Source organism: Pan troglodytes, chromosome X (assembly GCF_028858775.2).
Source record: "Pan troglodytes isolate AG18354 chromosome X, NHGRI_mPanTro3-v2.0_pri, whole genome shotgun sequence".
NCBI classification, from domain to species: domain Eukaryota; kingdom Metazoa; phylum Chordata; class Mammalia; order Primates; family Hominidae; genus Pan; species Pan troglodytes.
Genome location: NC_072421.2, coordinates 131,928,483 through 131,991,643, shown reverse-complemented (window position 1 = coordinate 131,991,643; position 63,161 = coordinate 131,928,483). Strand labels below are relative to the sequence as shown.

Below are 63,161 nucleotides of genomic sequence, written 5' to 3'. Positions count from 1 at the left end.
AAAAATTGTAAAACACATAAGATCTAGTTGTATCTCTTTTTGTGGTGCTGGCAGCCACTGGTGATTAATTCTATTCTTCTTATTAGCCAGAATACTTCCATAAAAAGAAATATCCCCTCATGTATTATTTGAGTAGTCAGTGGTAGTTTGTGTCGAAAACAGTATAAATGCTTGTTTATTAAAAAGTTTCCTTATAATTATCTGTCTTTTAAAAATCACTAAAGAACTGGCTTGCTAGCATCTTCCAACAGTAGCTAATTAACCGAGTTTTGTTTTGTTCTGTTTTATCTTTTTGGTGCAACAAAATGTTCCAGGCTCTTCCTGTACACTTCTTGACCCAGACCTTGAATTAGCCATCTCTCCAAGGAGACCTGTTCATTTCTGTGGGAAATCGTGTTTCACTGTTCCAATCTGAACCTTGCCTACAACCTTGCCTTTCAAATTACAAACTGGCCCATTCTTCTGCCTCTCAGTCTCCTTTATCCTCCTCTATTTTTCCATAGTAATGTTCTCCTCCTAACATACTATATATCACTTATTCATTATTATTTGTTGTATATTAAGTGCCACAAAATTAGAGACATTTTTCCTTTGTTGTTGTTGTTGTTGTTGTTCACTTATGTATCCCCGGTAGCCAGAAGAGTGCCTGGCCCATACGTAGTATTCAATAGATATTTGCTGAATGACTGAATGAATTGCACAGGCTTAGAGGCTGGACTGGACCATACATTTTATCTCATGTATGCCAAAGATACTGACCACAGTAGAGGAAGGAGGTCTTTTCTGAGGACAGACTTTCAAATGACAATTCAATCTCTTTAATGATTATTGCATTTTTTTCAGATTTTCCATTTTTTCCTTAGTTTGATTCTAGTAATTTACTCTATTTAGGTTCTCAAATGTATTTCTATAAAGTCTTCACAATATTCTCTTATTATAGAACATTTCAAAAATATTATAGAACATTTCAAAAGTACAAAAATACATAAAAGAGTGCAGTTTTTTTTTTTTTTTTTTGAGACAGGGTCTCACTCTGTCATCCAGGATGGAGTGCAGTCACACGATCTCGGTTCACTGAAACCTCTACCTCCTGGGCTCAAGTAATCCTCCCACCTCAGCCTCCCAAGTAGCTAGGACTATAGGTGTGCACCACCAAGTCCAGCTAATTTTTGTATATTTTGTAGAGATGGGGTTTTGCCATGTTGCTGAAGCTGATCTCTACCTCCTAGGCTTAAGTGATCCTCCCAACTCAGCCTCCCAAGTAGCTGGAACTACAGGCATGTGCTACCACCGCACCTAGCTACTTTTTGTATTTTTAATAGAGACAGGGTTTCCCCATGTTGCCCAGGCTGATCTTGAACTCCTGAGCTGAAGTGATCCTCCGGCCTTGGCCTCCCAAAGTGCTGGGATTACAGGTGTGAGCCACCATGCCTGGCGCCCTGGATTATCTTCAAGGGAATCCCAGATATCCCACCATTTTATGATAAGTATCTCAGTATATATATCTAAAAGATAAAGGGCTGGGCGCGGTGTCTTACGCCTGTAATCCCAGCACTTTGGGAGGCCAAGGCAGGTGGATCACCTGAAGTCAGGAGTTCAAGATAAGCCTGGCCAACATGGTGAAACCCCATCTCTACTAAAAATACAAAAATTAGTTGGGCGTGGTGGCGCTTTTCTGTAATCTCAGCTACTTGGGAGGCTGAGGCAGGAGAATAGCTTGAGCCTGGGAGGCAGAGGTTGTAGTGAGCAGAGATCGTGCCATTGCACTCCATCCTGGGCTACAGAATGAGACTCCATCTCAAAAAATAATAATAATAAATAAAATAAAATAAAACATAAAGACTTATTTCTAGTATTTTCTTCATGATCTTTAAAATCTCTACTACGTCTATAGTAATGTTCTGTTTTATTTTTAATATTGTTTATGCCTTCTGTCTCCTTCTTTTTTTTTTTTTTTTTTTTGAGATGGAGTCTCACTCTGTTGCCCAGGCTGGAGTGCAGTGACACGATCTCGGCTCACTGCAAGCTCCGCCTCCCGGGTTCATGCCATTCTCCTGCTTCAGCCTCCCGAGTAGCTGAGACTACAGGCGCCCGCCACCACGCCCGGCTAATTTTTTGTATTTTTAGTAGAGACGGGGTTTCACCGTGTTAGCCAGGATGGTCTCGATCTCCTGACCTCGTGATCCGCCCGCCTCGGCCTCCCAAAGTGCTGGGATTACAGGCGTGAGCCACTGCGTCCGGCCTCTCTTTCTTTTTAAACTTTAAATTTCAAACTTACAGAAATGTTGCAACAATAGTACAAATAATTCCTGAATATCCTTTACCCAGATTCACCAGTTTAAAAAAACTTGCCCCACTTGCTTTATCACTTGCCTTCTCACTCTGTATGTGTGTGTATATATATATTTTTTCAGAAGCATTTGTAAATTGGAGCTATTGTTCTCCTTCACCTGTGGATATTTCAGTGTGTATTTTCTAACAAAGACATTCTTTTACACATGACAGTACAATAAGAAAATTTAGCCTTGATTTGTTACTACTATACTCCAATCTTGACAACTGTTTCAATACCATCCTTTATAGTTACTTTTTTCACAGTCCAGGATCACACATTACATTTAATTGTCTCCTGAACTGGGGAGAGTTCCCCAGACTTTGTGACATTGGCATTTTTGATGCATATAGGCCAGTTGTTTTGTACAATGTCCCTCAATTTGGGTTTATCTGATGCCTCCCCACGAACAGACTCAGGTTATGCATTTTTGGAGGACTACCACAGAAATTATGTTTGTTCTCAGAGCAGCATAGCAGGAGGTAAATTGCATCATTTTTTTCCCATTATTGTTGATGTTCTTTCATTATCCGTTTATAGTGGTGTCTTGCCATTGTAAAATTACTACTTTCCCCTTTGTTATTAATAATTTGTGGCTTTGTTTGGGGGTATATAAGTATCCTATTCCTCATCAAGCTTTCACCCATTGATGACTCTTGCCCAAATCAGTTATTACTACTATGGTTACTAAATGTTGAGTTAGTTTCTTTCTTTTCTTTCTTTCTTTTTCTTTCTTTCCTCCCTTTTTCTCTTTCTTTTTCTTTTGTTTCCCTCCCTCCCTCCTTCCTTCTTTCCTTCCTTCCTTCCCTCCCTCCCTCCTTCCTTCTTTCCTTCCTTCCTTCCCTCCTTCCCTCCCTCCCTCCCTCCTTCCTTCCTTCCTTCTCTCTCTCTTTCTTTTCTTTCTTTCTTTGTCGGAGTTTCACTCTTGTTGCCCAGGCTGGAGTGCAGTGGCGTGATCTTGGCTCACTGCAACCTCCGCCTCCCAGCTTCAAGCGATTCTCATGCCTCAGCCTCCTGAGTAGCTGGGATTACAGGCGCCCACCACCACGCCCGGCTAATTTTTTGTATTTTTAGTAGAGACGGGGTTCTGCCATGTTGCCCAGGCTGGTCTTGAACCCCTGACTTCATCTATCTTTCTCGGCCTCCCAAAGTGCTGGGATTACAGGCGTGAGCCACCGTGCCTGGCCATCAGTTCATAGTACTTTCAAATATCCCTTTTGATTTCTTCTTGATGCATAAATTTTTTAGAAGGCATATTAATTTCCAAATATTTGTGTATTTTCCAGAGATACATTATTGGTTTCTAATTCAATTCCATCATGGTCATGGAGCATACTTTATATGATCTGAATCCTTTCAATGTGTTGAGACTTGCAGTGACCCAAAATATTGTCTATCTTGGTAAATGTTCCATGTGCACTTGAAAAGAGTATGTTTTCTGACGTTCTTAGTTGGAACATTCCACAAATGTAAATGAGGTCAATTTGGTTGATAATGTTGTTCAAGTCATATATCTTTACCAATTTTCTGTGTACTTGTACTACCCTGTTTTTCATAGAGGGATACTGAAATCTTCAACTACAGTCATTAATTTGTCTACTTTCTCCCACGGTTCTTTCATTTATGCTTCATGTATTTTGATGCTCTGTTAAGTACATAAGTGTTTAGGATTATTATGTCTTCCTGATGAGTTGACCTCTTTGATCAATGTAAAATGACCCTTTTTTTCCTAGCAGTAATCATTGCTCTGAAATCTACATCATCAGTTCTTATAATGTCACTCTAGTTTTCTTTTGATTTTTGTTAGCGTACATCTTTTTCACTCTTTTAATATTCTTAGCTAAAAAAAGGAAGAAGCAGAGCAGTTGTATAGTATGCTACTATTTGTGTTACAAGGCAGAAATATGTATGTACATATCTACTTGCATATACATAAAATAGCTCAGGGAGTGAGGAAACTAAAATTATCTGTTGGCTGTTGGGAAGTGCACTGGTTAAATGGAAAAAAGGGATGAGAGGAAAATTTCACTGTATACGCTATCATAGTTTTTAAATTTAAGGTTATACAAATATATTTCAATTATTCAAATATAATTTTTCAATTATGAAAATTATACTAATTTTTAAAATTCAAACATTAAAAAATAAAAACAAACAGATAACTCTGTAATAAAAAGCATTATATCAGAAACAGAAAAATAATCATCAAGCAAATAGCATATGAAAAAGTTACCATATCCAGGCACAGTGGCTCACGCCTGTAATCCCAACACTTTGGGAGGCCAAGGAGGGCAGATTGCTTGAGCTCAGGGGTTTGAGACCAGCCTAGGCAACACGGTGAACCCCGTCTCTACAAAAAAAAAAAAAAAAAAAACAAAAATTAGCTGGGCGTGGTGGTGCATGCCTGTAGTCCCAGCTACTTGAGAAGCTGAGGTGGGAGGATGGCTTGAGCCTGGAAGGCAGGGGCTGCAGTGAGCTGTGATCGCTCCACTGCACTCTGGCCTTGGAGACAAAGTGAGACTCTGTCTCAAAAAATAAAAGAAACAGCTACCTGCCTCATTCAGTGAGTGTATTAGTTTTCTAGGGATGCCTTAACAAGTACCACGTGCTAGGTTCTGGCTTAAACATGAGATTTGTTTTCTCACAGTTCTGGCGACTAGAAGTCCAAGATCAAGGTGCAGGCAGGGTTGGTTTCTTCTGAGGTCTGTCTCCTCGGCTTGTAGATGACTGGCTGTCTTCTCCCTCTGATTGTGTGTCTGTGTGCTAATTTCCTTTTCTTATAAGGATACCAGTCATATCGGATTAGAGTCCACCCTAATGACCTTATTAATTAATTTACAATGACCTCTTTAAAGACCTATCTTCAAATACAGTCACTTTCTGAGGTACCATGGGTCAGGACTCCAACATAGGAATTTTGAGAGGACACAATCATCCCATCACAGTGAATCACCAGAAAGATTTACACAACTCAAGATCAGTTTATACTAATAGCTAAGAGGTAGTAATAGCAAATGATACAGAAAAGAAGGGAGCTGGAAAAATATATACATCAGGCATGGTGACTCATGCCTGTAATCCCAGCACTTTGGGAGGCCAAAGTGGGAGGATTTCTTGAGGCTAGCAGTTCAAGACCAGCCTGGCCAACAGAGTGAGACCCTAGTCTCTCTTTAATATACATACACATACATCGGGGGGTCCAGAGAAGCCCAGCACAGGCTTCCAATGTCCTTCTTCATTTGAGAAGAAGCCACACAGGATGTGATCTATCCCTCTCGAGCAGCAAGCCACAGAGCATGGACAGAATGTCTCTGCCCAGGGAAGCCTGTTTGGAGTTTCAGGGTCTGAGAGACTCACATAGGGGCTGGTCACACACATACAACCTGCTAGCAACTGGCCATGGCACCTGAAACTCAGGACCCCAAGCATGGATCTGGGTTCACACACGTCATCGATCTTTGCACAAAGCAACCCTGACAAGCTGGTATGGTATGGTCCATCACTCCAGGTGTACATAACAAAATCACGAATCAGTAAAAGAACACTCTGAGGGCCACATTCCCGGGGGATAGCTAAGGGTGAGTCATGGTTCCCTTGGAGACGTGAAAGAAATAACAGAGCTGCTATGTTACCTCTTTGCTCAGAAAACCCAACCGGGAGATTTCTCTATTCCTAACTCCCATCACTTACAAACGGGAGTTGAGGTACAGGTTTTAGGGATAGGGAAGTGAGGGGGTGAGGGAGGTAGGGATTGGGCACCATTTGGCCTACAAATTACATATATCCAGGAATCGTGTTTTAATTGAAATTATCATCTTTACCATGAAAAATGGATACCTCTGCTTTTCTGGGCTTTTTTCCTAATTATGTCAACCTTCCCAGCTCTTGGAACAGAATGCAAAGTCCTTTGCATGATACACAGAGCCCCATCTGATCTCCCCACTCCGGGATCTCCCTGCCCTCATCTCCATGGCTTTCTTGCTTCATGTCTCTGCTCCAGCCATGATGGCAATCCTGAGGTTCCTCACACACACCAGGCCCCTACCCGCTTCAGGGCCTTGGCTGTCGCTGTTCTGTCTGCCTCGAGTGTTCTTAGAAATCCTCTTCACTGTCCCCTCATCTCCTGCATGTCTCTCCTCAAAGGTCACCTCATCGGAGGCCTCCTGGCCACTGTATCTAAAACAGCAGCCCTTGCCACTCTCTGTGCCCTTTCCTCAATCCTCAAACCTGACAATATATCGTTAACCTGAATATTTAATTATTTTTTACCTGTTCCTCCTCCAACTCCCAAGCAGAATGCCTGCACCATGGGGATAGGGACAGTTTCTGGTTCACAGCGAGGTCCTGAGGCCTAGCACCATGCCTGGCTGAGTGAGTGCCTACTGAGTGAATGAATGAATTCGATCCAGACAGACACTGGGTGGAGGAAGGAAAAGATTTAGGACAGAATAAGATTCCCTATTTTTAGCTCCAGACTACAGAGGAAATAACTCAACTAAACTGTTAACTTTTCTCTCAGGATTCACATATGCAAATATTATATTTAACATAAACTTTCTTTTAGAAAGGTGATTCTTGCTCCCCTTTAAGGGGCTAACACTCTAACAGTTTATTTATTTCTTTATTTTTTCTGATGACAAGTAACATATTTGTAAAAGAAAATTAATGCAGAAAGGAGTAAAGTAGAAAGTGCAAGTTCTTTGGACTGGAGGTTAGGGGGAGAGGAAGAGCTGGGGCTAACGCATTTTGAAGGGGACAGCTGTCACACTGTTGGCATCATGGCAGCTGTGTCCATAGGGCTCACCAAAATGTCCCCCTGGATAAAATGGCCACATCAAGCTGTCTTCTTGCTTTGCTGTTTATGTCCTTTGCCTGTGTTTTTAGGAAAATGTCCTCGAATGTGTATTTTTTTAATTTTTAAAGTTTTTGTTATATTAAAAAAGTCTTTTGTCTGTCCAACAAATTACTAATTCTTTTCTCCAAATTATTGCTTGACCTCTAACTTTGTGGTGCTTTCCACCATTCAGAAGTGATTTTATTTTAATTATTATTTTTTTTGAGACAGAGTCTCGCTTTGTCACCCAGGTTGGAGTGCAGTGGCATGATCTTGGCTCACTGCAACCTCTACCTCCCAGGTTCAAGTGATTCTCATGCCTCAGCTTCCTGAGTAGCTGGGACTACAGGCATGCCACCATGCCTAGCTAATTTTTTGTATTTTTAGTAGAGACAAGAGGTTTGGCCATGTTGGCCAGGCTGGTCTTGAACTCCTGGCCTCAAGTGATCCGCCCACCTCGGCTTCCCAGTGCTGGGATTACAGGTGTGAGCCACCGCGCCCAGCCACAGAAGTGATTTTTATCGGATAGTGAATTCTGTCAATTCTTTGCCTTTATTGTCTCTGCCTTTGGTATCATGCTTAGAAAGGTCTTCTCCCAGCCGGGCACGGTGGCTCATGCCGGTAATCCCAGCACTTTGGAAGGCCAAGGCGGATGGGATCACGAGGTCAAGAAATCGAGACCATCCTGGCCAACAGGGTGAAACCCCATCTCTACTAAAAATACAAAAATTAGCTGGCCTTGGTGGTGTGCACCTGTAGTCCCAGCTACTCGGGAGGCTGAGGCAGGAGAATCGCTTGAATCCAGGAGGCAGAGGTTGCAGTGAGCTGAGATCACGCCTCTGCACTCCAGCTTGGGGACAGAGCAAGACTCCATCTCAAAAAGAAAAAAAAGTCTTCTCCCTGCCTCCCCCCAGCCCCCGCCCATCCCCGGATTAGAAAAGTGTTCACCTAAATTTGCTTCTAGTATTGTCATGGTTTGATTTTGTTTTTCATTTAAAATTTCAAGGCACCTGGAATTATTTGGTGATAATAGACATTTATAGAGTGCTTATGATGTGTCAGGTTCTGTTCCAAGTGCCTTATATTGATCATCTTATTTGAAAGCTGGTAGAAACCGTGTTTTCACAGGTGAGGAAACTTAGGGACAGGAGGCTGGGTACTTATCCAAGACCATACAGCTGGTGAAACCTGGTCCATCTAATGCTAAAGCCTACACAGCGTTCTTGTAAGGATTAGAATTGGTGTATGTAAAGTTTCTGGAATATAGGAAGCAGTCAACAGATGATAGAGTTTAATATTATTGCATAGTTCCCATAAATATAATTTTTGATGGCTGTATATTATTTTTCAAAATGGTATCTTTTAAAGTTCAGTTTATTTCTAAACTATTATTCCTTCACAAGTATGAAAAGCCTTTAGAATTCCATGGGAATAAATGAAATCTTTATGTCAAGAAAGTGTTCTCATAAACAGGGAGGGGAACAACACACACCGGGGCCTGCTGGGGAACCGGCAGGGAGAGAGAGCATCAGGATCAATAGCTAATGCATGTGGGGCTTAATACGTAGGTGATGGGTTGACAGGTGCAGCAAACCACCAAGGCATACGTTTACCTATGTAACAAACCTGCACATCCTTCACATGTACCCCGGACCTTAAAATAAAATAAAAATAATTAAAAATAAAAAGCATGTTGTCATAAAAAGAAATTTTGGAAGGATGTACATCAACATGTTTAGAGTTTCATTGGGTAATGGAATAACTGGGTTTTCTTAAAAAAAAAAAAAATCTTGCCTCGGCAGGGTGCAGTGGCTCGCACCTGTAATCCCAGCACTTTGGAAGGCCGAGATGGGCAGATCACAAAGTCAGGAGTTCGAGACCAGCCTGACCAACATGGCGAAACCCCATTTCTACTAAAAATACAAAAATTAGCCGGGTGTGGTGGCAGGCACCTATAATCCCAGCTACTCAGGAGGCTGAGGCAAGAGAATATCTTGAACCCAGGAGGCAGAGGTTACAGTGAGCTGTAATTTCGTTACTGCACTCCAGCCTGGGCGACAGAACGAAACTCCGTCTGAAAAAAAAAAAATCTTGCCTCTATATTCCAGTTTTCTAGAAAGAGTGTTTTTTTTATTTTGTGATCAGAAAAATAACCACAATAACTGCTATATATATGTTTTAAAGGCTATGAATGAAAGGAGGTGCGGCGTATGTAGAGAGTGACAGGCTTATAAGATTTTCTTTTTGTTAACATGGTAAGAACCTGAAGCTGATAGGAAGGATAAATGGAGAGAGGGTGGCTCTCCAGGAGCAGAAGGGCAGTGAAGGAGGGAGGGAGGTCTTTGAGGAGGCAGCAGGCAAGAGGAGGTTTATGCAGCATTTATACAATTATATAAAGACAGAAAGAATGAAAGAAAAGATGTAAAAACGGATACCCTGGTATCGGGGTAGTGGGATGATGGTTGCATTTTACTTTTATTCTGTATTTGTATCTTCTTGTGTATGTTTACTTCTTTTATACAATCCATTTCCCTCCATCCAGATCCATAACTTTTTAAAATTTTTATTATTTTATTATTATTAAGATGGAGTCTCACTCTGTCACCCAGGCGGGAGTGCAGTGGTGCAATCTCAGCTCACTGCAACCTCTGCCTCCCGAGTTCAAGCGATTCTCCTGCCTCAGCCTCCTGAGTAGCTGAGAATGCAGGCATGCGCCACCATGCCCAGCTGATTTTTGTATTTTTAGTAGAGACGGAGTTTCACCATTTTGGCAAGGCTGGTCTTGAGTTCCTGACCTCAATTGATCACCCGCCTTGGCCTCCCAAAGTGTTGGGATTACAGGCTTGAGCCACCGCGCCCAGCCTATTACTATTATTTTTGAGACAGGGTCTTACTCTGTCACCCAGGCTGGAGTAAAATGGCACAATCATAGTTCACTGCAGGCCTGATCTCCTGGGCTCAGGTAATCCTCCCACCTCAGTCTCCTGAGTAGCTAGGACTACTGGCATGTACCACCACACTTGGCTAATTTTTTTTTTTTTTGGTAGACACGGGTCTTCACCATGTTGCCCAGTCTGGTCTGGAACTCCTGACCTTAAGTGATCTGCCTGCCTCGACCTCCCAAAGTGCTAGGATTACAGGCATGAGCCACCATGCCCAGCCAAATCCATAACTTTTAAAATCAGGGGGAAATGTTATTTATCATGAAACCAAAAGTAGAAAATCTGTTTCCCAGTGCAGGAGGACCATAAATTAGAGGTAGCTGGGGCACCTGACTCTGGCACAGAAGCCACCCTGGAAGAAACTTTTTTTTTTTTTTTTGAGACAGTCTCACTCTGTCACCCAGGCTAGAGTGCAGTGGCACGATTTTGCCTCGCTGCAACCTCTGCCTCCTGGGTTCAAGCGATTCTCCTGCCTCAGCTTCCCAAGTAGCTGGGATTACAGGCGCATGCAACCACACCCGGCTAATTTTTTATATTTTTGGCAGAGACAGGGTGAAACAGGAGTTGGCCAGGCTGGTCTCCAACTCCTGACCTCAAATGATCTGCCCGCCTCGGCCTCCCAAAGTGCTGGGATTACAGGAATGAGCCACCGTGCCCAGCCCACCCTGGAAGAAACTGCTAGGGCTTCCCACCCTCCAGTGTCCTATCTTTCTAGTGGCCTGTTGCGTCTGTTTTCTCTCTCAGGCCCTTGGTCCATTTCCCCACTTCTTCCCCTTTCTGATTAACTATAATTATAGAATTATCCATTTCTTCTAAGAGACTTCCATTTTAATATCTCAGACATTGGGTTGCCCCCCACCTCCCGGCTCTTATAATCAGTAGCATGTTGTAATAGACAATGTGTCATGCCACCTAGGTTCCCCTTCCTGGACAGGTCATCTTTGAGTAGTGGCTGAGAATGCTGCCAGCAGACAGCCCTCAGTGAGTGGGTGACTCTTTGGAATCACCTCTTTTGAAGAAAGCTACCTCTGCTGAAGAGATGCCCATTCCTAAGGAAGCCCACATCCAATGACCAGTCAACATGGGGATATGAAGACCCAATTCACTCACCACAAGGCAGGGCAACACTGAAGGGCCATCTCAGCTTCTCGAGCTCCCCGTGGGGTTGGCTGAGGCCTTTGTTGTGACTGCATGGCATCCCAACTTCTCCCTGTGCCCCACCAACCCTGCTTGGTTCTCCTCCTCCAGTATTAATTCCAAGGGTGTTCTCCCATAAATGTCCTGCATTCTCACCTCCTTTTGAGCCTGCTTCCCAGCGAACCCAACCTGCAATACATCCTAACTTCACTGGCAGCATTTTTTCTTCCTTGGTGGTACGTAAAATAATGGTATATCTTATAATTGATAGCCTCTTAGATTTGATGAAACACTGGAATATTTTTTGGTCTATGAAACTTAAAATATTTTCCATGATCCCCATTTTTACCCTAACAAGCACAAAACGCCACTTTCTTGGCACTTGAGGCAACAGAGGTTATTTTTGGTTGCCTACCCAACACCAAACCAATTCTCCGCTTCTTCCTTCTTCATCGAATCCTGATTCTGTTCAATGTGTCCCAAGGGAAATGGAGTCTAATCTTAGCTCCAGAAATGGACCTGATTGGGCAAACGGCAATCCCACCCCCAGTTGCCAGTGACTGGTTAAGAAATGGGTGCATGGACCCATTCTGGCGGGACTTAAGGAGAGATTTTTCACCCCTTTTAAGAGAGTTGACACAGAAAGATTTTCTCAAAGAAACTTGCACCCAGATTACTATTGGCAGCCCTTGTCTGACCACAAGGACTGGCCTTAGGATGAAGTTGGCTCTATGGACAGCAGAATAATGAGGTGGAAATCGCATGGGTCTTTGACATCATAATGGAGCAGTGGATCAAACTGATCTGGCCTGAGCTACCTCTGCACTTCCCAATTACATAGCCAATAAACCCCCTCATTGTTTAAGCCAGTTTGAGCTGGGCAACCTGACTGGAAGTCTAGAACATCCTAACTGGCACAAAGGCCCTCCTATCCGGCTTTCTCTCTTATCACTTCCTTCTACATCCTCTCTGCCACAACCAAATTAGAATACTCACCATTCCCCACACTGCCCTGTGATTTTCTTTTTTTTTTTTTTTAGATGGAGTTTCACTCTTGTTGCCCAGGCTGGAGTGCAGTGGCGCAATCTCGGCTCACTGCAACCTCTGCCTCCTGGGTTCAAGTGATTCTCCTGCCTCAGCCTTCCAAGTAGCTGGGATTACAGGCACCCACCACCACGCCCAGCTAATTTTTGTATTTTTAGTAGAGACGGGGTTTCACCATGTTGGCCAGGCTGGTCTCGAACTCCTGACCTCAGGCGATTGCCCGCCTTGTCCTCCCAAAGTGGATTTTCTTTTTTTACCTAGGCATTTGCCCAAGCAGACTTTCTGGCTAAAACCTTTCCTCTAGCCTTGCATCCTCTATATCCACCTGTCCAAATTTCCCTCACTCTCCAAAGTCTCATTTTAAATGTTGCTTTTCCCTGAAGCTTCTCCTGGAATGATCCATCCCTCCCTTCTCATTCTGATCACTTCCTCTTTGAATTCCCATAGCATTAGATATGCAGCACAGAATCCAGCCTTGCCTCACATTAGAGTCACTTGTACACCTGACCTTAAGCCCCTTGAGGGCAGGGATAGTTTGTATTTATCCCAAAGTCCTGAAACAACTAGTACAGAACCTGAGACACAGAAAGGCCCCAGAATTGTCTACTGAATAGAACAATGATAGTGCCGAATTTGGTTACTCCTTTTAACCTGTATGACCCCAGACGTTTGTTTTCTATGAAGGCTCAAAACATGGTTATGTTTCCTAATTTACAAATAACTCATGTAAACCCATGTTTTGAAAATGGGAGTGGGGAGGATCAACTGAAGGCAGCCTCTTCACCCAAGTTCCAAAGGCCAGGTGGCCCACTGTGAACCTTGTTTAACCACACAGAACACATGAATAGCTAGAACAAGGGATTTAACAGTTACCAGAATGTTTTCAGAGAGGTGACTTCAGAAGTGCCAAGCTTCAGGAAGACCCAGACAGAGAAGGGATCGCACAACTTTAGGAAAGTAGGTGCCAAGTAGCCCCTTTACAGTTTACACACAGGCCTTGGTGTCAGAAAAATAGGTTTGAGTACTGGTTATGCATCAGAGATGTCACTCTGGACAAGCTTCTTATGCTCTCTGGGATTCAGCTTTCTCATCTAAAAAATGGGGATAATAGCCGGGTGCAGTGGTTCATGCCTGTAATCCCAGCACTTTGAGAGGTCGAGGCGGGCAGATCACCTGAGGTCAGGAGTTCGAGACCACCCTGGCCAACATGGCAAAACCTCATCCCTACTAAAAATACAAAAATTAGCCGGGCGTGGTGGCTTGTGCCTGTACTCGCAGCTACTCAGGAGGCTGAGGCAGGAGAATCACTTGAACCTGGGAGGCAGAGGTTGCAGTGAGCCGAGATTGCGCCACTGCACTCCTGCCTGGGCAACAGAGTAAGACTGTCAAAAAAAAAAAAAAAAAAAAAAGAAAGAAAGAAAGAAAGAAAGAAAGAAAAAAGAAAAAGGGGGGATAATAATAGTGCTTACCTCAAGAGGTTGCTGTGAACACCAAAAGAAGCAATACACACCAAGTGCCTACAGATAGTAAGCACTTGGTAAAAATGTAACTGCCATTAAAAATAAATATGATGCTCACAGGGTCAGTGGAAAGTAGGAGTAGTGGGAACAGAATAGGAGGAGGGAACAAAGCACCTCTGAGTAGACCTTTCTGTATAGCTCTGACTCTTATTATGTTTCACCGTAATAATTCATTAAAACTAGGATATGAAGGCTGAGGGTGTATTTGTAATAAAAACACTAATGAACCAAACTGCATTATAAATAACGGCCACACTGAAAGGGATGAAAAAGAAAAGAAGTAATTTTGGAAAACATTATTTTGACTGGATACTGTAAGGCAAGCTTGTCCAACCTGCGACCCGGGATGGCTTTAAACGTGGCCCAACACAAATTAGTAAACTTTCTTAAAACATCATGAAATTTTTTTGATTTTTTTTTTAGCTTATCAGCTATCGTTAGTGTTAGTGTATTTTACGTGTGGCCCAAGACAATTCTTCTTTTTCTAGTGTGGCCCAGGGAAGCCAAAAGATTGGACACCCCTGCGGTAACGCTTCGGACAAAAAGATCTTTCCGCAAATAATGGACTCTAGTTAGTCGATCTGTTACAGGCATACGGAACTACTTTATGATACTAGGGTCAAACAAATAAGTGAATAAAGTGTACATAACAAGAGCCACATTTCCCACTGTTGAAAAAGCTAAAAAGAAGAAGAGTGGCAGGCTAGGATGAAGGCTGTGGATTACAGCAGAAACATTAGTTATCAACCCATGTTTATTTTAATATGTATACAGACAGATACAGAAATAGACGTAGATGTGTGTGTATACATGGTTAGTATGCATGTTTTATTTCCTAATCCTATCCACTGGGAGGACCTACAAACAATTTACAAATTGTTTGTATGACACTCCAATAGAAATGAGCATGCCTAGCACCAGATCCTGGTTTCTAATAGTATTCTCCAATAATGGAACCAGGGCTCCTTGAAGTAATGGCTGATTCTGGGTCAGGGTAGGGAAAACACAAGATGAGCCTGTTATGTCTTGTAGTGCCAGAAAATAGACACACTCAAAAAAGGGTAGGGGCATGACAAGAGGACACAGGGGGCAACGGGAAGATGCGGGGCAGAAAGTTCCAAGCAGAGGAAGCCACATGAAAAATAATCAAACCTTTGACTTATGTTCAGAGCTCTCAGATATTGCCATAATTAAAGGAACAGAAAAAATGTTGGGAAAGGAACAGAAAAAATGTTGGGAAAGGAAGTTCTACTGAAAAGCTACCAAGTTTGAATGTCACTTCACTCATTAATCATGATGAGGAAGTCCATTATGAAGTACATCCATATTGTGTAAAGAGAAAACTTGAAACTTAATTTGGCAGTGTTTAATGCTTGAAGTTGCAAATAATAATGAAAACCATTAAAACATCATCACTCTTTCAAGTGGTTTAAAGTGTCTATAAAATTCACATTTGAAAATGGCAGAACAAGCTGAGCATGGTGGCTGATGCCTGTAATCCCAGCACTGTGGGAGGCCATGGCGGGGGACTGCCTGAGCCCAGGAGTTCTGAGACCAGCCTGGGAAACATAATGGGACCGTATCTCTAAAAAAATAAATTAAAAATTAGCTGAGAGTGGTAGCATACACCTGGCCTGAGCCCAGGGAGGCAGAGGTTGCAGTGAGCCGAGATCATGCCATTGCACTCAGCCTGGGCAGCAGCAGAGCAAGGCACTGTCTCAAAAACAAAACAAAACAAAAAACCCAAAAAACAACAACAAAAAAAAGCAGAGTAAACACAATCCTTCATACCAGAAAGTTATTTTGTCTGAAGCTGTCCGCAGGATCATAAAATAAGCCAGCAGAAAAATCTGAAGAGAATGTTGGAGAAACTCTCTTAACAGTCTTTGAAAATGCTTTTTAGTGCCAGAGGAAATCAGTTTACATTCTTAGAGATCAGCTGTGACCTCAAAAAGCTGTGTTTAATGTACAAGTCATCTGGACTTATTACATTCAATGAGCTTAATGTTTTCCTCTATGTTATCAGTGTATTAATTTCTACACAAGAGCTGGGCATTATAGGTTAAGTGGCAATGAACTAAGAGGGCAGATGGTGGAATACAACTGCCTGGGTTCAAATTCCTCATCTGCTACTTACTAGCTGTGTGATCCTGGGCAAATTATGTGACCTCTCTGGACCTGCATTTCTTCATCTGTAAAGTTGGGACAATTAAAAAAACCCGAACAACCTACCTTATAGGGTTATCATAAGGATTCAAAGGCGCTAAGTATCATTCCATTGCATATAGAATTCAATACATGTTAGCTATCCTTAATAAGTTTTGTTTTTTTTTTTTTTTTTTGCTTAACATGAAAAATGTTTTGCTTCTTTCTAGGTAATACAGACATTATAATTTTCAAGTATTTTAATTGCTTTTTAACTTCCTATCATTCTATCATTTATCCAACAAATATTTATTGAGCACTACAATTTTCCAGGCACTCTTGTAGGTGCTGGGGATATAGCAGTGACCAGGACTGGCAAGGTCCTGCACTCACGGAGCTGACAGCCTACTAAGGGAGACAGACAGTAAGTAAGAAAGGAAAAGATCAATTTAGTAGATGTTTCTAAGGGAACAGCTCTGCCATGAATGTCTTCACATACGCCACATAGACAAGGCCAACAGCAGTCTGACCCATCTTGGAGGAATGCCATGTGATCCTCCCAGGAACACTGTAACATAACCAGTCTTGGGAAGAAGCTGTCCCAAGGCCATTTGTCACCCACCTCCCTATGTTGTGGGAGCTGCCATAAGGCAGTTTCTCATCTGCCTCCCTGGTTCTGATAAGACATGGGACTTTCAACATTGCCTCCTCACTTAGGGGAGAGCTGCAAGGTTATACAATCATTTAGCTAGAGTCTGAAGCTGACTCCTCCAGGACATAGCAACCCACCACTTGTGGGTAAATTATATAACATGTTATTAGGTTATACGACGCCAAACTGCCTATCACCGGCCATTTTTTACCTGCAAAAATGGTAATTTCATATGGTTCAACTTACTAGAAGGTGGTAAGTGCAACTGAAAAAAAAAGAGTAAAGAGGTTCAGCAGTGGGAAGCTGGATGCAGTATTCAAGAGGGTAGCCAAGTGGACCTCAGCGGGCTGACATTTTAGGGGAAGAAGGGGATTCAGGAGTTCTGGATATTGCACTCACATGTGGTAACATCTACCTCAACCTTACATGGGTATGAAGATCAAATGAGATAACAGAAGTAAAAATGTTTTGTAAACTAAGAAGTTCTAGGACTATAGAAAATTATTTAGTTTGAGTCTCCTACTTTGTTGCTGGGAATTACAGCAAACTCTTTTTTTTGAGACAGGGTCTCACTCTGTCATCCAGGCTGGAGTGTAGGGGCACTGTCAAGGCTCACTGCAGCCTTGACCTCCCAAGCTCAAGCAATCCTCCCACCTCAGCCTCCCAAGTAGCTGGGACTACAGTTGTGCGCCACCATACCCAGCTTTTTTTTTTTTTTGTATTTTTGTAGAGATGGCGTTTTGCCATGTTGCCCAGGCTGGTCTTGAACTCCTGAGCTCAAGTGATCCCCCACCCTGGGCTCCCAAAAGTGCTGGGACTACAGGTACGAGCCACTGTGCCCGGCCTACAGCAAACTTTTTAAGGAACACGTGTAAGCTAGATGGCTCCTAAGTTTGATAGTTCATACCTCACGTGGAGCAGATAAGCAATTAAGAGTTTTGGCTTAAAACTTTTCTCCTACTCCCAGAAAACAAAAGGTGTTGTTGTCATTGTTCTTAGTCAATAAAGCACTATCTACACAAAGAAGGTAATAGGACATATCTGAGAACAATCTGTTGAGATGTAGCTGAGATTACAATCTGAAAAACTGAACAGAATTCCAAAAGAAAGCCGTGTTATTTTAGCATAGTAAAATGTAATATAAAGTGTACTATGTGTCTGAAATTTAATGTCTCTGAAGTAGCTAGGAATTTTTGTAGCTCCACCAACCCATTCTACCACATAATCATTGAGATTACAATTAAACTAGCTACTAAAATTAACAAACAAGGAAAATGGAACCAACAGAAAACTAAACTAGGTTAATTTGTAGAGAAATGATAACTATGCATAGGTTTTTTTAAAGAGTCGCCCTTATTTTAAGGATTTTTAAATTGAAGAATTCATAAAGCAGTTAAATTTTTGGGAATTTATTGATTTGCATTTAAAAGGGAACTGCTGACAAAGATTCACTGGTAATAATTTGAACAAGTTGGAAAATACAGTCAACATTACTGAAACACTACTAAAATAATTCCAGGACAGAACAAAACTTCTTAGATGCTGTCTTTGATGTGAAAATTGACTGCTTCTTACTTTTCTAACACACGGTGGTATAATTAACAATATTCAATCACTTCTATTCTTCCCTGCATATATAAAAATTAAAATACCAATTAAAAAACTAATATATCTTCTCTTTATTTCTTACAGATATGAGTTCAATGTTTCACTCAATAGTGCTGTGGTTTAAGAGAATTTTTTCATTTACAAGTTAAACAACAATCCGCCCAAAGGGAACTGATAGTCTATAGGCTCATAGTGCAAATAAACAGTTTAGGAATGCAGCAACTGACATTTCTAAAGTACAAAACAGATAAAATTCTTAGAAGATACATGCAAAAAGCTCTACTAAGCAGATGGCCACAGAACTAGAACATTGATAATTTTACTGGCGATGTCAATAGGACTCCAGATGTTTCCAAACTCAACTTGAACTCTCATCTTAGGCTTTGTATTTTGCTTTTCCAGTTTCACTAATGACACAAACATGCTACAAAAAAAAAATCCAGAAATTCACATTTAAAAAGTATATTCTGAAATGAAAGGCAAGAATAGCATTTTACATATAAGAACACTATTAGTTGTCAGGGTTCTTACTAAACAAACAGAGATAGTACTACTGTATTTTAGATGAGTAACTTTTGGGGAGTGTATCTTTTGAAAACAAAGCAGTAGTCTATCACATTAGTTTAATTTGTTTCTTGTTTTTTTTTTTTTTTGAGACGGAGTCTTGCTCTGTCACCCAGACTGGAGTGCAGTGGCACGATCTCTGCTCACTGCAAGCTCTGCCTCCCGGGTTCACGCCATTCTCCTGCCTCAGCCTCCCGAGTAGCTGAGATTATAGGCGCCCGCCACCACGCCCAGCTAATTTTTTCTATTTTTTAGTAGAGACGGGGTTTCACTGTGTTAGCCAGGATGGTCTCGATCTCCTGACCTTGTGATCTGCCCGCCTCAGCCTCCCAAAGTGCTGGGATTACAGGCGTGAGCCACCGCGCCCAGTCTGTTTCTTGTCTTAATACGTAGTTTTTTGTTTTTTGTTTTGTTTTGAGACAGAGTCTTGCTCTGTCACCCAGGCTGGAGTGCAGTGGCGTGATCTTGGCTCACTGCAGCCTCTGCCTCCCGGGTTCCAGTGATTCTCCTGCCTTAGCCTCCCAGGTAGCTGGGTTACAGGCACACACCACTACGCCTGGCTAATTTTTGTATTTTTAGTAAAGGTGGGGTTTCATCATGTTTGCCAGGCTGGTCTCGAACTCCTGACCTCAGGTGATCTGTCCGCCTTGGCGTCCCAAAGTGCTAGGATTACAGGCGTGAGCCACCGCAACCAGCCTCAATATGTAGTTTTGAAAGACAAATCAAGGAGAGAATTTTAAGCATATCAAAGTGGGAGGCCAGTGTAAGTGGCAAAAAAAGATGGAGTAAAAAACCTGCTTTAGGTAGTGTACTGTTGCAGTCTTCCTAAATCTTCCTCAACCATGTTCATAAACACATCCATGGGACTTCTGCCTCCAGAGTAAGAGGCAGGTATTCAAAGGACAGTGAATTAAAAGACTAAACTCGATCATTTATTTCTTACTTATGACCACATTTATCATCTGAAATAATAATGCAACAATTATTGTATATTAAAGCTGTTCAACTATTTCAGCCAACAAGAAGTGTCACCCTAGCCTGGCCAGGTTCCAGTTCTAAGGACGTCTGTACTAGACTACAGCTTTATATGACTAATGGGAACCATCAGTCTGTTCAAATTATGAGGTGCTGGAAGGAGAAAACAATTCTCTTTCCTAAATTTTTATGCGTGTTTTGAAAAATGAGTGAGAAAAAGAAGCAATTACTTACATTCAAATCCCTGAAGTATTCATTATAGTCAAGGGCATATCCTACAACAAACTTGTCTGGAATTTCAAATCCAACAACTAAAAAGAATCATAATTCATCATTTAGATAAAGAAAACATCACTTTTAAATCTAATACTGGCAAATGTGCCTCTCTACAAATATTCTCTAAGCAATTATAAGCCATTTCACATAAAACTCTTTTAGGTTAAAGATGGTTAAATGATTGACAAAAAAAGTAATTCACTTACAGTCTGGCTTATATCCAACACTTCGTGGGGTCCTTTTTACCAGCAAGCTGTTAATTACAAAATATGACATATAACATACAGAGAGACTACAGGGCATTACAAAAGAGAAGACTGACGTTTCTAAACACTGTTTCATTTCATCCGTGCTGAGTGTACCATGGTCACTTTTAACACACCCAAGGAAAGACTATGAAATGGAGAGCTAAATTATGGGGATTACTAGGAAGGGGCAGCAATGAGTTGACACTACAGACAAGGCACTTGGTTGATCACCTGGAACCTGAAGGACAGTTCTGAGACCTGCACCCTGACTACCCATGTGTCCATTGAAGGGGAGCTAATAAGGAGGATTAATGGGTACAGAGTGTCAATGAGCAAAGATGAAAAGGGCTCTCAGTCTAGAAACCTTGGAAATACAATCCCTAAACTATAAAAGGGTGTGGGAGAGGTGAGCATCACCTTTTATCACAACATTCTTTTTTTTTTTTTTAGACGGAATCTCGCTCTGTTGCCCAGGCTGGAGTGCAGTGGCGCGATCTCCGCTCACTGCAAGCTCCGCCTCCTGGGTTCACGCCATTCTCCCGCCTCAGCCTCCTGAGTAGCTGGGACTACAGGCACCCGCCAGCACTCCCGGCTAATTTTTTTTTGTATTTAGTAGAGATGGGGTTTTACTGTGTTAGCCAGGATGGTCTTGATCTCCTGACCTCGTGATCCGCCCACCTCGGTCTCCCAAAGTGCTGAAATTACAGGCGTAAGCCACCGCGCCTGGCCACAACATTCTTTTCTTTTCTTTTTTTTTTTTTTTTGAGATGGAGTTTTGCTCTTGTTGCCCAGGCTGGAGTGCAATGGCTCGCCCAACTCACCACAACCTCTGCCTCCCAGGTTCAAGCGATTCTCCTGCCTCAGCCTGCCGAGTAGCTGGGATTACAGGCATGTGCCACCACGCCCGGCTAATTTTGTATTTTTTTTAGTAGAGATAGGGTTTCTCCATGTTGGTCAGGCTGGTCTCGAACTCCCAACCTCAGGTGATCCGTCCACCTCGGCCTCCCGAAGTGCTGGGATCACAGGCGTGAGCCACTGCGCCCGGCCTCACAACATTCTTTTTTTTAAAGAGATGAGTCTCGCTCTGTGGCCCAGGCTGCAGTGCAGTGGTGTAATCACAGTTCACTGCAGCCTTGACTTCTTGGGCTCTAGCGATCCTCCCACCTCAGCCTTCCGAGTAGCTGGGACTACAGATGTGTACCACTTCGCCCTGGCTGCATCACAACTTTTAATAACTGGCTTACAAAGAGGAACTTTAGGGTAAAACAACTAGTGTGCCAAAAGAACCAGTATTTATTTTTGGAACAAAAGCTGGAGGTGGTATAAGTCAACTCTACCAAAAGCTAATTTTATAACCCAAATGCTGCCTGTTGAAAAATATTCAGCCATTTAAAAAAAACTATAGAAGCTGCTTTGAAAGCCTTTACAGATGTTAAAGGAAGTCTCAAGAAAACTTATGCTTTCATACCTTCCTAGATAAATATATATGTTTAAAGAGCTGGAAAGGGCCCAAAGTGATCTCAACCTGGATTGCACATCAGAATCACCTGGGAGCTTTAAAAAACCAGAACTCAGCTACTCGGGCCACAGCCCTGACCAATTACATCAGAATTGCTGGAGATGAGACACAGGCAGAGGTTATCCTGGTTTTTAACTCTCAGGTGATTCCAATGTGCAGCCTAAGTAGATAACCACTGACCTAAGCCGGAGACTCCAAGGGATCATCTAATTATGTCTCTCATGACTCTTCCAATAAATGGAGAGAGGAGACACTTCAATTCTATTTCCATTTAGAAAGAACATAACAAGCCAATCACAGCAAAAACCCTTCTCCCTACGTGAACTCAGGAATGCTCCAGAAAAGGTATCACTAAACTCAGTGCAATCTGTATTAGGAGTTCAAGAGAACTCAGCACTTCATATGCCTAGAGATCTGAATGTTTAATAAAGCTCCATCTCTAAGGCATGACTAGAGTTGCATCTGAAGCATTTTCCATACTGTAAATGGGTAACCGCTCTTAAGAAGATATATGTAAATGGCCAATAAGCAGATGAAAACATGTTCAACATCATCAGCATCAGAGAAACACAAATCAAAACCACAATGAGATACCACATCATAGCCACTAGGATGGCTACAATAAAAAGGACAGTAACAAGCGTTGTCAAGGATGTGGAGATATTGGAACCCTCATATGTTACTGGTGTAAAACAGTACATATACCTTGTTAAATAGTCGGGCAATTCCTCAAAATGTTAAACACAGAGTTACTATATGACCTAGCAATTATATACTCAAGAGACCTGAAAACAGGTATTCATACTTGTACACAAACATTCAAATCAACATTATTCATAAAAGCCAACAGGTAGAAACTCAAATGTTCACCAACAGATGGAGAAGCAAAATGTGATATATTTGTACAATGAAATATTATTCAGCCAAAATAAGGGATGAAGTACTGATACATGCCCCAACCTAGATGAACCTTGAAAACACTATGCTAAGTGAAAGAAGACAGGATATTGCATGAGTCCATTTATATGGAATGTCCATAATACACAAATCTGTATGGACTTTCTGTAGAAAGTAGATTAGTAGTTGCCAGGGGCTGGGAGAAGGGAGAATGACTGCTAATGGGTACAAGGTGTCTTTGGGTTCCAAAATGAAATAGTGGTAGCAGATGCACAACTCTGAATATATCAAAAACCACTGGATTGTACAACTTTAAAAGAGTGAATTTTATGGTACGTGACTCAGATCTCCATAGAAAAGGAGTATGTTTACAGTTCCAGAACCAGCTACATATATAATGTGAAAAATATTACTATCTTCCCTACATTCTAAAACGCAATTAAGCAGCTGCTCACTACAATGAGATCAATCACATTATAACCAACAGTGAAACAGTGCTTTGCAGTTAAAAAGATTTTCAAATATATTATCTCCTTGACTCATATAGTTTCCCTGAGAAAAAGATGTTAATAATCATTCCCCTTTAAAGATGAATAAATACATTCAGAGAGATTAAATATGGAATAGTCGCTCAGATTAAGTGGCAGTGAAATGCGAGACTAAACTCCCAAGTCCATGTGTTTCTCACTTTACTGCTCTGCCTCGAACATGAAAACTGGAACTGGGTGGGAAAAACCTTAGAAGTCATCGAGGCCATGCATTCTTTTTTTTTTTTTTTGAGACAGGGTCTCACTCTGTCACCCAGGCTGGAGTAAAGTGGTGTGATCACAGTAGGCCACTTATTCTCAACAGAGGCGATATCACCTCCAAGGAAGCCAAAACTAATTCTCAGCAGGGAGAGTGGAAATATTAGACATTACAAGACTTGTGACCCTCCAAAACTCAATCCTACCTGAAAATCTTATTCCTTAGTGTTTAATTTCTGAGTATCATATAAGCAGCACTGACGTGGAGTTCAAAGAAGATACATGAAATGTATGCAAGATCAGTGCTACAAAACTATGGTGAATAGATGACTTGGGTCAAGAAATGACCCAAGTATTCTTTGAGCATGTCCTACCTGTGGCAACACAAAATCTCTCGCTCACGAACCAGTCTATCTCAATTCCACAGCATATACCAGGAAAGAACAACAAAAGAATACCCAGAGGATTAAAGTCTATGCCACAGTAGGTTGACATTTAAAACCCTAAAGAGCATGTAGAAAAATAAGCAAGTGCACTGATAGTTTCTATTTGGTTGCTGCAAAAGTGATTGCAGTTTTTGCCATTTCATAGGATACTAGTTAGTGTCCTATAACCTAACACTTATATATTCTCATAGTACCTGTCCCAAATCTATTTAAAAGAAAAACTCACTGATAAACACTTGAACTGGATATTAGAAAAGCCCATACAGTCAAACTGCTGACATATGACTCACTAGAAGGCTTACTCTGATTCAAAGATGCTCGACAGATACCGTGATTTTTTCAAAAGGGCTTATAAAAACCTGTTAATCACTTAGGAAAAAGCAGAAGTTAGAACATTACCTGACCCCTACATAAAAACTGCAGACTGATCAGAGACTTAATGTTTTTAATGAAATTATAAAAGGAAAAGAAAAACATATTCTTAAATGTTTGTTTGATGTCACTCTATTAAAAACTTAAGGTAGCAAAAGCATAAACTGTGAGCCAGGTTCCCTGGGTTCAAATCTCATCTCTATAGCGGACTAGCTCGGTACCTTTGGGCAATTCCCTATGCCTCAGTAACCTTATCTGAAAAGTGGGAATAATAATGCCACCCCAGGGTTGTTGAGAGATGAAACTAAAATGAGAAATAAACACAGGTAGAACTATAAAAGCAAAAGTAAAACAGCATAGGTAAGGTGAGGAGGTGAGGCTGACTTAATAAAAAAGGAAGCAGGCATTATAAAATTTCACTACAGACACAAAGAAGATGCAGCATACATCACTCAATTCCAGGAGGTCCAGATCTTCAGGGCCCACCCCTTCCTATCACTTCCTCACCCCCTTTGGAATCTTTATTCCTAATTTTGCAAGGGGGCCCAAAATCCTCTGCCATGCTACTCAGGACAAACTGATATAATTAGCATGCTGAAAAACCAAATGTTAATATTAGGCAAGGAAGTGACTGTAATTATGAGCTTTATTAACACATGACAAAATTATTTAAAAGGATTATATCTTAAGTCTTATATGAGATTACATTACTTTTTGAAGATAAAATGACAGTTGAAAACATTTATCCTTAAAAAGAAGCAATCACTTAATCCCCCTTCAAATGAGGAAAATATTCTGTGTCAAAATGTCATACATACCTTGCGACCTTGACCATCTTTGGATTATACTGCCTGACCAAGGAAAGCAAAGTCTGCATTGTTTTGCCAGTGTCAATTATATCCTTTCAAAAAAGAAGACATTGCATAGCTTTAAATTCAGTCACAATATAAAGTACCAAAACCCCCATGTATAACTGCAATACTGTCATTCTTTTCAGCACAGTAATTCTCACCAAAATCTACATGGAGATATTCTGGAATCTATAAATCATCTGGCCCTCAGCAAGCAGTAAGAATGCCAGCCCCCAGGACTGGATTTTGTAGGTGCAGGATCAATGACAGCAAATTTAAATATATACATGCACATTTTATTAGGGAGTTATGATGTTGTCCTTCATTATAAAAAGTATTTTAGAATTTTTCCCATAAATTCAAGATAGAGACTCTCTCCTCCCAACTCTCCAATATAGGTGGCTAACAGACTACACTCGAGAAACATGCTTTATACTATTTTTAAAGGCACCCAAATTAATAACGCTATAAAATGACTTTACATAAAAGTGAATCTCAGCTATTTAGTCAAAAGTAGGACTCTAAACAAACCCATCTTTGTTAGGGAAAATATTTTTTAAACCATAACCCTAATGCTTTTCAATAAAAATACTCTTTAAAAATGGAATAAAGCAGTGTGAGCCATCAGAAACATCATGGCTGGAGACTTGTGAAAAATGCAGATTTCTGGGCTGTGGTAGGCAGAATTCTGATGGCTCTCAAAATTCCTGCCTCCTTTAGGGATAAAAGACTTTAAGACTTTTTAACAAAAAAGAAAAAGAAAAAAAAAAAGTCCTGCCTCCTGGTGTACACACCCAGAAGGGTTCCCTCCCCTTGAATGTGACCAGGATCTGTGAAAATAACGGGATAGCCGCTCCTGTGATTAGGTTATGTGGTAGACTAGAGCAAGATTCTCCTGCTGGTTTTTAAGAAGTCAGCTGCCATGTTGTGAGACTGTCATGGGCTAGGGCATGAGCCTTTAAATATCTGAGAGCAACCCCTGGCCAGCAGCCAGTGAGAAAACGGGCCCTCAGTTCTACAATCACAAGGAACTAAATTCTGCCAACAACCTGAAGGAACTTTGAAGAGGATCATGAGTCCCTTGATTCAGCTTGATGAGCCCCTGAGCAAAGGATACAGCTAACTTGTACTAGGGAAGTATAAAAAACATGCATGGGAACGATATGTATCAACTTTAAGGATAATTGTCATACTTCTGGGAATGAAGGGAAAGAAATGGGGCTTTAGTTGTATTATGATCTTTAATTTCTTAAAAAAAAATAAGATCAGAAGCAAATATGGCAAAATGTTAATACTTTGTGGTGGGTACGTAGGTATTCAGCATACCCTTTTTTCTGAGTTCAAAATATTTTATAATTAAAATGAAATGCAGGCCAGGCACAGTGGCTCATGCCTATAATACCAGCACTTTGCAAGGCCGAGGTGGGAGGATGGCTTGAGGCCAGACCAGCCTGGCCAACATGGCAAAACCCCATCTCTACTTAAAAAAAAAAAAAATATATATATATATATATATGTGTGTGTGTGTATATATATATATTTATATATGTGTGTGTATATATATGTATATATATTTATATATGTGTGTATATATATACACACACACACACATATACATACATACATACACACACACACACACACACACACACACACACAATTAGCCAGGCATGGTGGCGCACACCTGTAGTCCCAGCTACTTGGGAGGCTGAGGCATGAGAATTGCTTGAACCTGGGAGGCAGAGTAGTTAGTGAGCTGAGATCATACCACTGCACTCCAGCCTGGTGACAGAGTGAGACTCTGTCTTAAAAAAAAATAAAAATTAAAATTAAATGCAAAAGGTCCAAGTGAATTGAAGAGGAAAGGGGTATCAAGGAAGGTTTTGTGGAGGTGACGTTTGAGCTGGGTCTTAAATGACTTAAACATGGGATAAGAAGGGAGGGAATAAGGACATTTCAGGTACGAGAAATAAGGAGCAAACAGTGGAAACAACCTAACGTCTGTCAACCAATGAATGGATAACAAAAATGTAATTCAGATGGTATCCAACTTACGATGGTTCAACATGAGATTTTTCTGACTTTAGGATAGATTTATCAAAGTAGTAAATCCATTTTCAACTTATGATACTTTCAACTTCAGATGGGTTTATCAGGACACAGTTGAGGAACACCTGTCTATCCATACAATTTGGCAATAAAAAGGAAATGAGTGCAGATATACTCCACAACATGAATGAACCTTGAAAACATTAAGTGAGAGAAGCCAGATACAAAAGGCCACATATTGTATGATTCTATTTATACAAAATGTCCAGAATAGGCAAATCTTATAGACAGCAAGTAGGTAGATGATCAGTTTGCTAGGTGCTGGGGGAAGGGGAAATGGGGAGTGATGGCTAAGGGGATTGGGTTTCTTTGTGGGGCAATGAAAATGTTTTAAAATTGAGCGTGATAATGATTGCACAATGCTGCATATATATATAATCTATAGATTATATATAGAGAGAGAGGCTGTTAGACAGTGATAAGTGATATATATATATATATAGAGAGAGAGAGAGAGAGAGGCTGTTAGACAGTGATAAGTGATCAGGAAAATAAAAGTATTGAGGAGGAATAGGAAGTTGACGGTGTGAAAACGTGAGATTTTATATAGGATGGCCAGGGAAGGCCTTAATGAGAAAGTGACTTATGAGTAAAAACAAGGGATCCTAAACCTTGGCATGCATCAGAATCACTTGGAAACTTGTTAAAGCATAGCTTGCTGGGCCTCATCACAGATATTTTGATTCGGTAGGTTCTTGTCTGATATTAACACTTTTGGTCTAGGGAACCACATTTTGAGAACCACTGAGCTAAAGGAAGTAAAGGTTTCCCTTAGTTTACTAGCTGGTAACCCTAGGAAACTGCTTAGCCTCTCGGTGCTAAGATACAAAATACTTTAGCACATAATAACACATGGAAAATAGTCTACAAATTATAAATATTATTTTTTATGTACCAAATATTACATAAGACAAAATCTAAGCAAGATATATATATACATAAAATATAAGATATATATGTATATATTATATATAGATAAATAGAGAGAGAGAGTTATGTTTAGAAAGAAAATACTTCAAACAAAAAAAGAGAGGTAGGAAGTATACCATTCCATTATTGGTAAAAACAAATTACTAAGTAGTCTTTACAAAAAACCAATCTCACTCCTTTAGAACACAAGCCCACCATTAAAACTGATGCAGAGGAATTTCTCTCCCTGGCTTACCTTTAGGATAGTGCATACTAAGTTAGAAAAGTCATAAATGTTATATTAAAAGTAAATGTGAACTTACTTCCACAATCAAGACATTCTAGAAGAAAAAGAGAAATGAAAATCAGTACAATGAATAAAACGGTATTTCCAATTATAAGTCAAATCACATCATAACAACCCTAAGGAATTATCCAAACTCTTGTTTTTAGATGCTTTATTATATCAAACTCTCCTTTAAACAAGTGGCCCATCTGCTGGGATTTGGAAGCCTGTAATACTGAAATTTTCATCATAATGGAAATTTTAAAAACAGAATTTGACCCACCTGTTTTTAAAACACTTTCATTACTTAACAAGAGGTCTAATCTTGGGCAAGTCTTGAAATTTCTCTGGCCTTAGTTTCCCATGTGTTAAATGAAACTTGAAGCAGTTGGTCTCTTATAGTCTCCTGACTCTAACATTCTAAGAATTATATTTGTACAATAACTCAAAAATCACATAATTTAATTTACCATATGGACTCCAAAATATATTTTCTCATTAGGCTAAACTTGATCTGCATTTTCTGGATGTGTCCATATTCTTGGACTACACTAAAACATGATACCAATGCTTCCTCTCACCATAAACCCTCACTTTGCTTTCTACATTTAAGAATTTTATAGCTGGAAGAGTCCTTAACAGAAAATACCATCTAATAATTAACCCTCAAAATCGAGAAAGTCCTATCTGTTCTTATGCTAGTTATAAGAATGAGGCAGCATTTCACATAATGGTCATAAACACTGCCACAAGAAGATTCATGATGTATTGTTTATCTGTTCTCATCATACTCTGTCATATAACTATAGCATTAAGATTTTAATGTTCTATATATTCTTCTAAGACAGTGTTTACCAGAGTAAGGCACAAAAGATCCACTGGTTTGCAAGAAAGATTAGAACTTCTAAATTTTTTACCTCACCTTGTTTAATCTATATTTTTGTATGTATTTTGTAACATATATATTATTATTACCATAAATCATATATAATTTAAAATGCATATATTAGGGGTAAATGCTCAGGAAACTTTTTATAAATTGGGCATGCAAATACAAGTTTGAAGACTCACTGTTCTAGGTATTAAAAGTAAAGTTATAACCAAGTAAAGCTTCCACCTTTTCATGTCTCAAAGCAGTTTATTGTTGGAGGTAAGATCTCTTAGAAGCCTAAACAGGTCCAAGTACAGAATGAAGTAAGGCTAGCCCATAACTTGTGGCAAGCAATTCATACTATTTCTCTCATGCTGAGCTCTCCTCAGTGAAGCAGCTACTATAGACAACTGCAGCCTATTGGTAGCCTATTTTACAGGCAGGAAAAAAATTACTTTTTATTCAAAGTGGAACTCAGGACATGGGGAGAAAATGAATACAAAAAATAGGGTCAATCCAAAGGCACACAGCAAATGAGTAACACAGTTAAGTTTTTTTCCCATTTGTACGAGGTCCCAGTAAATTCTAAGTAAATTGCAAATGTAATAATACACTAAAAAAGCCATGCAATTGTTCAAATGAATCCCAGCATGGTACAAGGAGTACAGACACTAGAGTCTAAAAAACAAAAGAATGCCATTATTGAGTTTTTGAATTATATCAAGTAGTTACATCTCTACTTAATAAATGAGAAAAACGAGGATAAGAGGCCATTTGATAAAATGAAAATAGCCAAGAAGTGGTATTAGAGACTTGAATACAGGTATTCGGGTCCAAAGTTCATCTGCTCAAATACTAACTGGGGAAAAGAGGGAAAAATATTTATATACATATATATCTGCACACAAAAATACCCCCAAAAGACAAAATGAGGCCAGGCAGGGTGGCTCACACCCGTAATCCCGGTACTTTGGGAGGCTGAGGCAGGTGGATACCTGAGATCAGGAGTTGGAGATCAGCCTGGTCAACATGGTGAAACCCTGTCTCTACTAAAGATAAAAAAATTAGCCAGGCATGGTGGCGTGCGCCTGTAATCCCAGCTACTTGGGAGTCTGAGGCAGGAGAATCACTTGAACTGGGAAGGGGAGGTTGCAGTGAGCCAAGATCGTACTACTGCACTCCAGCCTGGGCAGCAGAGTGAGACTCCATCACAAAAATAAATAAATAAATAAATAAAATAAAATGAAACAGAAAGTTCAAATAATCCCATAATCTTACCACCAAGAAATAACTTTCACTCAAGTTATACTTATTGATTTTTCCATAATAAATGTACTTTACTGTGACTATCATGAAAAGAAAGTTATTTTAGAAACAGAGAACTGTTTCAGATCAAATCTATGTAGTAGAACAGAGCCATTAGGTGGGAAAGACAAGATCAAACTAAATCTTAGAAGGCCTAAAAGGCTAGGTCCATTCCAGCACTAAAAACTGACCAGACAAGCAATGGCTTCAACAGCTTCTAAATATGGACAAAGCATGCTGAAAGGGAAGGACAGGTCTAACAGTGGTATAGGAAATGAACAGGAGGGGCAAAGCTCATTTCTCCTCTGAAGTTTTCCAAAGATGCTGAGGAGGACATTAGTTTGACATGACCCTGATATGGGACAAGATAATTTCACAGAAGTTTTACATGTTAAAGTTTTCTTATAGATACTCATTCAAGTAAGCAATGAACACTAAAATCTAAAGAAAGAAAAGAGCTTTAGAGTCAGGTCTGTATTCAAATTCAAGCTCTACCACTTACTGGTTCTGTGACTTCGGGCAAGTCTTTTAACCTTATTAAGTCTTAATTTCCTGATTTGTAAAATGGGGATATCGTCTCCCTCACAGGATTGTTGTGAAACTTTTATGAGATTAATGCCTTTATATTTGGCATGGTGTAAGTAAACAATAACTGGCAGCTTCAAAAAAAAAAAGCAGTAGCATTCCATCATTTATTATTGGTTACTCTCAAAAAGCTTTTCAATGTACTAGAAGATAAATATTCAAATACCTTAATATCTCCATTATTTTCAGGTAAACAGCATGCTCCTGAACAACCAATGGGTCAACAAATAAATTAAAAGGGAAATCTAAAAACACCTTGATATTAAACTACATGGAAGCACAATATACCAAAACCAATGGTTCACACTAGGAGAATTTTAAGGTACAAGAAAACTCTTTGAGATTTCTTAAAATAATAGTATTCTGAATTTATTGAGTGATTTACCAGAAACTGTTGTAAGAGCTCTACTTGCATTATAGCACTTAATCCTCTTAACTCTATGGCTGCTATTATCAACCTCACCCTAATCACATATGGGACACAGAGAGGTTAAGTAACTTGCCCAAGGTCAGAGGTAGGAATTACTAAGCCATGCTTTGAATCAGTTGTCAGGCTCCGGAACTCACACTTTCAGCCACTACATAATACTGCTTTGCTCTCTTTTAGGAAACTATGTGAGTCTACCTCACATAGACTCACATAGGTTTTTTTTTTTTTTTTTAAAGGCTATCTTTTCCCCCATCAATGTTTTTTGAAGGATCCCAAATTAGAGTCCCACAGAGGCAGACAGCAGTACTTGACAATATGGACATTTAAGGTTAATGTTGGATTCTACTGTCTTTTTACTACATGACCTAGGGAACGATAATTAACCTAGACTGCTTCCAAGGGTTAAATAACCCATTTAGTTATACTATGTAAATTATCTCTTAGTGATTGATTGAAAGCACACTGTTACTAATTGACTCGGTATGAAGTGCTTTTTTTTCTTCCCTTTCAAGATACATACCTTTCCAGTTAAAGTTGAGAGATCATCTCCACCAATTACTTTTATGTCCCCTGTTGACTGGTCATTCTAGTTAAAAAAAAAACTATATATATATATCTACACACACATATGTATATGTATATCCTTATGTACACACACAAACTTCAAATTAAATGAGAACTAGAAGATTTGAGAAGTTAGCTATCTAATGTCCATAGCATTATGATATTCTAAATGATATGAATTATAAGAATTAGGTTTCCTGAAATGAATGACTAGAAAACTTTCAAGTAGAGATTAGTAAAAATTAAAAAGTCCTAATCGGCCATTACTGATTTGATGTTTTTAAGAGTCCTAAAAAATGGGTTACATCCATTTTTAAGTGGGTAGTATTATAACAGCCACCCATCTTCAATCACAGTGATTTCTGAATTGTGAGGGAAGTTATTAGCATGACAGGTGTCTGGTTCTGGCCCTGTACGATTCCCATGAGTCAAGCAAATTGTAAGGGCTGGTCTATATCACACCCAACCCCAAGGATATGTCCCTCAAAAGTCTAGCCCAGGCCCCGTCATCTTCAGCATCATCTGGGAAACCAGGTCTGATTAGTAGTCCTTTAAGGAATACCTCTTAGGCTCCCATTTTACTGCTATCACAGAATCCAATAAAACCCTTACAGGAGATTCAATGGGAAATGCTCAACACCCACTGTAGTTGGTGGTGACAATGACCATAATTTGGCTGTGCTGGATTCAGGACAGAAAATTTGGGTGAAAGAGCAGGTGAACAAAAGAGCTTCGACTTGCCCTAGCAGAGAGCAAGCCATACCATACCACAAAGCCACAGCAATTACAACGGTGCAGTACCAGCACAGTAAATGAACAAAGTAGAGCCCAGAAACAGACCCAGAACTATATGAGGATTTAGTATACAATAAAGATGGTATTTCGAGTCAGTAGGGAAAAGATGAATTATTCAATAAATGATGTTTGGCCAACTAGTAACCCATTTGGGAAAAAATAAAAGTATGGTCCCTACCTCACAGCATACACAAAAATAAATTCCAGACGGATTAAAATCTAAATGTAAAAAATAAAGCCATAAGTGGACTGGAAGAAAATAGAGAATTTTTTTAACATCCGTAGAAAGGGTAAAAACCCAGGCATGACATGAACCAAAACTGAAGAGGTTCTGTAACAAATACCCCCTTTTATATATTGGGCTCCAACAATAAGAACCCATAGGAAAATGGAGAATGAACACAAATAGACAATTTATAGAAGAGAAGGTTATAAGGTGTAAAATTATATCTATCTGAGAAACAAACACTAAAACAATGTGATTCTACTGTTCTCCCACCCATACTGGCAAAACTTAAGCCTGATAATATGCTGAGGGGAAATAAGCACTCTTGTTGGTGAGAGTATTAATTGGCATAGCTTCTTTTGAAAATGACATAGCAATACCTGTTAAAATTGCAAACATGCATGTCACTTAATCCAGTAATCCCACTTCTGGGAATCAATGCTACAAAAACACTGACAAGTATACAAAGATACATTCAAGAGTGTTCACTGGGCCGGGTGCAGTGGCTTCATGCCTGTAATCCCAGGGAGGCAGAGGCGAGACGATCGCTTGACCCCAGGAGTTCAAGGCCAGCCCGAGAAACACAGCAAGACCCTGTCTCTCTTTTTTTTATTTAAAAAATAAATGTTCACTGTATCAGTTGTTCACAAAAACGAACCAACATGTCCATTAACAGGGAACCATTTAAATTAATCAAGTTCATCTACACAATGTAATACCATGCAACTATTAAAAAGCACCTGATAATCCAATGCACACTGAGACAGAATAATGCTATTAAAAACACCAAGTAGTGGAACACTGTATTGCCTATGACACCATTTTTATTCAACATTTAAACAAATTTGTAACAGCAATTACATGAGTAGTGACAATGGGGTTTATGAGACTTTTCACTTTTATGTGCTTCTATTTTTGTTATGCTTCTATATATACATCCATTTATTATGGAGTGTTACTTTCAAAAATCACAAATGGGCCAGTATTATTTGGTGTTGCAAGGTGAGCATGACTTCTGATATCAACCTTTGCGTATTACTTCTCAATTTAGGGAAATTACAGACATCCCTTATTCTAACTTAAAACCCAGCATTTCAAACATACAGAATTGATGGGGGAAAAAAAGAAAGAAGAAAGAAAGAAAAGGCAACAAGCTTCAGATAACAGTGACTCACATCAAATTATTTATAAAGTCTGTTAAATAGTGCCATCTTCTGGAGATACCTGGTATTACAGTCCGACTCCAGTTGATGTCTTTACAGAGACAAGAGGAATAAAGGAAAAAATATTCAAGAACTGAAAAGTATGGAGTCATGGAAAAATTGCTGTGATCCAAAGGCTACGGTGATAGGACAAGAAACGAGAACTCCAAGCAGTAAGACACTGCTGTTCTATTAGCATCCAAACCTCCATACTCCTGTTTGCCCCAAGGCTTTTTTAAAAAATAGAGACAGGATCTCACTATTTTGCTCAGGCTGGTCTTGAACTCCTGGACTCAAGCGATCCTACTGCCTCGGCCTCCTAAAGTGCCGAGATTACAGGCTTGAGTCACCATACCTGGCTATTTATTTTTTCTTAACTCTCTTGCCTGGCCTATAGCCACCATGGAAGCTAATAAAGAATATTAATTTAAGAGTAATGGTATAGTTCACTACATTGGAATACAGGTATAAGTGCCTACATTGTACACGAATGGCATACATGGATCAATTACCCCACCTGGGTGGCCAAAGGAACTGCGCGAACCTCCCTCCTTGGCTGTCTGGAACAAGCTTCCCACTAGATCCCTTTACTGAGTGCCTCCCTCATCTTTAATTATGGTTAAGTCTAGGATAACAGGACTGGCAAAAGTGAGGGGAAAGCTTCCTCCAGAGTTGCTCTACCCTCTCCTCTACTGTCCTATCTCCTCACTCCTCTCAGCCAAGGAGTCCAATCTGTCCTGAACTCAGAGCGTCACTGTCAACTACATAAAATTGCCAGAGAAGCTCTTTGGGACTACAAACACATACCCTTAATGTCTTTATTTCTATTTTGTCTACCTCTTCAGTCTAGGCGAAAAAATAGGAAGGATAATAGGGAAGAACTTTGTTTATGCCTACTTGTCCGCCCCTAGGAATTTTGAAAACCTCTAGGTAGCAATAAGAACTGCAGCATGGTATAGAAAAAGAGGAGGAAAGCTGTATAGAAATGCATAATAAATGGGCAGGAAAAGAACTGCTTGGAACAAACAGGGAGGTTGAACTATAAGGAGAGAAAGCAGAGAGGCTAATCAACAAGGCTGGGTTCCCAAGAGGGCATGATGAGACTATTACTAAGGTAGGAATTACTAAGGGCTCCATGTCCCCTTAGTGGCTTAGTACTATGTAGCTTGCTTTCTGCAGTGAACTTCAGACCTTTCTTTTAGGATCCTAGAATGGACTTTTTTTTTTTTATCGGAAAACAGTCATTCTCTCAACATTCAAGCAGGCCCCAAGTCTACCACACTCAATCACATTTTCTCTTCATATCATAATCTCTCAACCATTCTCTGTCCTTTTAACTGTTTTTCTATACCCTGATCAAATGCCAACAAAAGTGAGAATGTTAGAATCATATATTTTTAGAGGTAGACTGTATCTCAGATAAAAAAAAAAAAGGGCAGATATTCCATTTTCCAAAATATGTACGCAGGAAAAATAAGTATGAAAGGACATATGCTCAGGTAATAAGTTAATTTGTTTACTTGTATTTTATGAATTCTTTTAAATAAACACATTACTAAAAAAAAAACTAAAGGTTTTTGTCAGTTAAAAAATGACACTGATGAAGCACAGCCCTTACAGATCATCTAGTATTACACCGTCCCATATGGTAGCCACATGTGGCAATATAAATTACTTTAAAATTCAGTTCCTGTGTTGCACAAGATGTGTCAAGTGCTCAAAAGCCACATGTCACTAGTGGCTCTGTACCACATAGCAGAAATATAAAATATTTCCATCCTCAAAGAAAGTTCTATTGAACAGCATTGCTCTAATTAAATAAAAAATACCATTTAGCACAACATAGTAATAGAAAAGATTGAAGAGTAAGTGCTGATACTTAAAAACCTGGTATTTTCTGCCAGGCATGGTGGCTCATGCCTGTAATCCTAGCACTTTGGGAGGCTGAGGTGGGAGGATCGCTTAAGCCCAGGAGTTCTAGACCAGCCTGGGCAACAGGGTGAAACCCCGTCTCTACAAAAAATACAAAAAATTAGCCGGGCGTGGTGGCATGTGCCTGTAGTCCCAGCTACTTGGGAGGCTGAGGTGGGAGATAACCTGAGCCTGGGAGGTCAAGACTGCAATGAGATGAGATTGCACCACTACACTCCAGCCTGGGTGACAGAGTGAGACCCTGTCTCAAAAAAAGAAAAAAACAAGAAACAAACAAAAACCACCTGGTATTTTTAAATACACTATTTTCAAACATTCAAACATTCAGAAGTTATTTCATCCTATCTTCATGGTTTCCATTTTATGCCTGGTTTGGGATTAGGATCTGATAAAATAAACGTGTGCAACAGAACCACTTCTCATGGCTGTATAACAGATGATCAATATGTATTTGCTGAGGAAATTATTCAATTTTCTTAATTTTTTTTCACAAAATTTGTGGTTTCAAGGGACCAACCTTGACTACTACACCTTCATGTTCTAAGAATCAGGGGACTTATATAAAACCTCAGTTACCTGATAAGGACTACATCAAAGTGAAAAGCCATGGGAAAGAACTAGAAAGTATACTTTTGAACCTAGTTCTGGAAAGTTTCCTTATGCCACAGATAATACACATCCCCATTCCTGCCAAATTCTTTCTCTCACCCCTGTCTATGGTCTCGATTCAATAAATAGGAGAAGGGCATGAATTTGCTTTAGATAGATAGATAGATAGATAGATAGATAGATAGATAGATAGATAGATAGATAGAGATAGACAGATAGAGATAGAGACAAAGATGGAGACAGAGATGGAAATAGAGACAGATTTACAGAAGATAAGTTCTAGGTAAACTAGTGTCAACATCAAAGTGGTATACCTACATCTAACTATTCTGGAGAGAAAAGTATACCTCAAAGAAATCGACTACATACAGAGAAAAAGTTTAAGCTGAAAGCTACTGCCCTCTTACATGAGACACTTTAAGAAACTACTTGGGGGGCAAGTGAGAAAATGGGGAGATGTAGCTCAGAGGATACAAAGTAGCAGATATGTAGGATGAACAAGTCTAGAAATATAATGTACAACATGAAGTATATAGGTAATAAAATTGTGCTGTATTTGGGATTCACACTAAATGAGATTTTAAGCTCCTCTTGCCACCAAAACAAAAAAAAAATGGGTAACTATGTGAGTTGAGGGATACGTTAATTTGCTTCACTGCAGTAATCTTTTAACCATCTATATGTATCCCATAACATCATGTTGTATACCTTAAATATACAGAATACAATTTATTTAAAATAAAATACCCTAATATTTTCTGCATTTTTAATATGCTCAAAGAAAGTATTAATTTGCATCTTTGATGTTAAACAGAGCCTAATCAAGTCACTATCAAGATCAACACTAAAGTTATAGCTATTCTCTTTTGATACCTTTTGAGACACACACACACACACACAAATACACATATGTGTTTGTGTGTGTGTGTGTGTGTGTGTGTGTGTGTATTTTAAGTTATCGTTTTGGCCAGGTGCAATGGCTGACACCTGTAATCTCAGCACTTTGGGAGACCAAGGCAGAAGGATTGCTTGAGACCAGGAGTTTGAGACCAGCCTGGGCAACACAGCAAGACCCTATCTCTACAAATTTTTTTTTTTTAAAAATAGCCATGGGTGATGGCACGCACTTGTAGTCTCAGATACTTGGGAGGCTGAGGCAGAGGATCCCTTAGGCCCAGGAGTTCAAAGCTGCAATGGGCCACTATGCCACTGCATTCCAGTCTGGGCAACAGAGCAAGACCTTGTCTCAAAAAAAAAAAACATTTCTAATTAAAGATAAAGAGTTATAGTTTTATGAACCTTGACTGCAACTGAGGGAAAATCCCGTAATTGGCAAAATGAATTCTGTCTGCTTGCAAAACTTCTGACTAATAGAGAATGAATAATAGGAAGCCCATATTAGAGGATCCACGTCAGTTAAAAAGTTTTTCCAAATAAGAGTGACTCTGAGTTCTGCAGAGTTAAAAGACTGGGTTCAAATCAAAGACTTGTATGATCTTGAGTAAATTACTTAATCCCTCTGTGACTCACTGTTCTCAAATGTAAATGAAGATAATTTGTAACTCAAAAAAATAAAAATGAAAAAGTTTTCTCTAAGATTGCAAATCCTAAGAATAATTTCATTTTAATATCTGTCATTTAGTCTGGATACACCATAATGCAGACTAATTTTCCCTCTGCTTAAGGTCCACACAAAAACATTTCCAATAAAATTTACTTGTGTATCAACTTTTCCTCCTGAGGCTTTGTTTTTTTGGTAAAAAAAAAAATAAAATAAAATAAAAATAAAAATAAAAAAATCACTAGACTGGGTACAGTGGCCCATGCCTGTAATTTCACTTAGGGAAGCCAAGGCAGTTGGATTGTTTGAGCCCAGGAGTTTCAGACCAACCTGGGCAACATGGCAAAACCCTGTTTCTACAAAAAAAATGCAAAAATTAGTCAGGTGTGGTGGCACACACCTGTGGTCCCCGCTACTCTGGAGAGTGAGGTGGGAGGATTGCTTGAGCCCACGCAGAGGTTGCAGTGAACCAAGATGGCACCACTGCACTCCAGCCTGGGTGACAGAGCAAGATCCTGTCTCAAAAAAAAAAACAAAACAAAACAAAAAACCAACAACAACAACAAAAAACCACTGGCCAGGCACGGTGGCTCACGCCTGTAATCCCAGCATTTTGGGAGTCCGAGGCGGGTGGATCACCAGAGGTCAAGAGTTCTAGACCAGCCTGGCCAACATGGTGAAACCCCATCTCAACTAAAAATACAAAAATTAGCCAGGCATGGTAGCAGGCGCCTGTAATCCCAGCTACTCAGGGGGCCAAGGCAGGAGTATAGCTTGAACCTGGGAGGCAGAGGTTGCAGTGAGCTGAGATCACGCCATCGCACTCCAGCCTGGGGGACAAGAGTGAGACTTCGTCTCAAAAAAAAAAAAATCACTATAAAATTGAAATAAATTCACAACAAAGGAAGTACATTTGCATACTTAACCTTCTTTTTATTTACTTATTTACTTATTTTTAATATTTTGAGATGGCGTCTCGCTACATTGCCTAGGCTGGTCTTGAACTCCTGGGTTCAAGCCAGCCTCCCGTCTTGACTTCCCAAAGTACTGGGATTACAGGTGTGAGCCACCATGCTCAGCCCATATTTAACTTTCACTTTCTGAATATCACAGGGCAGAAAAGGTCATCAAATATTTAGTACTATATTTCATTGCTCTAAGATGCACATTCACATTTTATTAATAATAGCTCTAAAATTGATGTATTACAATTGATGGCAATTTACATTTATAACTGGTAGTGTTTTCTTTCTTGGCAGTATGAAAAATAGTGTTAAGTCTTAAAATCAGTGACATCTTTAATTTAATGAAATAGGTATTTGGAATCCCCAGGCAATTTCCCATCTAGGCACTAGGTAAATAAAATCCTACCAAGCTACTTGGATTAAGAGTACGCATATGTGTGTGTGTACACAGAGAGAGAATTCTTTAGAATATTCTAAATAAAAAGTGGCAGTGATATTTGGAATGACTTAAATCCTTTATAATTTTCTGCAGTTGTGTTTTCTTTCTTATTTTTTTTAAGACAGGGTCTCCCTCTGTCACTCAGGCTGGAATGCAGTTCCACTGCATTCCACTCAGTCTCGAACTCCTGCAGTCTCAAACTCCTGGGCTCAAGGGATGCTCCTGCCTCTGCCTCCCAAGTAGCTGGGACTACAGGTGCACGCCACCATGCACAACTAATTCTTTTTGTGTAGAGATGGGGTCTCATTATGTTGTCTAGGCTGGTCTCAAACTCCTGGCCTCAAGTGATTCTCCCACCTCGATCTCCCAAAGCACTGGAATTACATGTGTGCCACTGCACCCAGCCGTATGTTTTCTAATAAGCATGTTTTCTTTAATAAGAAAAATGGAGTTTTTATTTCCAAAAAAAAATAGATGGGTGTGTTGACATCATAATGTTTCTTTATATATTCTGGAAACATTTAATAGTTCATAGAATATTTCTTTAGGATTAGTACGGATCAGCCAGATTTTAACTCACTGTTTCAAATTGGTCAAGATCAGCATGTAAAAATCATACTGACATCAATGTTATTGATGCTGCAAACAATTTAAAATTTCCATTTTACAGTTTTACCAAATTAAGCTGCCTAATGTTTTATATGCATATATGAATATCTTACATGACAAGCTGCTGAATTATTAAACAGGGTAGAAATGCTACTTCAGGCTGGGCATGGTGACTCAAGCCTGTAATCCCAGCAATTTTAGAGGCTGAGGCAGGAAGACTGCTTGAGCCCAGGAGTTTGGGATCAGCCTGGGCAACACAGTAAGACCCAATCTCTACAAACATAAAAAAAATTAGCCAGCCATGGTGGTGCACACCTGTAGTCCCAGCTACTCGGGAGGCCGAAGTGGGAGAATCACTTGAGCCCAGAAGGTCAAGGCCACAGTGAGCTGTGATCTTGCTACTGCATTCCAGCCTGGGTGACAGAATGAGACCTTGTCTTTAAAAAAAAACTTTACTTCAAATCAACAGATATTTTTATTTTTATTATTTGTAAAGATAGGGTATTGCTGTGTTGCACAGGCTGGTCTCGAACCCCTGGCCTCAAGTGATTCTGCTGTCTTGGCCTTCCAAAGCACTGAGATTACAGGCATGAGCCATCATCAAATCAAGAGATATTATCAGAAGAGCTTTCTCAATTTCTACTGTTTAACAGTATATCTTCCTTGCATAGCCCTATAAATATACTAAAAAGCTTGGAATTGTATAGTTAAAACATGTGATTATTATATTATATAAAATATACCCCAGTAAAGCCTTTTTTAAAAAATTAACATGTCGGCCGGGCACGGTGGCTCATGCCTATAATCCCAGCACTTTGGGAGGCTGAGGTGGGTGGATCACCTGAGGTCAGGGGTTCGAGACCAGCCTGACCAACAAGGTGAAACCCCATCTCTACTAAAAATACAAAAATTAGCCGGGCATAGTGGCAGGCACCTGTAGTCCCAGCTACTCGGGAGGCTGAGACAGAAGAATTGCTTGAACCCGGGAGATGGAGGTTGCAGTGAGCTACGATCGTGCCACCGCACTCCAGCCTGGGCAACAGAGCGAGACTCTGTCTCAAAATAAATAAATAAATAAATAAAATAAAATAAAATAAAATAAAATAAAATAAACATATCAATAAATACCAAAAAAATAGTATATCTACATAGAATTTCACATAAAATAAATTGTTTTCTATGTGAAAATTAACCTAAAAATATGCTTTGCTTATGTTTAAGATGTCATGTTTTTTATCAGTTGAGGAGTTCAGCTTAATAATCCTCTAAGATCTAAAACAAATAGGAAAAAAACTAAAAGTAGAAAATGGAAATAAAATGTCAAAGCATTTCTACCACTCAAAATTGATCTTATAACATAAAATGCTTTTTAAAAGAAAATATTAAAGTTAAACTCCCCTATTTTGCTCGTTTTTGCTTATCTAAAATAACATTCTGCACAAATCCCCAAAGATTAGTCATAACGTAACAAGACTGATTAAGACTGATGGGGATGGGGAAGGAGGCTATAGAAGACCAAAAAGATAAATCATACCAACTCTAAGTACATGCTTTGACTCTAAGCAGCAATGTATTAAAGGCTGGCCAGTTATACTGCCAGCAGCTATAATGACTAGAATGAAGTCCTACTGTAAACCATCAATCAATCAATCAATCAATCACTTTTGTTGAGTAAAAGTCTAAATTTTGTGTTTAAACAAGTCTTTAATTCAAGCAAGACTTTAACAAGTTAAAAGGAGCTTATGGGTAGGAAGTAATGTTATGATGTATGGGCATAAAGGGTTTTAATGGGATAGTGAAAATGTCTATAATAATACTTAAATGGCTGCCCAATCACCTACAGGATTGATGTAAACATGGAAAAGGTCAAAAACTTGGGTCACTCAAATAGATGATTAATGGAGAGGATGAGGTTGATAGTTAAATGTAGATAAGTGGTCTTATTCTCAATAAAAATGTGAACATAAGGCGAGTTTCTACAAAGATGGACAGGACTCATTCATGAAACAGCAAAAACTGGACATTTGTTCTAATCTTTGAAGAGTATGAAAAATTCCTATTTTAAAGGAAAACAGTAACTCACAGGAAATACCAACCCAACATAAAATCAGAAACAATAGTCTAAAGTAATAAAAATCAAACGTTTGCACGATCAAATTATGAATGAAATTCACTACTAAAATTCACACTGATTTTGTTTCATCCACAGTGTCAATGTTGTGATACATTTCAATTGTGTGACACAGGCAGACTGTGGATCAAAAGTGGTTTCTGGTGCGACTTGCTCTCTTGAGTATACCTGCAGTCCCCTTTCTTAAGTGTGTTAAAAAAAAAAGGGGGTTTCTTCAATTCGCCAATACTCTAGCTCTCCATGTGCTTTCTAGGAAACAAGTGTTAACCCACCTTATTTGTCAAACCTAGCTCCAAAGGACTTTTGACTCCCCACAAACCGATGTAGCTCAAGGGAGGGTATCTGTCACCAGTATGTATAGTGAAAAAAGTATCCCAAGTCCCAACAGCAATTCCTAAGAGGAGTTTATTTAAAAAACCACACACACCTGTAAAATAAGTATATATCCTCCAAGGTGACTAGTTTTAAAAAAACAGTATTGGCTTTGATGTAAAGTACTAGTGAATATGTTAGAAAAATCTCACTGTAACCAAGTGAAATGAAAGCAAGTATGGTTTGCAGAGATTCAAAGAAAATATAAGAAAACCTACTGTTGCCACTAAAAAGAATCATATATTAAATATACTCACACAATAGCTCTTCAGTCTGATAAAATCTACAGTCATAGGAATGGATCTATCACTATTTCTATTCAGTGCTTTGATGTAATCCAGCAGGTCAGCAAAGAATTTATAGCCCCCCTTGAGCACACAGAGGGCTACAATGTGATGGCCTCCCATCTCCTTCATCACATCTCGAGCAAGACGTTCAGTCCTACAGAAATAAAATCAGGAATTTAATAGAAAGTTTCATACATTAAACTTTATAACAAACACCTCTTAGTCATTAAACTTCCACACCAACCTGGGCAATATAGTGAGACCCCATGCCTGCCAAAAAAAAAAAAAAATTAGCCAGGCATGGTAGCATGTACTTGTAGTCCCAGCTACTTGAGAGGTGAGGTGGGAAAATCACTTTAGTGCAGGATGTTGAGGCTGGAGTGAACTGTGATTGTGCCACTGCACTCCAGCCTGGACAATAGAGCAAGACCTTGTCTCAAAAAAATGCATTAAAAATTTTTTTAAAATCTTCCACGTAACACATCCTTTGCCCTCATGTTTCATAAGGTAAAAAATTTGATACCTTCAAAAAAACCAAGCATACCACTATCATAATTTTTTTTAAATGCAAATAAAAACAAGATACCATTTTCACCTATCAGACTGGCAGGTTCTGATTAAATGAAATTTCTTGGATAATATACAACATTAAAAGAGACTGTAGAAACTGGGCCAGTGGCTCATGCCTGTAATCCCAGCACTTTGGGAGGCTGGGTAACATGGCGAACCCTGTTTCTACAAAATAAAAATATTAGCTGGGAGTGGTGGCACACACCTATAGTCCCAGCTACTCAGGAGGCTGAGGTGGAAGGATCGCTTGAACCCAGGAGGTTGAGACTGCAGTGAACTGTGATCATTCTGCTGCACTGCACCCCAGCCTGGGCAACAGAGACCTTGTCTCAAAAAAAAAAAAAAAAAAAGAGACAAATTGTGAAGAGAAAGGTACTCTCATATAACATCAGGAGTATAAAATGATTCAACTTCTTAGAGGAAAATTTGGCAATACCAAAATATTCAATAAACTCTTTCCCCTTGACCCAGAAATTCCACTTGAATAAAGCTGAACAAGTACCAAACATGTAAAAGAATGTTTCTTCTAGCACAGTCTGTAAGAACAAAATAGTGTCTATCAATAGTGGACTGGTTAAATCAGTTATGGTATCTCCATAAGACAGAATGCTATGCAACCTTTAAAATATATTAGATAGCTCTAGACACACTAATATTAAAAGTGTCCAATAACATTTAAAACTATACTCATACGTTAAAATATAAATGTATATATGCACTTTTGCATATAGTATACATGCATAGCCAGTGCTTGAGAAGAAATGTGTACAGAAGGCTGAAAGGAGAGAACTTCAGTCTTCTTGTTTATGGCCTCCATAGTTAGAATATTTTATAACACAAATATTTTGATATTATAATTTTAAAATAAAAACACAGAATAGCCAGACATACAATGCAAGCATTCAATACCAGGTAAGGTTTTTCACTGTAATTGACTTAACGGAAAATTTTCAAGCTAGATGTGCATAATAATAAAAATCTGACCTTGCCTTCATGTGATTCAGCCCCAGCCCATTACCCTGTTTAGGACTGAGAAATGCAAGACTCTGGCTAGAGTTCCTTCTTCCATCTCCCTTCAATGTTTACTTTGTTCTGGTCCCTACAGAGTCCCACTATACCACAACTGATACTAAGTAATTAATTAGTAAGGCCCTCCTCTTTTATTTTTAATAAAGAAGATTTTAGAAAGCATCAGTTATTTAATAAGTTGGCCTAGTTTATGTTCAAATAGCAAGTACTCAGAACAGCTGCTGCTGTTTGAAATTAACACAAGAAAAAGTAAAAAACCTCATTTTAAGATCTTACTTACCTGTCCATAATTAGTCCATGAGGAATAAACACCCTTTCCAAATCCTCAGCATAATGATTAGGTATGCAAAATAAATCAAGGTCATAACCTGGTTCATCATCACTAATCTGAAAAAGAAATATAGCTGTTTCAATGAGAGCATTACAGGATACAAACATTTGATTGGATTAAGATGTTAAAAAATAACCTTAGTCTATCAGAGAAATTTAGGTGTAAGATGATATTAGTAACTGTTAACTTTGTAGGTATGATAATGAATTATGTAAGAAAACAACAGGCCGGGCGGGTTGGTTCACACGTGTAATCCCAGCACTTTGGGAGGCTGAGGCAGGCAGACTGCCTGAGCTCAGGAGTTCGACACCAGCCTGGGCAACACGGTGAAATCCCGTCTCTACTAAAAATACAAAAAAATTAGCCGGGTGTGGTGACACATGCCTGTAGTCCCAGCTACTTGGGAGGCTGAGGCAGGAGAATCACTTGAACCTGGGAGGTGAAGGTTGCAGTGAGCCAAGAATGCGCCACTTCACTCCAGCCTGGGAAACGGCGCAAGACTCTGTCTCAAAAAAAACAACAAAACAAACAAACAAAAAAACAGGCTGCGCGCGGTGGCTCACGCCTATAATCCCAGCACTCTGGGAGGCCGAGGCGGGTGGATCACCTGAGGTCAGGAGTTCCAGACCAGCCTTGTCAACATGGTGAAACCTCCCCCCACCGTCTCTACTAAAAATACAAAAATTAGCCAGGCGTGGTGGCAGGAGCCTGTAATCCCAGCTACTTGGGAGGCTGAGGCAGGAGAATCGCTTGTACCCAGAAGGCAGAGGTTGCACTGAGCTGAGATGGCACCATTGCACTCCAGCCTGGGGGACAAGAGCGAGATTTCGTCTTTAAAAAACAAAAAACAAAACAAAAAACCATGTAACTATATGTCTTAGTCATCTTAGTCAAGAATGTAGAAGTAAAGTGATAAGATATGGAATTTCCTTTAGGTCACAAAGAGAAAAAGAAAAATTTTTAAGAGCTAAGACAAACGCAGCAAAATCTTTATATTTAATAATATTCTAAACATGGGTGATGAACATACGGGTATTCATTATACTATTCTCTCCACTTTTGAGTATGTTTGAAAATTTAGTATAACAAATTTTAACACACTGTAGTCTAACAAGATAAAATATCACACTGAACAGGAAAAACTGGCATGGTGTGGTGGCTCACACTTGTAATCCCAGTGCTTTGGGAGGCTGAGACAGGAGAGTTGCTTGAGGCCAGGAGTTCAAGACCGACATGGGGAATGTAGCAAGACCCCGTCCCTACAAAAAACTTTGTAAAAATTTGCCAGGTATGGTGGTGCATACCTGTAGTCCCAGCTACTCGGGAGGCGGAAGCAGAAGGAATCACTTGAGCCCAGGAGTTTGAGGCTGCAGTGAGCTACGATCATACCACAGCACTCCAGCGTGGACAACAGAGTAAGACCCTATCTCAAAAACAAAACAAAACAAAACAAAACAAAACAAACAAACAAAAAAAACCACAAGAAAAACTGCTGGCTGATGCAGCGGCTCATGCCTGTAATCCCAGTATTTTGGGAGGCCCAGGTGGGCGTATCACCTGAGGTCAGGAGTTAGAGACCAGCCTGGCCAACATGGTGAAACCCCATCTCTACTAAAAATACAAAATTAGCCAGGCATGTGGCACACGCCTGTAGTCCCAGTTACTGGGGAGGCTGAAGCAGGAGGATCACCTGAGCCCGGGAGGTGGAGGTTGCAGTGAGCCGAGATCACACCACTGCACTCCAGCCTGGGTGACACAGCAATACCCTACCTCAAAATAAAAAAGAAAAAGAAAAGAAAAGTTGCTGTTCCCGCTACCCCAATCCCAAATCCAAACAGCCTCTCTCATCTCACAGTAAGGGGGAAAAAATCACCCAAAAAAGCTAAGTGATCTTTTGAAAACCCAAACTCTTAGAAGTCTAAGATTATTATAGTCAACTCATGAAGTGTCATCATAAAAGATACTCTAATATTATTTAAGTAGAACCACATATTGGTTGTCTTGGTATGTCTAGCCCCTGGCATACAAAATATTTAATAACACTGATATGGTACCTGTGATGTGAAAATGTACTATGAGTACAGCTTTATAAATACTATATATGTACCTATATACAGAAAAAAAATACAACAAAATCATAAAAGCAATTATCTTTGAAAGAGGAGTTACAGCAATTTTATTTAGTTCTTTATTGCTTTGCTATATATTCTAAATTTTTTTCAATGAATATATATCACTTTTTAAAAAAAATTCAATGGTCTTTCTTATAAATTATCTTTGGCAGCATGCGTTTTTATATATACATATAAAATGTATGGGAAATTTTTAAAGGATACATTAAAGCAAAATATACAAACAAAAAATCAGAATACAAAAAGATAAAAAGATTGGGAAGGGAGGAAGGGAGTAAGGAGGAAGGGTAGGTGGGTATAGAGTAATATACCAAATAATGGTAAGAAGTGGGGTCTTGACACTTTCTACACTTTTTTTTAAATAAAAAAAATTTTTTTCTCTCTCTTTTTTTTTTTTTAGAGACGAAGTCTCGCTATGTTGCCCAGGCTGGTCTTGAACTCCTGGGATCAAGAGATCCTCCTGCCTCAGCCTCCCAAGGTGCTTGGATTACAGGTGTCAGCCACCACGCCTGGTCACTTTCTACACTTTAATATATATTTTTTTTTCATTTTCAATGTCATTTTTATTAGTTAATTTATAATACCCATTCACCATTATATTCAAAGTCTATTTGAAGAAATAAACCAGAAAGAATGAAATACTCTAGCTCACATGGTATTCAATACTAAATTACCTTTCAAATCACATTCAAGAAGCTGATGATTTAAGCTTTGGTGGTTTCCAATAAATATTGGTCAAACCATAATTAAATCTCAATATATCAGTTAGTACCTATTGAGCATCTCCTTTTACAACCTAAGCATTGTATTAGGTGCTTAAATACAAGCAGCTTGACTTTTAATACATTTAAAAATACATATTTAAGACTTAAAATCTTATTTATGGAATTCAGTTATATTTTGAGGTTTCCAGTGCTGAGAAATTTGAGGTTTGTGTTGTCTTTCAGTCCCCAAAGCTCAGTTCTGAGTTCTCAGACTTTGGTGGAACTTCATGTATTGTCAGGTTGGCCCGTAATACCTGTGGGACAACTTCAGCCCCTGTGCACATGGCCAGGAGGCTGGTTGCAAACATTTTCATGTAGGTGGACCAGGACATGCCCCTGGTCATGGCCAGGTGGAGGCATAGTGCTATACAGCAGGCAGAAGTCAATATTGATTTGTTTTTAAAGAAACATGTACTACTTTCATAAGCAGAAAAAATTTCTATTCTTGGGGGAAAAGATTATGCCAGATCCTCTAGGATTAAATGCTGATGCATCTGCTAAACCTTCACATCATATCAGAACATATTTACTATAGAAAGAATGAAAATGGGACATTTGTGTGTCACCTATGTGAACATTCCAAAAATATTTTACAACAACTAAGTATTTCATAAATTTTATGAACTGAAATTTAGTTCAAGTTCTAGGAAAATACAAACCTTGCTAGATATTATAAAAATGATACAATATATATTCATTTCAGGCTCATCAGAATATATCTGTTATCACTTGACAAGAATGAAAATGCACCATTTTGTAGTGCTTTAAAATCAGGAAGATCCAGAGTACTAAAAATGACTTCTTCCTTGAAGCTTACTCACCAACTTCCTCCCAGTTACTCACTGCTTCTGCCACAAGCATAAACTAGGACCCAGCCAGAACTCCTTGAAACATACACTTACAACGATTACTGCATCTATCAAAATGGTTCAGTGCCTGGCTACAGGTTCTGCAGATCGACTAAGAATTTGAAAAGTCTTGTTTATTTCAAAGGAAGCCCATGTGAATTCTGCCCAGAGTTCATCCCAGATATGCAGTCTAAGAATACAGACAGATCAGCAGAGATGTATTCTAAAACAGGAATTCTGGCAATATAACAAATTGATTTCCAATCAAAACAGATTTACATACCATACTTATGTCAAGAAGTTGTTTTGTTTGTTTTATTGCATCCTAGATTTTATTTTTTTGATTTATTTATGGTTTACTTTAAGCATAAAAAATTTGTCAATACAACTCTTCCCAAAAGGCATAAACAAAAATTCATAAAACTTGCATCACTTGAGATACTTCAGGTATGAATTCACAACTTTGTTACAACTTACTATATATATATGCACACATATATATATATTTGGGTATATTGGGGGGGTTCTAATTTAAGAAATGCATAATTGGCTATAGACAGACAGTTGTCAGAACTTGGCAATGGGTACGTGCAGGTTCATTATACCAAGTCTACTTGTAGATGTTCAAAATGTATCATAATACAAGGCCGGGCGAGGTGGCTCACGCCTGTAATCCCAGCATTTTGGGAGGCTAAGGCAGGAGGATTGCTTGAGGTCAGGAGTTCGTGACCAGCCTGGGCAACAGAGCAAGACCCTGTCTCTAAAAAGAAAAAAAATAATTTTTTACAAAATAAAAACAAAATGTATCATCAGACGAAATTAAATAAGAGGCAATTCATTTAAATGACAACTTTTCCCAGCTTGACATTTAACAAAAAGTCTAAGTCCTCTTAATTCATATTTAATGATCAAATATCAAATACTAATTCTTTTTTTTTTTTTTTTTTTTTTTTTTTGAGACGGAGTCTCGCTCTGTCGCCCAGGCTGGAGTGCAGTGGCGCGATCCTGGCTCACTGCAAGCTCCGTCTCCCGGGTTCACGCCATTCTCCTGCCTCAGCCTCCCGAGTAGCTGGGATTACAGACATGCGCCACCACGCCCGGCTAATTTTGTATTTTTAGTAGAGATGGGGTTTCTCCATGTTGGTCAGGCTGGTCTTGAATTTCCCACCTCAGGTGATCTGCCTGCCTCAGCCTCACAAAGTAGTAGCTGGGACTACAGGCACCCACCACCACACTTGGTTAATTCTTTAGTATTTTTTTTGTAAAGACGGGATTTCACCATGTTAGCCAGGATGGTCTCGATCTCCTGATCTCATGATCCGCCCGCCTCACCCTCCCAAAGTGCTGGGATTACAGGCGTGAGCCACCCCGCCCGGCCATCAAATACTAATTCTTAAATGGTAAGGACCCACTATTCAGAACCTGTATCCTTATCACTAATATGCAAATATTTATTGAATACTTACTATGTCATGCATACTAGAGAGAGTTAGATAAATTTGATACAGCTACCCTCACAGAACTTACAGTGTAATAGATGGCATGACATGTACATGAGTAACTGTGAACAGTGTTAAATTGCTATTTAAAAAAAAAAAGACGGCTGGGCGCTGTGGTTCATGCCTGTAATCCCAGCACTTTGGGAGGCCAAGGCAAGTTGATCGCTCGAGGTCAAGAGTTCGAGACCAGCCTGGCCAACGTGGTAAAACCCCGTCTCTACTAAAAATACAAAAAAAAAAATTAGCCAGGCATGGTGGCACAGGCCTGTAATCCCAGCTACTAGGGAGGCTGAGACATGGATAACTGCTTGAATCCAGGAGGCAGAGGTTACAGTGAGCCAAGATCATACCACTACACTCCAGCCTGAGTGACAGAGCGAGACTCTGTCTAAAAAAAAAAAAAAAAAGATACAGGTTAAGTGTTATGGTAGTTTAAGAGAGAACTCAAACTGTCTCAGAAGCCTCACTTGCATGTGGACCACTGATATGAAATAATATAAATAGGTATAATTCAATAAATAGGAACTTCAGTTTTAATCATCCCAAACACCAAAACTTCCTATCAAACAGGTCCAATAAACTCAATCTCTATAAGAGCTAGACAGAAATCTACTTGGTGGCCTATAATCTTATTAGCCCTTACTTGTCCCATCTGATATTAATTAACCCCATCTAATATGGATTAGTTAACAATCCAGTGGCTGCTTTGACAGGAACAGTTGGAGAGAGTTGGGGATTGCAACATATTCAATTATACAAAAATGCATTCAGCATCTACCTTGATTAAGGCAGTGTGCAACAGAATTTGCAGGAGAGCGAAAGAATGATTATAAATTTACAACCCTTAAAGAGCTTATAGCTGGGCGTGGTGGCTCATGCCTGTAAATCTCAGCACTTTGGGAGGCTGAGGCGGGTGGATCACCTGAGGCCAGAAGTTCAAGACCAGCCTAGCCAACATGGCGAAACCCTGTCTCTACAAAAAATACAAAAATTAGCCGGGTGTGGTGGCACGTGCCTGTAGTCCCAGTTACTTGGGAGGCTGAGGCAGGAGAATTGCTTGAACCTAGGAGGTGGAGGCTGCAGTGAGCCGAGATTGTGCCACTGCACTCCACTTCAGCCTGGGCGACAAGAGCAAGACTCCGTCACAAAAAAAAAAAAAAAAAAAAAAAAGAGCTTAAAATCTAGTGGGAAAGGCATATATACATACAACTAACTGTATAGCATAATAAAGCTTATAATCTGTAACAAAATCTAATTCGACAAGCCCAGAAACTTGTGATTTACCAAAAACAGTTATATATACACAAAAAGTAAACCTAGAACCCAAAGTTACCCAGCACCAATGATTCTCTCCCTAAGCAGTATCAAGTTTAAAGCAGTGATTACATTCTACTGCCTAGATTGTAAACTGAGTAAAGGAGACCAGCACCTTTCTGCTACTGAACTAGCACAGCCGTGTAAACCAACAAGGCAATGGCAGTGCCCAACTTTCTGTATGAATATAAGTCACATCTGTTTTATTATTTGTGACTTGGTGTTGCATGTGGTTATTATCAACACCTTCTGAAAGAACAACTACCTGCTCAGGCTGCCATAACAAAATACCACAGACTGAGTGACTTAACAGAAACTTATTTCTCACAGTTTTGGAGGCTGGGAAGTCCAAAATTAAGGTACCTGCAAGGTAAGTTTCAATCTCAGGCCTCTTCTTTGGCTTGAAGGTCTTCTAACTGTGTGCTCACATGACCTCTTCTAACAAGCTCTCTGGTGTCTCTCTTTTTTTTTTTTTTCTTTTTTGAGACAGAGTCTCACTCTGTCACCCAGGCTGGAGTACAGTGGCACAATCTGGGCTCACTGCAACCTCCAACTCCCGGGTTCAAGTGATTCTCATGCCTCACCCTCCCGAGTAGCTTGGATTACAGGAGCCCGCTACCACACCCAGCTAATTTTTGTATTTTTAGTAGAGATGGTGTTTCACTACATTGGCCAGGCTGGTCTCAAACTCCTGACCTCATGATCCACCCACCTTGGCCTCCCAAAGTGCTGGGATTACAGGTGTGAGCCACTGCGCCCGTCCTGGTGTCTTTTCTTATAAGGGCACTAATCCAATCAGACCTGGGCCCAACCCTCCCGACTTCTTCTAACTGTAATTACCTTCCAAAGGCCCTGTCTCCAAATACCATCACACTGGGGGTTAGGACTTCAAAAAAGGTATGCGGGGGGGGTGTGGGAGGACATAAATGCTCAGTCCATAACAAGCACCCAACATAAAAATGGCTAGAACAGATCACAAAAAAAAGGTCCTGTATGGCTTTGGGGAAGGGCTCAACCCCAAAATATCTGAGAGCTCTGGAGGGGCCTAGAAGTGGTGAATGAATGAAAACGTGGTTACTCTCCAGATCTGCCTTTCCCAAATATGGCCATTCTTGGCTGAATCAGAAATCAAAGGACAGGTTATTAATTACTAGCTCTAAGTTACTTACCATTTGCTGAGACAGTTCAGAAATCTGACTGCATCTCCTCAGAGATCTAGAACACAGTTCTCAAATTCTAACTTACTTGTGATATACTTGTGAATGATAAAAATCGCTACAGGTACTTTTATTAATCTGAAAGAGTATTGAGAAATTACCTTTCATTCTGACTTTTGTCTGGAATGAAAATCAATACTTTTGCTATAATCGATTACTGAAATAATTTTACTTTCCAGTAAAACTGGCATTATAATTTTTTTTAATTTTTAAAACTTCATAATTTTTTGCCAGACTGACCCATGTAAACATACAAATTACTAATAATTATGCACGTCACATCTGTAATAATGGCCTTCACGTAAACATTTTTGTGGTTTACACATAAAATCTCTAATTACAAAGCTATATTATCTAAAATTACAGTAAGCAAGAAAATTAATCCAAGCTAAGACAATACTTGCAACATCAATTCATCATCTGTGACAAGGACTGCTTAAGTCTCTTTGTGGTTAAAAAGGAAAAAAAAAAAAAAGACATGTTGGCCAGATGCGGTGGCTCACACCTGTAATCCCAGCACTTTGGGAGGCTGAGGTGGGCGGATCACCCCTGGCCTGCCCAACATGGTGAAACCCCGTCTCTACTAAAAACACAAAAATTAGCTGGGTGTGGTGGCGGGCGCCTGTAATTCCAGCTACTCGGGAGGCTGAGGCAGGAGAATTGCTAGAACCCAGGAGGCAGAGATTGCAGTGAGCTGAGATTGCACCATTGCACTACAGTCTGGGCAACAAAAGTGAAACTCCATCTTAAAAAAAAAAGGACAATGTTCGTGGGTCCAAACAAGACCTAATGGAAGTGAGTCTAAAAATGAGCTATGTGGGCCAGGCGTAGTGGCTCCCACCTGTAATCCCAGCACTTTGGGAGGCCGAAGCAGGCAGATCATGAGGTCAGGAGATGGAGACCATCCTGGCCAACACGGTGAAATCCTGTCTCTACAAAAATTAGCTGGGCGTGGTGGTGCCTGCCTGTAATCCCAGCTACTCAGAAGGCTCAGGCAGGAGAATCGCTTGAACCAGGGAGTCGGTGGCTGGAGTGAGCCGAGATTGCACCACTGCACTCCTGCCTGGTGACAGAGCAAGACTCCGTCTCAAAAAAGACAAACAAACAAAAAGATAAAAATGAGCTATGTGAATTAAAAGAGGTATAACAACAGATAAACCATATTTTATTTAATTCCTAGTAATGAGTAATATTTCCAAACTTCTGGAATGGGCAGAAATTGCTAGTTGGCATATTTTTACCTTTTATATTCAGATACATTAAAATTCTCAAAAAAAAAAAACCTCAAAGCAGATGATCCGCCATCTCCTTGGATAATTTGTGTTAACTCAGGATAACAGAAAACCAAAATTATGAGTTACTGATGCAATATTCCTAAATGTAAAAATAATTAAAGCTAATAGTAGATTCATCTTCCAATTTCATATCAGTCTTACAAATAAACTACATATATAACTTGCTTGCCTTCCCTTCTGAGGGATAAAGCTGTTAGAAGAATTAAAATCAGCATTCTTGACTATTCAACCAAGGGAGGGATAAATTATTACTCATTCTAGGGACATGGGCTCATAACTACTACATGTGTAAGGACATGAATTTACCCAATATTACAATTTTTCCTTTTATTAGTGTGTACAGTGGAAGAATAGACATGTTCACTCTGGACAAAAAAAAAATTATACTTATCAGTTATCAGAAGCACAATGCTGAAGACAGTAGTTCCATAACAATTTGAAGTATGTGATCGAACTAGTAGATTATCTTAGTAGTAGTGAATTATTGTAAATGTTAGTAATTTGGCAGCCACTGGGCAGGAAAATAAGAATTGAGGCTCAATATTGATATTAATGGTGGTGATTGACACATAAATTTTATCAAGTCTACACAATATAAAATTACAGAAAGGTAGAAGAGTATACCAGTACAACTTCAACATATCTTCACTACAAGGGAGTAAAATGACATGGCCTAGTTACTATCTAATGAACTGCAGAAAACTAAAAGAAAACTCCAAGCCAACTCTTCTCTGCTGATCTGGTTGGTCCTTTTCCTACCTTTTGCAATACCCAGATACAAACAATGGATAGAAAACAAAGTAGACTTGTAGTATGCAGGTCACAGTGCTAAATTCACAGAAAGAAACCCCTGAACTGAACTGCTCTATTTCCTGGTGGTCACAAAGAGTAATTCTTGTTTACACCTACAGACTGATGTCAATCTACACCCTGTTGATAACAGTGTGGCCAAGGACAAAAAAAAGGTGCTCCGTTTTACCAATTCTGTAAAAAATTATTGGCAGGGTAAGCTCGGCTAGGGCAGGATTACATTTCTAGGACTACCATCCCCGAAATTTAGAAGATATTATATCCACATAAAGCATATCTTTCACATTAATTTGCAAAAATCTAAAAGCTTTTTCTTAGCTCAAGTGTGTCCAAGTTTACCCTGGCAGTTTAAAACGATAGTTACAAGCAGCATGGGTTGTATCAGACACATTTGAGGGCCAATTTCATGTAAGTGATATTGGGCAAGTTACTTCAACTATCTGTGCCTCCAAGGTCATACTAGTGTTTATTTACCTAAAGGGTACCTGTTATGTAACTTTAGGGTGTTTACATTAGATAATGCCTGCAAAATATTTACTTCAACGCCTAAAACATAGTTAAGTATTCAATAAATATCTACTATTGTCACTACTAACTTAAAAGTTTAGAGATTAAGAGCAGAATCTGGGGTGAGACAAACTTAGGTTCAAATCCTAGTATTGTTGGGTAATCTTGGGCAAGTTACTTAACCTCTCTGATTTGTGTAATTTAAAAAATTAGTTAATATACATAACAGGGCTTAGAAGAGTATCTAGCACATAGCACCATTTAAGCATTTGTTATTGCTAACATGCAAACAATTTAAGGGAAGGAAATTTTTTAAAAAGGAAGAGGGATTTGCAAACTAAAAACAATGAGTATCTTATGTTCAAAGAAAACTAACAAACAGCCAGCTCTAGCAATAATTAAATTCACTATATACTGGGGCAGGCATCACACCCCAAAGCTAAAAGCATCTACCTAGGCCAGGCACGGTGGCTCATGCCTGTAATCCCAGCACTTTGGGAAGGAGAGGCGGGCAGATCGCTTGAGCTCAGGAGTTCAAGACCAGCCTGGACAACATGGCAAAACACCATCTCTACAAAAAATACAAATATTAGGCCGGGCGCAGTGGCTCACGCCTGTAATCCCAGCACTTTGGGAGGCCAAGGCGGGTGGATCACCTGAGATCAGGAGTTCGAGACTAGCCTGGCCAACATGGTGAAACCTCGTCTCTATTAAAAATACAAAAAATTAGCCAGGCATGGTGGCGGGCGCCTGTAATCCCAGCTACTCAGGAGGATGAGGTAGGAGAATCGCTTGAACCCGGGAGGCAGAGGTTGCACTGAGCCGAGATCATGCCACTGTACTCCAGCCCGGGCAACAAGAGCGAAACTCTGTCTCAAAAAATAAATAAATAAATAAATTAAATAAAATACAAATATTAGCCAGGGATGGTGGTGCGCACCTGTAGTCCCAGCTACTCGGGAGGCTGAAGTGGGAGAATCCCCTGAGCCTGGGGAGAATCACCTGAGCCCGGGAAGTCGAGGCTGCAGTGAGCAGTGATTGCGCCACTGCACTCCATCCTAGGTGACAGAGTGAGACCCTGTCTCAAAAAAAAGAAATTGGCAGAATTAAGTAAGTTGATGTTTAGAGATGAAAAATCAACATTTTTTCCTCAGCAACTGAATAAAAACAACAGCCACTACCATTTTTTTGAGTACCTATTAGTAGCCTATTTTTTAACTGGTATTACTCGAGAGAGAGCTAGGTTCGAGACAGAGCTCCTTCTCTTAATAACTGTATGACCTAGGGTATGTCTGTTAGCCTCTCTGAGGCTTCAAAGGTTCCTCATCTGTAAAATGGTAATAATCATACCATTGCTACAGGACTGTTTTGAAGACTAATTAGGACTATGTAAGTAAACATGATGATGGCTATTATTACTGTTCCCCGCCAGGGGCCATGCAAGGGTTGCTGATTCACATAGACTGTCTTATAATCCTCTCAATAACTCCAAGAGGTAGCCAGCACCTCAGATATACATAAAATGACTTAAGCCCAGAGAGGTGAAGTAAGTTGCCCACAGCCACACAACTAGTAAATAGCCCAAACAAGCTGGATTCCCAGTTAGACTCCGTTAATAGCACTGCTCTTTACCTTAAGTCATTACAATGCCTAATATGAAATAGAATCGCTTCTTTCTTAGGGTTCAAATGGTTAATTATTTAATGTATTCATTCAACAAACCATCATCGAGGACCTCTTACAAGCCAAGTACTGTGCTAAGTGCTAGAGTCACGGCGGTGATTCCTGCCCTTAAAAAGTTTTAGTGGGAGAAACAACAGGTAACCAGGCCATTGCCAAAACAACAAAAATAATCATAATAAAGCAGGCTAAAGCATATTTAACTGGCCGGGGTTTTGACTATTTTAGCAAGCATGATCAGAACGGTTGAGGAGGGAGGCCAGCAGCTTGGCCGGTTCAACAAACAAGAAAAAACCAATGAGGGTGGAGCTAAGATACCAGAGGCTGATTACGGTTAAGAATGTTCTTGAAGGTAAGGACCAGATTCTCATTTTCTATATCCTGGGGCATCGGTCAGCATGGAATCCGGATTCTAGCACATGTGAATTTCGGCTTGAAATGACCTAATGCCTTTTCCCTAGTTCCTTCGTGTGTCAAATACGCATGGTTACCGCTACCAGAGCTGTAGTGAGGCTTCAATGAGGCCATGCGCATCTCCATAAAGATGAACTACAGTGTGTGCAAAACTAAAGGCAAAACCTGGTCCCCACACGCCCTCCCAGGTGGTCGCTTTCCGTGCCGAGGCCCCTCCAGAGGTGCCCCGAGAACCTCACCATCGCACCCCAAACTTCCAGGGAAGGGCCTCTCCCGAGAAAGCCCCCACGCCCCCACCCCGCGCCATCATTCCCGAATCTGCCCTCGGCCCCTCCCCGCAGCACGCTCGCAGGCGGCACATGTCAACCAAAACGCCATTTCCACCTTCTCTTCCCACACGCAGTCCTCTTTTCCCAGGGCTCCCCCGAGGAGGGACCCACCCCAAACCCCGCCATTCCGTCCTCCCTGCCGCCCTCGCGTGACGTAAAGCCGAACCCGGGAAACTGGCCGCCCCCGCCTGCGGGGTTCCCTGGGCCCGGCCGCCCGAGCCCGCACTGCGGACCCCGCGCCTCAGGGCCCGGCCGCCACCTGCCGCGTGGGCCTGAACCGGCCAGGGCCGGCAGGCCGAGCTGCTCACCACGACGCCAGGGCTGCGGGTCGCCATAACGGAGCCGGCCGGCGCGCGGGCTGACTGCTCAGGAGGAGGAAGCCGGTGGCGGAGCAGAGGAGGAGGCGGAGGCGCAGCAAGAGGCGGCGCCGCGCGGGAAAGCCGAGAGGTTCGCCTGAGGGCTCGTCGCAGCCGCCTGAAGCTGAGGAGAAGCAGGCCCCGCCCTCTGCCCGCCCCGCCACGCCCCGCAGGCCCCGCCCCCGGCCCCGCCCGCGCGCCTACGCCGGCGCCTACCAGTTTGCAGGCTCACTAGGTAGCCGTGGGAATTTTCTCCCAGAAGAAGCCGAGGCTCCCCCAGCGAAGCCCCTTTCCCTCCCCACTCAGTCTCCTATTCAGAGGGCTCCCTGATTCCCAAACCTACCGGCGTCCGCGTTGCTTCATGGCGGCCGTAAACCGGGCCCCGGCTCTTCGGGTTCCAGTCATCGCGTGAATCCTTGGACCAGACGTCCCATTCCCAAGACCTTGCACTACCTGTGGCTTCCATTTTCCTGACTCTTGGCCCAGTGCTTCCCCAAACCCTTAACTGGTTGTAACAGTTGAGACCTAGAGTCCTAGAGTCACCCAGATCAGGGTACACATCTGAGAGGACACTTAACTGCTCTGTAGTTTTGTACAAATCAGACTCTGAGCCTCTATTTTTGACTCACTAAAATGAGCATATTAGCCCGGCGCGGTGGCTCACGCCTGTAATCCCAGCACTTTGGGAGGCCGAGGCAGGTGGATCACCCAAGGTCAGGAGTACGAGACCAGCCTGGCCAACATGGCGAAACCCCATCTCTACTAAAAATACAAAAATTAGCTGGGCGTGGAGGCGGGCGCCTGTAATCCCAGCTAGTCCGGAGGCTGAGGCAGGAGAATCACTTGAACCTGGGAGGCGGAGGTCGCACTGAGCTGAGATCGCACCACTGCACTTCAGCCTCCGCGACAGAATGAGACTCCGTCTCAAAAATAAATAAAAATAAATAAAAATTTAAAAATAAAATGAGCATATTAACAATACATAAACAGGATCATTTTGAGTATTAGAGGAGTATAGGTATGCGTGTATGTATATATATATGCACTTAGGACAGTACAGTCAGCAAATGGGAACTACTGTTATTACTACTGATCTTTATTTTTGCCTACACAAGTTCTTATATTGAATCTGAAAACAAAAATATGTTCCCCTGCTAATTAATTCTCAGATAGGTCAGGTAAGCAAGCAACAGTTGCTCCAGCAACACCATTTCTTATATACTCAACCCTATAGCTCCAGCATCCACCACAGTGCCCAGCACATAGTTGGTGGCCTCCCTCTTATTAAGGACGCTGAGGGGTATGTGATGGCAGGAGATTTGTAAAACTAGGCAAGTCATTGAGCTTCTCTGGACCTCAGTCTCTTCATCTAAAAAATGAGAATAATAAACCTGGGTAACATGGTGAGACTCAGTCTCTACAAAAATGAAAAATTAGCTGGGCCTGGTGGCCATGTGCCTGTAGCCCCAGCTACTTGGGAGGCTGAGGTGGGAGGATGGCTTGAGCCCAGGAGGTCGAGGCTGCAGTGAGCCAAGATCGTGCCACTGCACTCCAGCCTGGGCAACAGAGAAATATCCTGTCTCAAGAAAAAAGAAAAAGAGAGAGAGAGAGAATAATAACTACTGCCATGAAGAGTTTTACGAGAATTCTAAAAATCATTTATGTAAAGTACCTCATATAGTATTTGCCACATAATAGGTGCTCAAGAAACAGTAGCTGTTATAATTTTAGCATGTATGAATTTGTGAAGTCCATACTTCCCTACTTTCCCTGTCTTCCCTCTTTATCCTGGAGAGGCAGCAGGCTGTAATGGAAAAGGGATGTATGGGCTTTGGACTGAGTTCAAATCCTGGGTTCCCCACTATTATAGCATTTTGACTTTGGGCAAGATCCTTGGTCGCTGCGTGCTTGGTTTCTTATACGTCAAATGAGGTTAATATCTCTGTCACAGAGTGTGGTGAAGATTAAACAAAATAATATATGCAAAAGTGCCTAGCATAGAGCTTGGCTCAGTACATGATGATACCAATGTTACATGTTCCATAATAATTTTGCCTTAAACAGTTCACTTTCTTCTAGCCTCTAAGACTTTTTTTTTTTTTTTTTTTTTTTTTTTTTTTTTTGAGACAGAGTCTCGCTCTGCTGCTCTGCTGGAGTGCAGTTGAATGATCTCAGCTCACTGCAACCTCTGCCTCCCGGGTTCAAGCAATTCTCCTGCCTCAGCTTCCCGAGTAGCTGGGACTACAGGCGTGTGCCACCAGACCTGGCTAATGTTTGTATTTTTAGTAGAAAATGGGGTTTCACCATGTTGGCCAGGCTGGTCTTGAACTCCTGACCCCAGGTGATCCGCCCATTTTGGCTTCCCAAAGTGGTGAGATTACAGATGTGAGCCACCACGCCCAGCCTGCCTCTAAGACTTCTTATCCATTCCCCTGTTGATGGACATTTGGGCAGTTTCCAGGTTTGGGCTATTAGAAATAATGCTACTATGAACATTTTGTACATATCTTTTGGTGAATATATGAATGCATTTCTATTTGGCATAGAACTTGAAATTCATATTAGAACATTTTCATTACTTATCCTTTTAACAAACATTGTGTTCTATCAGGAAGTTAATTCAGAGAACTTCCGGTTATATATTCGTCCCCTGACACATGTGGTCTCAGCTACTCAAATTTGTTTCTAAATTAGGTACCCAACAATTCAGAATCCTTCCAGCTTGCCTCTGGCTTGCAGTTCCTTTCTCCAAATCCTGCAGTACCAGATACTCCTGTATTTTAATAGTGGATTTGAAACAAATAATGATAGCCAGATGATTGTAAAAACAAAGAAACAGTACTGTTCTTTCAATCTTGTCATTCTGTGTGACAATTTGGACTTTTTATTTGTATTTAAAATGGAAAACAGCAAACACTGCAATCTGCAAGATGTAAGACTTTTTCTTGGTAAGTGAAAATCTGGTTCACATATGAAATGGTTTACTGAATTTCCACATTATATTTAAAGTGGAAATGTATTCTTCTAAAATATTGTTTTCCCACTACAGACAAAAGCAAGAAAATAATTATTCCTAATTATTATATGATTATTACTGAAAATGATTTTGTCATAGAGGTGAAAAATGTTAAAAAATTATCTACTCTGGACATCCTATATGCTAGGTATGTCACTGTTCTTTACTGGAATATCTGCATGCAGGAAGAAATAAGGAAAGCATGAGTGTAACCTAAGATTCCTCTTCCCGATGCCTTTCCAGAAACAATTTTTTTTTTTTTTTGAGATGGAGTCTTGCTCTGTCACCCAGGCTGGAGTCCAGCGGTGTGATCTCAGCTCACTGCAACCTCTGCCTTCCGGGTTCAAGCAATTCTCCTTTCTCAGCCTCCCGAATAGCTGGGACTACAGTTGCACGCCACCACACCCGGCTAATTTTTGTATCTTTAATAGAGACAGGGTTTCACCATATTGATCAGGCTGGTCTCGAACTCCTGACCTCAGGTGATCCGCCTGCCTCGGCCTCCCAAAGTGGTGGGATTACAGGCATGAACCACTGCACCTGGCCAGAAACAATTTTGTAATCGACTTGTTTGAACACAATTATGAATTATTTGTGCGCCACAACCAAGTCCAACTGTATTTCTTCTCTAGAAATTTCTTTATTAAGAAGTCTGTTTTTAACCATGGTGCTGTGCTCCGCCAAAATTTGTATTTCTATGAAAAACAATCATCACAAAAATATTTATACTAAATGTTTACTTTTTCAATGAGTTGATAATGGTTTTCTCAATAATGCCAGATGTTTCACTTTCATCAGAATAACTTTCCATAAGCTTTACTTTTTTTTTTTTTTTTGATACGGAGTCTCGCTCTGTCACCCAGGCTGGAGTGCAGTGGCGCGATCTCAGCTCACTGCAAGCTCTGCCTCCCGGGTTCACGCCATTCTCCTACCTCAGCCTCCCGAGTAGCTGGGACTACAGGCACCTGCCACCACGCCTGGCTAATTTTTTTTGTATTTTTTAGTAGAGACGGGGTTTCACCGTGTTAGCCAGAATGGTCTCGATCTCCTGACCTTAGGTGATCTGCCCACCTCGGCCTCCCAAAATGCTGGGATTACAGACATGAGCCACCGTGCCCGGCCTCCATAAACTTTACTTTTATTCCATAAATGGGGTGTAAAATTGAGCCATAATTGGAATTAACTAACATGATGGTTAATTTCTTTCTTTTTCTTTTTTTTTGAGACAAAGTCTTGCCCTGTGACCCAGGCTGGAGTGCAATGGCGCGATCTGGGCTCACTGCAACCTCCACCTCCCGGGTTCAAGCAATTCTCCTGCCTTAGCCTCCTGAGTAGCTGGAATTACAGGTGCGTGCCACCACGTCGGGCTCATTTTTGTATTTTTAGTAGAGATGGGGTTTCACCATGTTGGCCAGGCCGGTCTGAAACTCCTGACCTCGTGATCTGCCTGCCTCAGTCTCCCAAAGCGCTGGGATTACAGGCGTGAGCCACCGTGCCTGGCCATGATGGTTAGTTTTATGTGTCAACTTGGCCCATATATTTGGTCAAACATTCTTCTGGATGTTTCTGTGAAGGTGTTTTTTGTATGAGATTAACATTTAAATCGGTGGGTTTTGAGTAAAGCATATTACCCTCCATAATGTGAGTGGGCCTCATCAGCTAAAGGCCTTAATAGAACAAACACTGACCTCCCCTGATCAAGAAGGCATTCTCCAGCACATTGCCTTTGGATTGGAACTGCAACTCCTCCCTGAG

General features: G+C 40.4%; 1 protein-coding gene and 1 pseudogene across 3 annotated transcripts; both read right to left on the bottom strand.

The window, feature by feature from the left end:
• The window catches only part of LOC112206861 (large ribosomal subunit protein eL42-like), a 21,992-nt pseudogene extending 7,589 nt beyond the window's left edge, over positions 1–14,403 (bottom strand).
• A 3,596-nt stretch (positions 14,404–17,999) lies between these two features.
• Positions 18,000–58,871, bottom strand: HPRT1 (hypoxanthine phosphoribosyltransferase 1). 3 transcript variants are annotated; one of them, XM_016942663.3, is made up of 9 exons: positions 58,734–58,871; positions 45,175–45,281; positions 43,266–43,449; positions 32,124–32,189; positions 28,450–28,467; positions 25,076–25,158; positions 20,236–20,282; positions 19,988–20,064; positions 18,000–18,638 (listed from the first exon to the last, which is right to left on the bottom strand). In XM_016942663.3, exons 1-9 carry the CDS (start codon positions 58,854–58,856, stop codon positions 18,591–18,593), a joined length of 753 nt encoding a protein of 250 aa, XP_016798152.1. In that variant the 5' UTR covers positions 58,857–58,871; the 3' UTR covers positions 18,000–18,590.
• Between the last annotated feature and the right edge of the window lie 4,290 nt (positions 58,872–63,161).

Coding starts and splice junctions, on each gene's coding strand:
- HPRT1 (XM_016942663.3), bottom strand. CDS start 58,856: ATGGAAGCCACAGGTAGTGCAAGGTCTTGGGAATGGGACGTCTGGTCC. Junction 45,282..58,733: donor ATGAAGCAACGCGGACGCCG/GTAGGTTTGGGA, acceptor TTTCTTTTTCAG/ATTAGTGATGATGAACCAGG. Junction 20,283..25,075: donor AAGATGGTCAAGGTCGCAAG/GTATGTATGACA, acceptor TGTAATTAACAG/CTTGCTGGTAAAAAGGACCC.